We start from the raw sequence: 58,188 nt of genomic DNA on the forward strand, positions 1-58,188 counted from the left end.
CTTACTAAAGAACGCAACTGTACTTTAACTTGCATCTGGTGTTCATTTTCCTAACTACAGTTTAAAATCTTACTTAGAACCTTTTTCTTTTTTCTTACTGCCGTGTTTTTTTTTACAATTTCTCATCAATTTCGATGCGGGTTAAAGGGAAGTTAATCGTTTCCCCTGGGACCCACCGAGCTAAAGCGTTTCCGTGGTTATCGTTAGTTAATTTTGGATACTGACGAACAGAAGTTGATATGATGAGCATATGTGGCGAGCTAGTCCCAATAGTAATAAATTTTTTTTGGTACCTACAACCTTCTGCTTGATATATTACTTACCTAGGTATACATGCTCAATTATGGTTCTTGATGCTAAACCGCAGCTAGATTCACGAACGATAAAGCGATAGATTAAAAGGACCGGTTTTAGGGGCAAAGGTTCAGAGGCTCGACCTTTCGAATGAATATGCGGGATGCGTCGTAATGTAATACCTGTCTTTTGCAGATAAGGTGTTACAATGAGTGGAAAAAGACTATAATATTCGCCGACTGCTTTGTTGAAAAATAAAATGAAAAATTGTCTGCCTTGCAGGATTGTTCAAACAAATAAGTATGCTTTATTGAATCCTACATTTTCTTCTAACTAGTCAGCTTTTATTGTCTATTCCTTTAAAATAAGTCTAGTGAAGAACTATGGAAACCAAAATAGTGTTAGGTCAACGTAACAGAAGCCGTGACTTCACAATGGAAAATACCGGAAACTGGTTACTTTACTTGGTGGATGGCTGAAAATGCTCACGCTGCCACTGCAACACCTAATTCTCAGCGCAGGTCACAGTGAAAAAGTTACAAGATATACCTATCTAATAATGAAGACCACTTTTGTATAAACGAATATTTACATATCACCTCTTTTGTCATGAATACAAAGGTTGGCACGACTTCGCAATTCCACTTATTTGGACGGAAGGACAAGCGGATTTTTTTAAAGTAGGTAAGTTGTAATCACGAGTACTTTATAAGGTTTCAGATTTGCACGTGAGATTAGACGAGGCTTAACTTATTACTTTTTGTAGCTCTCAAAAAATGTTTTGTCTTGTTGATCTCTTGTTTTTGGTCCTTTGGGTTTTTTTGGAATACTTACTTCCCTTTTATAGTATATTATGATAAACATAATTATATTTGTTTTTCTGGGTTGTACTTATTATATACACAATTTACAAATCACCGTCCTAGTTTTTAATAAAAACTCTTTAAGTATCGGAAATCGAACTCAATATTTTACAATTACTCAAACTGATGTTTTTGGAACGAAAGGACCAAAATAGCAACTGCAAAAGTAAAATTAAAAATGTGCATATAATGCATTTCCTCAATGTGTTTCCAAAGTATTTATTTTATTATTAATTACTTATTTAACTCATCCTTGAATAAATACAATAATAATCAATTTCACCCTAAGAGTCGGAAGCGTCAGTCACGGACCGCGGGCATTCGGATCTAGCTCTTTAGACTCGGCAAGTATATAATATCTAGAAAGGTAAACTTGCAACACAGTGGTTGCAAAACCTGGCCAATTCCGATGCTGTACGTACTTTGCCTTGCCTATTCCTGACTTGTAGAATGTCACTGGCTGCTTACATTTTATGAGGAAAAAGGAATTTGCTTTTTTTAACGTGGTTTGCTGGTTGATTTTATTTAGAAGGCCAGTGCTTTTTCAGTATTAAATTGTTTTACACGTATTTTGTCAAAACTTTGTTGATAGAGATTTTTAGATGCTCATTTATGTTTACATTGACAGTACTTCTTTGACATTGTGAGGTATAGATGCTTAAAAAATAGTTCGTGATGTTTTTAATATTTGTGTTTATGATATAAGCGGTCTTGAAATTCCCATGACATATATTATATATTTAAAGTCAAGTAAAACTTAATAATTGAAAAAATAAACAAAATTATTATTCGGTTAATCCATGATAATTGCTTGAAATGGCAACTGGCAAATGGAGATTCCACATAAAAACCTATAATGCAACCTCGAATTGTGTCAATATTGATATGACTGCGTAGGACAAACAAACAAATCAGCAATAACAGATTATCTACCATCCAAAATTCATACAAGTGCTTAGACTCTACTAAAATTCTATTTGAAATTGAAAATCTCAATCATATATATAATCATATATTGAAGGGTCTTATGATGAAATTTGGTTAAAATAATTTAAATAGATCCATTGACACAAAAAAATCAATCAACTGGATCACACCCTTTCTATGCCTGTCAGTCACTTCAAGGTCACAGTTTAAAGTCGTATCACAAGTGCACGTCGATCACTTCACATGGATCTGTTGCAATCTCGTAAATCCGTGATACTCGTACGAGATTTGTTAACCTTGGGTCAAATTAAAACTTGTGAATTGTCACGTCCGATTATTTCGGATGGTTGTATGATGATACCTCATAAAAAAATGTTTTTACGTTTCTATATTTGCTAATTCTAGTTTTGCCGCAGGCTTAGTTTCAACACTACAGTTTTTTTTGGTTTAAAGTGGAGTCGTTATAGACACTGATCTCTTTGGGGGAATAAACGGGTGCAACAGTTAGTCGAGGCGCGGCGATGAAAAATATTTTGAACTAACGGCTTTCCAACATTGTTGAACTCAAAACCGACTAATTTAAAAAAACTCTCTGTCAAACTACATATTTATCAAGGAAGAGTGCAATGCTATTAAGGGAAGAGGTTTTTGTCTATCAGTCGAATATTTACCACTTGGTGTTAAATCAACAATTGATCATTATGAACAAATAACAACAGCATGAAAAAGTCATGGTACCGAGAATATCCGAAGGTTCCACACCATTCTACTCATTTCTAAGTTGCAGTTATCATATTAAGTGCATGTATAATGTACGTACATTTAAGTACTGGGTCAAGGTGAATCATACACGAGAACATAATTTTCGCGTTACGTCCGCCATTGCGTCACGGTGACACGAGTTCAGTGGGTACTTGGCTGGCTTGATTAGGGGTTCGTAAGTTCGTAACTGACTGTTAAATTAATTAATTGTAGTATAGTAGTTATTAAAATGGCAATGTCAAAAAAACCTAGAAGAGGTTTTTTTTGACATTGCCATAGCATAAATGTGGTTAGACTTCTGTGCAAAGGCTCTATTACTCCGATGTTCCCAATGTCTTTCTTTCTCTCACAAATCATTTTTTTAACAGTACTATGCTGTTAACCAGAACACAGACTTTGTCTGGTTTATTAAACTTGGCTCTATGTAGAACTGATTTAGGTAAGTAACTATTCAGGTTACCCCTAATTACCAGAGGAAATTGAAGTATGTATATAGGATCAATATTATCACTTTAACGTACCTTATTTATCGACTACGAGAGTTCTGAAAATCATACGCCATCTATAATTGCATCCGTGAGAACAAACGACACCTAAAGAAGTCTCTCATCCTAAAAGATATAATATATGTATTGTAAATTTTTTTACCGTCAAAGAGCAACCACGGTTAATTGTTCAATGGCGGTTTCACGCGTTCACGCTCAAACGTATTGTTACATCTCTCTTAAACGCTACTGACATTTAAACATACAATGTAATTATAGTACATGTGTTGCATACATTTGTCAACAGATGATTTGTCGTTGTGTTAGTTCAAAATGTTTAATTTTAAATGTTCCTTTGTTTTAACTTTTCGTGCCAATACGGTTTTACCATTTTGAGCAGGGACCGTCTAAGAGATTTTTTTTTATTGTAAATAAGTCTTTTATTTTCCAAATTTTAAGGCAGTAAGTAAAATGGGTTGATGAGTTCAGATAGGTACGTAAAATACAGTAATCTGTTGTGCCCAGGTAATACTACCCCCTCAATATTACTTGGGAGACTCTAGAAAAATCTGTAGTTCCACTTTCCAGCTTGGTATTAAATATGTAATAACTAGTAGTAATCCATAATCAATGTCAGTATTAATACAAAGGCCTTTAACCACGGGCTAAACCAAACCAAAGCTACATCTTCCTTTGTTTTAAAATATCTCGCAACTCCTCAATGGTCTTCACAATTCAAATAAACTTGACGCACAAACTACGAACCACTTCAAAGTAAATGTACTTCAATATTTGCTTTACGATACCGAAAACGACGCATGCGCAACTAACGACATTGGCCATGTGAATACACCAAGGTCTTGTTAACCAAACATTGCGTTTTGTTGATGGTAGGCGAAAAGTATTTTTTCTAAAGAAGATGTTTGTAGGCTGCGAAAATTATTTTTATATACGAAGATTTTTGTAAGAAAAACATAATAATAGAAACTCTTATTTTCAGACATAACATATATCAGATTGACTTTGAAAGTAGGTATCGGAATTTGACGTAATTTAATAGGAATTACCTTGAAAGGGTTTTGTTAGTAGGCAGTAAGCTTCCAAAAAATCTAGTAAGCTAACTTAGTATAGAAAAAGATGGAAGAAGAGTAGACAGGCCTTTGTCCTAAAATAAGACGATAAAAAAATAAAAAATACCAACAAAAGTTCCTTTCCTTATTTGAAGTCAGTTCTAAGTATTGTACAATCAAGCAAAACCTAGACAAAAAATCTGGTACGAAAAATCTAGCTTTACGAGAGAAAACCGCAGGGCTAAGCTACAAGCAAAAGAGATGTAGGATGTGTCAGTGCCATCTATGTACCAGATGTGTAATTAAAAACCTTTTTATCCCATGAATATTTGTTATATTAATACTCACCGTTCGTGTAACAACATCAATAAATGACTCATGACAATTTTATTGCAATGTACAATGTTTATGTTATTAATCAGCAAAATTTTATCGTTTTCTCAACATCATATCTTCATTTCTAATTATGATCATTTCTGAGAAATCGAATGTTGTAAATAAATTCAATTGTTTTGGCACGTGCTTATTAAAATCTTCCTGTAATATTTTGCTGTTAAAAAAAAATGTTTAATTAGTTCTACTGGGGTGTATTTGTATGTATTCTTCTATTATGGAACAAGGTGAGTTCGACAAATGATTGGGACTATTGAAATAGATTCAGCCATTTGTCATTTATGTATTGCTCTGTTTAAACTGATTTATTTTGATGAAGGACTGACGCTTTTTTTAATAAACATAAAATACGGTTTAAATATTTTGACTGTTACTCTCCATTACTATTCTGCATGAAAGTGGCTGAATTACGTTGATATATCCTTGAATATACTATTTCAACAATTTTAAACTTGCGGTAATTTTGGGATCCTATGAAATTTTCGGTCTTCTAACATAACTTGCCAGCCAACACTTAAAGAACTCAACTTGTTCAATAAGCAACCAAATTCCCAAATAAAATAACCTAAATAAAAAAAAACAAAATAGAAAAAAAATTAGGAAAAAATTAAATATTTCCATAACATTGCATCGTAGTTTAACAAGTCTAGCGCCGAATGCACTCACTGTGAACTGGTCTGCACGCACAGATATCCGGTCTAACGTCCGATAGCGTGTCGCAACGTGTGTTGCAAGCCTTACCGAGTTGCGCTCAGTTATGTTGAAGCCTTGAAGGCTAAGCATTGTATGAGTACTGAAATGAAAAATTATGTGAAAGTCTGATCATTGAATGACAGCGCATATTTTGTATTGTAAATTGTTGTTTTAGTTGATTTGAACCTTGGATATATCGAGTGTTGATTGTAGTTTTGTAATATTTGATTGGGATTTGTGTCTGGTAGCTCTAAAAGTACAAGGAATGCCGTTGTTGAAAAGAGACGGTGTTCTACATACGTACTGGTCTCTCGCTTTTACAACGAGCGACGGAGTTTAATACACACAGGGCCCCGATTCTGCTATTTACGGCCGATGAATGAATGGAAATTGGATTAAATTAGCACTATTTCTGTTCCCCTAAGCATTTATTCAACACATTAATAGGTTCTCAGTACGAGGCGAAATACTCACTGTTAATACAGTGAATTCTGTTTCCAAAATCGGGACCCAGGTTAATGCATTCCTAGAACGGTGAAGAAGGCTAGTATTTAATAGAAGTCTCTTTAACTTACTTTAAACTTTTTGTGTCAAAAACATAATTAAAATCGTAGCAAAAGGACAAAAAAAAATGTTTTTACTCGAATCGATAAATACCTATAAAATTATCATCCGTTTGAAAAATTTAAATAATGACCATAGGTTTGTATGAACACAAAATATCTATCATTGAATTCTAGCGATGCAGAAAATTGCCTTTAAGGGTCCCACGCTCATTACATTAGGTAGTTAGTTTGCATGTTTAGTAGATAACTGGGTTTGGCCCTAACTGATTGATGTTTTAATAGATAATAACTTATTATTGAGTGATAAAAGATTGCGTATTGTTTAAATAGTTTGTGAATGAGAGACTTTGTATGAAGAAGGCTGCTTGAAGTATAAATGTGTGTCAAATATTTGATAATCCAGAACTTTAATGAAATATCATATCATTAACATCGCCTGTAGCTCAGTTATTTACCATTGCATAGTTAACAATGTACATTTGTATGATTTTGTACTTTTTATGAGCTATAATTGATATTTTATCCCGACGCCAAAATTTAAAAACGAATTGCTTAAGTTTCCATTCGTCACCAAACAGTATCTCATACGTAGTTGAAATTTTCATTGATGATGTGTGACTGCTCCAGTAACAAATACAAAAACCAATATCGAGATTGTTTGAAGTAAAAAATTTAAAAGATTACCATTCTTTTTCGAAAACTTCTTTTTCTTCAGCCTTTTTGTACGGAACCCTTTCTGTGTGAGTCTCAGTTAACTTGACAAAATTTTGTAAACAACAATCGTAATTATTCCACATATTTTAATAGCCATTCACTTATCTGCGTCATAACTTAAAATATGCGGTAATTATAAATGTTCTTATAATAAAATTATCGAATGAATACCGGCTTAAATCAGTTATTTTTACTCCTAAATACAGCTTTATAATAAAGTCATGGCATTTATAGCTAGATCAACATGTTGAGTTCAGTGACTGACGCGTTGGTAGGTACATTGACAATCTCACTGCTTCCAGATAGTCCTTTCTAAAATATCACAGTTTATTTATACCGAACAAGGCTGGTAGTCTTGTCGTGAGGTATATTTCCACCAGACACGTGATGCTAAAGAGCTAGATATTAATTTTAGTGGAGTTGCTTTGTGAGAAATTGTATGTGTGGTATATACTTACGCACATCTAATTACACTTTTAATTTATTAAATGCTTATTATGTTAGTGATGAAGAAAGGAATTAAGATCAAGAAAGGATAAAGTAATATTATTGGGGCTTACGGAAGAGTAATGATATCCTATGCTATGTAATGCGCTGTCTCGCTTCCACTGTTAGGTTTTGTTTTCAAAGTTAACTTAGAGAAATTTGTCTCAAATTATTCCATAGTCGATTGGAGACATCCATTATGATCAGCCATGATTTAAGACTGACTGAGAATAATAAAAAAAAAAACATTTTCATTTGTTTTCACCACTGCTTGGTAAATAGAAATCATGTTCTATTGTGATCATTCAAGTTCAATAGCAAGGCAACATCTTTTTCTCAACATCGTACTTATAAATAACCAAAATGCCAATTAAAACATCGATTACAAAACAAAATACAATCTATCAAAAGGTTATCGACCTTTAAACCTTCCTCAACACTGTAAATAGAAAATATATGCAAGCATTAACCAAAAACTATAAGCACATACATTTATAATTACGTTCCACTACATAACGAGCAGTTAACTGTCCAGAACCCCGCCTAATATTTCTCAATAGGCCTAAAATACACACGAATTGTGAACAAAAATAGCCTATGTAAACTCCAAAAACATTCGCACTATAATCAAATTATTTTCAATGTCAATAGGCTTAGACATATTATTAAAAAATGCTGTCTGCTAGCTGTCTAGAAGAACCTATTTTAATTTATTCACAAAAATTGTTCATAATGTTCCGACATTGAATTTGTGTGTAGGCGTTGATTTATTAGCTTTATGTTCAATCTTGATCGCATTTTTTTGATAGCAAGTACATTAAGCCGCATAAGTTTCATCTGATATCGTGTTTAATAGCCTCTAAGTTGAGGCCGTAAGATTCACTTTTGAAATGAGTTGTTACAGCCTTTTGGCGTATTGTACATTGCTATTTGACCGACTGCGAGCTGTCATATGGTTTTAATATTGTCATTTGTTTATATTTTTCAAGTAGCGACAGGTCGTTAGATTAGCACATTGATGCTGAGTTACTCGTATGTCATGTAAAAAGCTTTTCAGACAAAACTTGAACACGAATTCATGTACGCTATTTATGAGTTTTCTTTCAAGATTTCCCTATCAAGAACTTTTTGGAGCCGTTGCTAAATTATGACTAATTCTAGTATAACTACAAAATCTTTTCTTGATCGAAACATAGTGCAGTGAGACTATGACATACCTACTATATTTTGTGCAGGTTGTGGTCATTAAGAATCGGAAAAACGTAGAACACAAAAACAAAAAACGTGACCGCTGCCGAAACCAGTACCAACATATTATACCTAGACTCAGCTAAACTCTAATGATGTCATCGTTTTTAACATTAAACCTACATTATATTATCTATAATATATAAATAATATTGAAAATGTTACGGGAATAGGGTAGTATATTTATTACGTTCCTTCTGTCCTGCACTATGTTAAACCCTGTTAAAAAGAAAAAAGAAAAATCATATTTGATATGAATAAAATGTACTTTACAAGTAACGACTCTTCTTCACTTCACCATTGTCACACCCCTACTTATCACTTTCAACCAGTAAGTCCGCGTTAGCACTAACTTAACGAAACGTTACTGAAACGCGACACGTTACGTAACGTTACAGCTGTTTGCGACACAATGACCGCGAAAAATTTACAATTTACGACACAGTAACTTAAATGATTTTTATCTTACAACTGAATGGAGTTAATTATGAAAGGATGACGTTTTTAGCTAATGTTTAAGGTTGAAACAAAGAAATAAACCGCCAAGTCATGGATTAGATTAAGTTCCTACGTACACGGATGTTAACGATTTTGAGTATTACGACGCTTCAGATAATGTTAGTAAAAAATGTGTGATGTCTTTAATACAAGTGGCAATTCAAGATGCAAATATACTTAGGACATAACATCGAACTTTTTATATCGTCCACATAGTATCAGCTGGTTTTGGATGATACTTAACCAACAAATATCAAGTCATTTAGAACTTTGAACAATGTGGTATACATACATACCATAGGAATGTGCAAATTCATGATTTTACATATTAAACACTATGTGTGCAGAACTCACAGTTCAGAACTCTTAAACCTTTTTTACCTGTAACTTATGTAGCAACTGCCATGGTCAAATTAGAACTGAATAATTCTGGTTACACAATCAATATTAAAAGATATCACAGCCTAAATGTATTTTGGAACACAATACCCGAAGTAATGAAATCGTTATCATGACAAAATCAATCCGTGGTACATTTTGTACAGTTACTGACATAACAATTTTCATAGAATAAAAAAGTATAAAAATTACGTAACTAAATCAATTCCTGTCACACTTCCTTTGACCAAAATGCTTTATCCTATTCTTTGTCTTTAAAAAAAATCTAAAGAGATTCACTTCAAAATTTTATTAAGAGATTTACTCTCAGACCATGTAAGTAAGTTTAAATTTGGTAAATAAATGCTATTTTGTGATATCTAAAAAAAAATCCTATCAATCTGAAAGTATTTATCAAATTCAGTAGGTAAAAGAAGAAGCGCACGTTTCCAAGTTGTATGGATGAATGTCTTGCACAGTCTTAAAAACTAATCTAACAATGTCATTTACCAACCAAAATATTACGCAAAGAAATCATCACAATAAATTAACAAACACCACTCAATTTTCGTCAAAAATTATAGAGAAACCAAATAGTAAAAAACTATCGTCTGGGTTTTATGCAAACCATTGCGAACCTATAACAAAAGCTTGTGTAATATTAAATGTTACTGAACATTTGTCTACTATTATATTGTACCTGAAATCTGTGAAATAAGAGCAACTTGTCTTATATTGTGTTGTAAGTAAATGTTGGTATTTATAATGTACTAGCTGTGCAGCGCGATTTCACCCGTAGGTCTCGTACCCGGTGCCTTTATATTTTTGGGGGCGGAGATGGATCAAACAAATTACTATCGTAACAAAAGTCAGGATTATTTAAAATGGTGGTGGAGTATTCTTAAAATTTCCACTTTTTCACAGATCATTCTTTCGACAGTTACAGATACAACAAAGAAAGAATTAGTTAGTTAGTAGCCGTTTACGCGTGATGCCTTGACCAAGGGAAATACGGATTCATTTTTATATATATAGATATGTATGTAAAAAGTGCTTTTATAGTCAAGTGAAGATTGCATACGACAGTAATTGTTCATGGTATTAAACGAAGCATGTAGTTCATATTTGTTTTTCATGAGTCGAGTTCTAGTTACGTTTGGCATTATGCAAAATTGTTGGAGTTTTCGTAACAATTAAGTCGTGAATTAAATTAAAAATAATTTGGTATTTCAAATACATAATTGCAGAATTTGATATAATTTGGGTTGAATTTATGTTTGACTTTGGTGATATATTTTTTTTTGTTTTAAAACGTCTCCTGCACTGAGGAATTTCGTCAATTTGATATTTACAAATTTAAGTCACTCTGAAACTTGGATCAAAAATTTGTGAATCTCTCAAATTCTTGTAGTTTGCGGGGATCGGATTCACGACACGACCTTAGTGGATCTGGCATTGTCACCTATGCCACTCGGATAAATGTAAGTCAAGTTTGGTCACAAGTCGACTGAAAAGATTCCAAATTTGGAATCAAAATGTAAAGTTTACCAGTTATATTATCACTATCCAACGAACGTGTGAAATTCTTGTACAAAACAGGCCTGTTACTCACAACTTTATTTCTCTTCGAGACTAAAAATCAAATTTCACATTTGAAAACAAATGATGATCATGCACAATTGCGATAACTCGCCATAAAGAAATAAGTGGCGCATGACTTCAAAGTAAACTCTATTCATTTTAGTATAGTAAAAACGACCTTGTCAGTTCTAATGGCGAACAAAACCATTGCTAAATCGAAGAAAACAAAATGTCAGTCATAGATATGACATAGGTACCTACGATTATCTTGCAACGGCAATAATTTGTTTCAGAAATTGAACGCGAAAAAATCATGGTATCTATACCAGCTGAATAAAAGGCAAATATAATTGACATCATTAAATTGTTTTGATATTTTCACGAAGAAGCATAAGAGAGTAGAGTATACTAGAGCTTGAGAAACAACTTTAATTTTATTGTCGTTATAAAATGTAAGACTATAAATAAAATGTAATCACTGTAAAGTTTAGGTGTCCATTATGAATCATGAAGAGTCTTGGCCTTTGACCAAACCTTTTGCAGTAACGTTGCCTAACTCCGAGTGCCTACAATTTAACAGTTTACAACCTGAAGGACCTCTTATAATTTTCAACATTGTCTAATTTCTATTCTATTGACATATTTCAAATTTGGTATCTGGAAAGATTTTTGGAAGGTAGATCACGATTTACTGTTATACTGTTTCTCAATCATTATTTACAGAACCTTCAGCGACAACAGGAAATCCGCAACATTAACCCGCAAATTATCAGCCTGGTCACAGAGGGACGAACTAGCCGACAGACGCACAAAGAGCTTTAGGTAGGTTTTAGTAGGCACCGTTTTTACCCTTTGGGTACGGAGCCAAATAAATGATTGAAATTAACTATATTTAACGTGATTATAGATAAAAAATAGAATATATGCTCCTCATCTAGCAGAAATCAATCACACATCCAAATTCCTGTCGCAATAAAAATATTTTAAACACGACAATAGAGTGTAGTCTAGGCAACAAGCCATAAAATACTCATTTACAAATAGATAAATGCATCGTTATATTAAATGCATTCGTATTTCCTTGGTCATTAAATCCAAGCTATTGTGTGTGGAGGTCACATTTAATAAGTATTGATTGCCAATAATTTAAATAGATAGTTCAAACTAAGCGATCGCAACAAGTAATCATGAAAGCCATTGTTGTATCAATACTGATTATTTAACTCATTTATAATTGCATTTTATGCGTATTAAGTAATAAGTAAAATAATATTAAGCTTTTCCTAAACCATATTGTAGAAGTGAGTTGAAGAATCGGTTTAAGAATTAATGAAATTCTGTATTAAGCCGTACTTAGAGAAGGCAAACGAGTTTGTTATAAACTCAAGCAAAAAGTGGATTTTAAGTAAGACATGAAAAGCAGCTTAATTTTTTTGAAAGAAAATTTTAACCGTGGTTCGGTAACCTCGTTAGCTCAGCTTACTTAAACGATTAAGCAGGCGCTCGATGACTATCGTCTCCAGGGCTCCGATTCCACTATTTACAATTGCCGATGAGTTGATAGAAATTAGATTAAAATTATTCTATTTTGCCAACACAATCATTGGAAATTCATTTTATTGACTGTGACTGTTCTGCCTCGTACTAAATAACGGAATCAGGTCCCAAGTCACACGGCGAAAGTCCAGCTACGAGCCTCAACCATGGGACCGCAACTCAGCCATGGGAAAAAAATGTCGATGCACCAGACATCATCGGCCTAGCCTTTTCCCAACTATGTTGGGGTCGGCTACCAGCCCAACAGGTTTCAGCTGAGTACCAGTGTTTTAGAAGGAGCGACTGCCTATCTGACCTCCTCAACCCAGTTACCTGGGCAATACGACACCCCTTGGTTAGCTTGGCTGTCAGACTTTTTCAAGCTTCCGACTACCTGTAACGACTGTCAAAGATGTAGAAATAACAGCCGGGACCCACAATTTAACGTGCCTTCCGAAACACGGAGGAACTCGCTACGACAAAGATGGTCACCCATCTACGGACCAACCGCGTCAAGCATAGCTTAACCTGTGATCGAATCACTTATGTGGTTATAGCACAGCCACGAGCTCCTCAACCGGTCGATGCATCGGACAAACAACACTAAAACAATTTGTGTATAAACTGTATAAAGTCATTATTCGCAGTTTTGAGCACTGAATGAAGATTTCCGTCTTACATTCTAATTATTGTAAAATACGAGAGTCACTGCCAAAACATCTCGATCGATATTCTTAAAAGTCTTTGAACATTGACATTAAAGAATTACACTAATCACCAAGTACTTAGATAGCTCTCATCTGAACATCAATGTATGACCATCGTTTGGCAGTATGGAGCAATATCTACCAGATATATTAAGGAGGTTTATTGCAATACAGCATTATGACAGGTCACAAACTATACCAGTGAAAGGTAAAATCAACAACTGCCTGAACTACTTTAAAATGTAGTTTCCCTTTTTTGATTATCTGGTCTTCGAGTTGAAGCAATTTTGTATGTAATATGGAGTTAAATACCTTTCTTATGTAAGGAGTTTACGATTTTAAATTTTATTTGTAATTATTTTTCGGTTGGAAACATTTTTCATGTTATGCTAAAGAATGAACCTAATCAAAGAGTAAGGTAGAGGTTAATTTTAGTTACTTTCATAAATAGTTAGGTCAAAATATTTGGGTCAAAAAAAAATATTGAACTACAAAATCATTTTCTTACAAAGCTTCTGTAGCTATCCGAGTATAATAGAAGTCCAGTATTCGAGTTCAAATCTATTAAACATTAATATAGTCTATGATCTCTATCCTTGTAAATGAAGTCACATTAATATTATTCATATGTCACTGAGACACGTCCCTTGCTCTTATTGTTTATGTTTGTGACGAGAACTCATTTAGATCGCCATAATTGTGTCTGCAGAACCATTACCGTATTGTGACCTGTACAGTGCCAAGTGCACAGTAATCAAAGTTGGTACAAAGTGCTAATTGATAAAGTTGGTTAATGATAAACAGATAAAAAAATTATTATTTTCCGATTAGTACCCAAAGGATTAAAATGGACTATTACTAAGGCACCGCTGCTTATTAGTCCATCTGTCTGTCACCAGGTTGCATCTCATGAATTTTAATTATATTAATTTTTTTAATTTTTTTATAGATGATATATTATATTTCAATGGCAATAAATAAAAGTTAAAAATGGAAATCGAAAAACGGAAAGCAACAGTTGGTTCCTTTTTATAGTTTTTATTCATTGACTACGGAATGATATAAATAACAAAAAACATGGATTTTTTTATCTGACGCGGTACTTAAAAATGGGTAATAATCCATCAAATGTTTCCTTCCATTAATTCGTTGTTGTACTGTAGGCCTAACTACTATGGTGTTACAAAGATATTCGGTACTTACGCTCGTATTCAACCTTGACCCTTCCGTCACACGTTATGGCATGGCTTTGCGTGCATAACAATAATTTTGAAAACATAATGTACATAATCTTAATAGCGCCATCTTGTGGTAGATAAAGGCATTAGATGTCGATCTTGGACAATTTATGTAACTTAAGTGTTACCCGTGTATTGTTGAGAAGATTCTTCTCTTAGTAGTTTTATTTCAACATAAATTTTAAAATAAAACGATCGGTAGGAAGACATTAAACTAAATTTAGATAATGTTCCTTATGAAAAGAGTTTCTAGTGTTTATATTTTCGATTAGGTAAAATTTATTTGATGAAATATTGAATTATGTTCCTAGTTTTGGAACCATATTTTATTATAGTTTTAGGAGTCATATATACGCCAATAATAAGATGTCGTTACTAAAACTTTTGGCCTTTTAGCATGCAATTTTCTTTATTATTGCGTGAGTGGAAAATACCGGTTATTGACACAAGTCTTCATTAAGTTTTTCCAATTGTTAGTCACGCCTTAAGCTGAGAAAAATTATTTAATGAGAATCACCTTTTGTTGATGAAGTCTTTTATTGAAAAGTTTATCGCTACGACCTTTTTTGTTTTTTTATGTTTTAATACCATTAAAACATATTTTTAAAAGTAACCAATAGTAATTATGTTGACATAAATATAGATATTTTTCATTATGTTTACTTTCAATGCTTTATATTATGACGTATTACTATAATGTTACTGAATCGAACCGGTTCTTTCATAATATCAAATATTTAGATCGTATTAAATTCGCTCTGCATATTTGGTAATAAACTATAAAAATATAAATAATACTAAAAGTTTTCAAATCGTTTTTTAAATCATTTCAATTTGAATAAATTCTATTTAATGCTGTTTTGAAAAATACAATACTTGATTCCCACTGTTGGAAAAAGGATAAAGAACTTTGTCCAGCAGTAATAATGTAGTCCTAGCTAATTATTATTTAGATTTAATTTCAGTTTACCTGCTCAGATTGCGTAAAGGAAATAGAAATAGAAATATCAACATATTTCATCTCAAGGTCAAATTATAAAACTTGTCCCAATTTATCATAATACACCCCCTAAAAATATAATCAAAATTGTTCCATAAAAGTTTAAACCAAAACCCATTAACTCAATAATAAAATAAAATAAAAAACCAAATACCCCAAGGTCAAGTTCAGTTGCGCCACTTACCCCAAGGCCGTTCCGAAGGTCGCGTGCGCAGGAGTTGCACAAATGTTACCGAGGCTCGTTCAATACTGAGAGCCGGAGCGCGGCGGCCGGCGTGTTTCACAACCCCGGCTATGTCTTAATTCTTGATTGTAAAGGGATTGTATTAGAACGGCGTTTGGTTCGACAATTTTTTTCTTTTTTTTCCTATTTTTCCCCTTTAGATGTCTTTTGTTTCTTTGGGTGGCGTTTTCAAGGTTTAAAGGGTAAGAAGCTTTTGTTTTTTTTTTCTCTCAAGGTCGTTTGTTGTGACATCGGATTTTTGTTTAATATCGTCACATAAAGGTTAAAGTCTATTGCTATGCGTAAACTAGTCTAGTTTACAAATAAAATTTCAATATCTAAACGGTTTAAAGTATAATATGAATTACATATATACAATATCACTTTGACTAATTTCTGCATGTTTGAACCATAATTATTGTAACGGAACTTCATCTCTTTGATTCCGGATAATAATTTACTTATTAAGAATAATAAAAAAAAAGTAATTTATTTATCTTTAAACTCCGTGTGCCTGCGATCCAACTGGATTGGAAAAACACTTGCTACGCCGTAGTAACAAAACCTTACATAACACAAAACTATGCAATAAATGTTTCGTACATCAAATAATTGTCTTTCAACCGATTAACATAGCATTAAAAATGATTTGTCACAATGAAACGGTGTCAACAAACTGTCGTCATCTCTTTTATGTCAGCAGTAACTTTACTATATTTTCATGGGGCTGGATAAACTGTTCACGAAAACCTTTTTCCTTTCAAAAAGTTGTATATGCTTGCTCACGCTACGTACTAATAAATATATCAGCTCATTTAAGAACAGAAACGTACGTTTACGTACATAAAAACTGCTTCGGCGGACTGATTGAAATTGTTATGGGACGAAATGACAGCTATTTCAGGTTACATGAAAAAGTATCAACAATATTGGTTCATACAGGCCGAAGTTCTGAGGTAACAAGGTTTTGAAGTCAGTTGAAAAGTGATGACAGATTTATGATCAAAGTTCAAGTACTGGAAAACGATATGTTATTTGTATTTGTTTTTGAGGAAGCTTATTCATAAATATATTTATAGTAATATAAATCCATTCTTGTTCTATGTAAAATAATATACTATACAAAGAAACGTTTTGCAAGTGTCAACGTTGCGGGCATCGCACCCATGATGAAACGTCCAATGCAATTTATTGTGTTATCACGACTCTTGCTAAATAGTATAGTTTGCAATTTGTCACACTTGCATCGCAGGCCCTTAATGCCTTTGTTCTTCGAATTTCGTATTGCATACATGTTTCCGCCTTTGACTAATTTGGGATTGATAAATGTCACGTGAACAAGTGTGGTAATCAATACTCTATCTTCCTCTATATGAAAGGTCTATGCAATGTAGTTTCGAAGTTACATGCTGCTGTTAATTATAAAATTGGCTTTTTACTTCAAAAATGTCAGATTTATCATGCAATCATATAAGGCAGTGTTAATAACTTAGTAATAAATCTAAAAATCTTTAGTGAAGAGATTTTGTCCTTAATTGTCATTTGTCTAAGTTTAGACAGCTATGTTCTCAGTGGTTCCCATTTTGCACAACAGCGCGGGAAAATGAAATCAAAATCTATTCAAGAAATGCACTCTAATACTTCCCTGGTACCGCTGTTGCTAACCCGAACTCTCAAAAGCAAAAACAAAAACATGACTGCTATACGCGACACCAGAGGAGCCGATCTGTAACCTAAAATGTTCTGAAGTCTTTCAGAGGTATCCATCTCCCTTTGTAAGTACATGTACCATGATAAGATGATATTCTCCCAAAATGTAAAGCAAATATTAACTTGTCATCTCAACTAATCACGCCTCCAAAGTTATAAGTGGGTCAGCAGAGATGAACCGTGTGCGGTAACTCGACCTTCACGCGTATGGCTCTCAGTCACCTTGGGGAGTACGACAAAAATCTATGCATTACAGAGGCTTACGCATGAGTAGTGTACTAATAGACCTTTTTTGTATTTGTCATGTGGGAGAATCTATCATGGGTACCCACTCTCTTGGGGAGGAAGTGAGTAGTGTCGGACTCTTACCAACTAAACATAAATCATCGTGCTTGGTTTGTATCAATGGTTAAAAATTTGTCTTATACTTAGAGCTGAAAACTCACGGTATTCCCTTCTGGAAAAATTAAAGTGCATATACCATACCGCACGGATAGCCGAGTGGTTGAGGTCATCACGCCAAAACCCACTGTGCGCGACGCGTCGCGGGTTCGATCCCCGCGTAGGACAAGCGTTTGTGTGATCCACGGATGCTTGTTCCCAGTCTGGGTGTCTTTATGCATGTGAATTGTATATTTGTAAAACCTCCCGCGTCACAAGGATTAAATTATTTAGTGCGGGAGAAGTTAGTTAAAAAAATACATAAAAAAAATATTGTCAAAATATATAGGTAAAAATGCGTTTCCATCAAGGATTGCGAAACATGTGTTGAATTCAATAGAATTACAACATCGATGTATATTTAAGACTAGGTAAATGGACCATTCATCGCATCCTGTCTGCACAGCTTTATACTAAATACTAACACTAAAATATTTCACCACCTTTCTCATGCATGACAGTAGTCTTCAAACCAGTTTAGTTGTATCCCCCCTACACGCATAGAATTGCGAAGGTCACTAATATCTAACCCAAGGTCAAGAAACCGCTGATTCGAGCATCTTAGTAATGACCTACAGCATATACTGACAAGACTGTTGGTTGAGAAATGTATATTTTTACATTTAAAGTTATTGCTTGGTTAAAGTCCATATCATAGGCATTTTGATTGTTTGTCTCTGATTTTTGGAGAAAGGAATCAGTGTTGTGAAGTTTAGAACAACAATTCTGAAAAGTTTGTATGTAGAAGAAAGGTGTGGTTTTTTCATTTTAAAGACCCAAATCCTAAAGATTTATTTGAAGTTACAAAAACACTAAAAATCTATATTTAATTTCACGGGAATACTACTAAATAATACTTCTTAAATAGCTTAATCTTAAAATGTCAGGTCAACCACGTCTTAAAATGTCACTTCATTCAAATTTATTAAATGCGTTTTTATATTTGTAAATTGCATTTTTATTAGCTTTGAAGCTTCTCTGAAAACTTATCGGGAAGTGATTCAAAATAGGGGTAAAAACCAACCAAAATATCTTAACGCCAAACTTACTGTAAGGTTCTAGCCCAATACTGAGGTAGTTAAAGCAAAAAATAAAAAAAGTCAAAGCATGTCTACATTAAAGCCAGACTGGACATTGACTGTAACTGTTCATTAAGTCGAACAACCTGAGGCTAATTACGATTACAAAGAGGTCAACTGAAAAATATGATCAATGATTAATGTTTGAAACATTCATCTTACTGCATTTCAAAATGCTGCAAGATGATGGTACGATCAGGTTAGGAAGTCGATGAACAAATTAAGATTTCCAAACTGGAAATATTTTTTGGTGACAGTTACAATATTAGTTTACAATAGGGATGAACACTGGATATAACAAGTAAAATTTGTTTACTCCAACTGTTAGACATTTAACAAGTATTTTTTGCCTTTTTATGAAAAGAAAAAATTAGAGGCTCGTGACCCGAAGACGGTACGATTTCGAAAATGTTATTCACAATCGTGACATCAACGTGTGTTCCATTATTATGCATTAAACAACAAGAACTACGCTTTAATAAAACCTCATTACATTCAGTAGACTTTCTGTTTTTTTATTTTATAGCAACAATACTAAATACATTTTGTTTAGTTTAGAAGACTTGTCAATTTGATAGTCATGCTCATGTAGGTATGTTTTTTTGTGCTGACCGTAACTAAAAATTTAGAAGGAAAATTATAATCTGTATGATGTACATACTTCTAACGACTTTATTACAAAATATTAAAGTCGAATTAACCGATTGTTGGTAACCCGCTAAGTGCAATATATTTTGCTTGATAAATTGTAATTTGAATCATAGAATTGAGTACTAAGTTTATTGTGCAATACAATTAATTAGGAGTTTTACACGTTCTTTAGATAGATCGTTAGTGTCAAGTGTGTGAATAAGTTTATTTGAGAATAAAAAATTAAGTGTATATTGACTGCTTTTATGACAATATAATGAAACAAACGTTAATCATACAATATAAGGTAAAAGTTTTTCGTTAGCCTAAAGCCTAAAAAATGCTTTTGAAGCTGTGGTACCGCCAAGGCAAGAATTCGAATGTTGTGTGCTTTAGAAATAAATATCACAGCTTCCGTATTTCGGAAGACAGTGGCAATCTCACTCCGGTTTTGTCGGATTGCTGACTGAGGGTACAGAGAGTCCACCTTTGTCGGCCCACACGCATGTGCATAATAAAATGTCCGGCCGGCTTGCTGATCTTGCAACATTAGTAGCGGCCGGGCCGTAGATCGGCCAGGACATTATTAAATGATGTACTGATTTGCACATACATTAATTACTGGAATGTTCTAGAAGTGCCTGGAAAACGGCCTAATTGAAAAAAAATCTTGTCTCAAGACTTATTCACAGTCCATATTATAAATTCTATTGCACAAATAAAATGTGCGTAAATTATGAAACTTATTAACACCTACAAAAACAATAAAATTGTCGTAATATTACCTTTGCCTGTGGTCAAGGTATGTTTAAGTAGAATTAGGTAACTTATTCCGGTCAAGTGTACTTGGTTATAAATCGCAATAACGTCTTCGTAGTCAAACAAAATTACCATTAATTGTATGGTTGACATTGAGGAGACAGTTATCCGAGAATGTAATAAATTATATTATAAAAATATATATGATTGTAAAAGACACCAATATTGTATCATTGGTCTGTTAATTGAGTTATAAAGTATTGGCTAAGTTACTCAAATAGTAAAACATTTCAACTAGTAAAGAAGGTTAGGAATAGAAATTAAAAAATCGAGAACACAATCGGTGATAAACGCACTTTGCTGTAATAAAGTATAAACTGAAATGTACTAATAAAATGTAATGAGAATTTCGTGAGCTTTGCCGGCCATTTTATTAGGATTACAAAAACGACGAGGGGAGAAATTAAAAACAAAACAGAATATACATCAATTTCGGCTTGATCAACAAGAACTTGTCACATTAATACCAAATCAAATTTCTATAGCTATAAAGACAAAATAGCGAAATATCTACGAACAGACACTGCCATTTACTTAGTTCCTTTTTGCTAGATCCATACACATATTGAGACACGGATGGGGAAACTAGAACGAGCGACGCAGTAGCCACTACTATCCAACGTCCAAATTATCTCAGGCATCTAAATCGGCGTGTCTCACGGAATACTAAGCGAACCAGTTGCAAAAGCAACCATATTGAGGATGGAATTTAAGTTTGTTCACGCTAAGTTCCCATCAGAGGATATGGAAACTTCATACATGTATACGCATGATGGCAAAGACTTCATCAAATGCCTTCAGTCAAACTTTAAAAAACGACTTTTCGCCGAGACCCACAGAGCGCGATGTGTCGCGGGATCAAACTCCGCGTAGGATAAGTGTTTGTGTGATCTCCAATCCAAAGCTTGTCGTGAATCTAGGTGTCTTTGCGCATGTTACATGCATAAATGATGATGAAATTGAATGTTTGTAAAACTCTTCGTGACAAAAGGACATGAAGGGTAGAAGGAGTTCCCTTGTTCCCCTTAAAAGTCTGAATAATGTTACTTTTCCGAATCACACTAGCTATATTTATTTAAGTGATTCGTCAATAAGTCTGTACACACAATCACAAGTATTCTCGTTCACATCGAAGATTGCGATACTAAAATGATCACCTTCAATTTCGCGTTTGTAACTGACATTTACACAATATCACGACTTTTGATGAGCAGTTGACTTAATTTTACTCTAATTATTGATAAGCCTGAGGGTTAATACATTTCAGCTTAGTGGTAATAGCTGAGTGAGAAAGTACTAAGTGAAGGACATTAGGCGGTAGCTTTAGTCTATATTCACAGTAAGTCGAACTAAGCTCATAAAAAGTTTAGATAGACAGTGGTTTCGCTTGTATTTATTGATTGCAACGCACTGCCGTACACCGATACAAAAACGTGGATGACGTAGCACGGCGGTTCAGGTTCTGTCAGTAAGAGTCTTTCCCAAGGCAGTGGGTGTCCATGAGGATTCCCCCATTACGTATTACCAAAAAAGGCAGTGTTTTCCGTAGCCTTCACTACTTGCTACTGAAAAAAAAACAATTCTCCATTAATTTCTTTTTGCCTATACAAATACTGTTATGATTCCGCAGCTTTTGTAGGAGTTGGGTTCATCATCATCTAAATTGCTTGTAACGGACAATGTGTTAGCTGTGTATCATACTTCTCCGAAATGGCTGGACCGAATTTAGTGAAATTACCTCTGTCTATTTAGTAGGTTTGAGAATGGCTACCTACTATTTATTTTTCATTTAGAACCCTTAGCTTCTTCTTTTCTAATACACCACAAGTTTCCTATAAATAATTTGTATGGCAAGACACAAACGTTGATCAGCCAGTATTGTTATGTTATAGTTATAGGCATGGCAAACTGTTCTAAAAGTATTTAAAGTGTTGAGACCACAAATGACCGAAGACTGGAAAATCACTACCTAACTTTACATTTGATTCATTCGGTTAGTACACGTATAGCACGAATGAATTAATAGATACGAGTTAAGAGTGTTGTGAAACTTCACATTTACTTGAAAACTAAATTATGAGGGTGTTGCAATGTTCCGCTACGTAGGAAAATATAGTATTAGTTAACTTATTTTTCTTTAAGGAAAATTTTACTAATTTAAGATCTTTGCAACTGTTTTCTTTAAACAGTATATAGTCTAGTCTTATCAAAAAATGGCAATTTCTTTTTCCAGAAACACATTTTAAGTGACGCCTTCCAGAAATAAATAGCAAACGCAAATATGCGACTAACTAAAATTAAAGCTGCAGGCGCTTGAGAAATGTCTCAATGAGTCAATTAATCTGTGAGTTTATTTATGTACATTTCTTATTCGTAGAAGTTATATTTGTTCCTGAGGCCAATACCACTGTCATATTATTATTATCAAAAGTCCTGAATAAATATTAATCTACTTACCTACCCATCACACAATCAAAAATGTGAAATTAAATTAGTTTAAGGAGTGAATCAACCGCAAGTTGTACCACAATAATGTGGGTACTACTACTGCCTTCAACAATGTTGAAATCGGCATGTTGGTTTCTCACACCACCATAGTCCATACATACCTACCTATCTTTAAACAATATGCAATCGCTATAAAGCAATCAAGCAAATTAAAACGTCACACGTATCGAAGGTCAAAATAAAGTGCTTAACACTAAACGACAATTATAATAATCATTACATGTAATTAACATTTTAATTGATTAACGTGTCATGTTGACATGTTATAGACAAAAGACTACTATCACCATACATAAATAATTGGGAGCAAAATAGGTACTTCAGGCATTTGTACAATTTTTTGTGATCTTGGAAAACATACATAAACTACTTCTGTTTTATCTGGTTGGACTCCAACCTCTGGAGTACCGATTTCATTGTGACCTATAGCTCCAGACCAGACCAGATTTAAGTATTTCTTGTTTTTGATTGTTACCCAGTGGAACAAGAATTTTCTTCGCCCAGAATAAGGCAAACGGATGTGTTGGCTTTTACCGCCTAAAACCACCACAATGCTCTCTTGTATGTTCCCTATAGAGAGGGCCAAACGAGAACGTTTTCGCAGACTACCACAGAGAGTTTTGACTATACCTGAATATTTTTGGCAATAGACTCTCATAAGTGAATTTAGCAAAATTCGATAATTAGGTACGGTCTTCAGCATCGATCAAAATGCGAGATTAAGAGTGGTTCGTTTGATCAAATATGGACTGGCGCGTACACTTAAGCTTGCATCGTCCAAACATCTGAGTGTTTAAGGCTTAGAAACAGCTCGCAACAACCGTCCAATATATTTTTTAATTGAAATTCCTCTTCAAAGCTATTGTTACTGAAAAGAAAGTCAAGTCATACATTATATCCGCTAAGGCCATGAGAATATTTTCTTGGTAACGTAAATCGAAATTTTTAATCATTTATTTGATGACGGAAGTGAATTCCGACTTATTTAATTAAATCACTGGATTCTCGCATGTTTAATCCATGTTTGTGTTTTATAAACTGTTGTGTCACTGCATTTAAATACGAACTCATTAATTGTACTCAATACATATGTACTTGTGTATACTTCATTTATCAGCGTTCACTACTATCTTTGTCATACGGAAGTTCTCCAGTCATTTCTTTTAAAGAAGAATTTATTTTCTATTTATACTTTACCAGCTCCTAGCTATGGTTTAAGTTTCATTGCATTGTTTCATCGATCGGTTTTCTTACTAGTTTGACTCGCGACCCCGGCGTGTCAGGTCATGATTAAGGACTCCGTTTGGGTCCGAAACTACTCGGTTAATCCCGATAAATACGCGTGAGTAAACCGTTGCATCATTTAATTATGAACCATTCTCACGATAGTTACTATAAAAACCCCTAAAATTATTGAACCCACGACTTGACCCACACAACGGCAATTAACGTTATGCTGGTGTTGAAAGACATTATTGTTGATAGAAAATATTGTATTTTTTATGTCTCTAAATTTTTCCATATCAGCTACCTAAGTAACCAAGTAGTATTGGGAAACACTTGATCTTCATTGGATTTGAAGTTGCGTAGGTAGTGGCATGCGAGTCCTTACCTTTACGGTTTGATAGTTCAAACAGTTTTCTTGAGACTGCTGTGGTATTTGTTGAATTACCCAATTTTAACTTAATTTTGGAAGCGTGTACTTGTATTGTCAGACGTCGTAATTCATGATAAACCAACATACACACAAAAGTACCAATATACAAAACTTAAGTAAAAAGAAGTGGGAATAATGTTCCGGCAATGCATTTTTGTTGAATAGTGCCATTATAGTATAATATATGGAAACATGACTTTCATGTTTGTGAACCTTGACAAAATCTGCTACAGGAAGAACTTGATAAAAAGACAGCCAAGCATACCGTATCTCATCAATACTTACCGAGAAATAGAGCGCACCGTATTAGAATACAATGGGACTCATTCGCTGCACTCGTTGACTGAAATACATCTAATTGTCATAAATTTCCTTATTTCCAAACCCTCAAGAATCATTAGTTGCAGTGCACAATCTGATAGGGTAGAACGTTATGGAGTAAGTTTTACAAGTGTCAAAAGTAGATAAATCAAAATGGATGCAGGATTACAGCCTATTATTGAAGATATTGATGTAGAGCAATCCTTTGGTGAGTATAGTGAACTCGTATTTCTGACTGTAAAATTAAATATATTTTTTAATTTGCGGGTTAACTTCAAGTGAAGAGAATATAGGTTCAACCTACAGAGGCATTGTTGAGAAATTAAATGTGATAGAGCATCTAGGGACACAAGACTCTGACTGCACGGATAGCCGAGCGGTTGAGGGAACCCAGCGCCAGATCCACTTAAAGTAACTTGGCGGTTCGATTTCCGCGTAAGACAAACGTTTCTGTGATCTGCGACTGTTTGGCTTGAGTATGAGTGTCTTTGTACATGTAATTAGAAACCCAGATACTCGTACAAGGATTTTCTTAATTTAATGTTTTTATTAATATGGGAGTCGTTGTTTTAAAGAAAGAACATTGACACAATAATGAGTATTGTTAATTGTGGAGACAAAATTAATTATAATAGGTCTATCGGCTATTATTATTTTAAATGGAATAATTTTCTTTATAAAATATGGAATACTATGGCACCTGAAAAAAAATGAAGTTAGCAGGTGGTGGCTCACCGGCTTAAATAAAATCATTGATATAAAGTGTAAAAGAATATCATAAAAACAAGTAATTTGAATATAATATTATCTACCGAAACCAAACAAATCAAATTATAGCACCAACGAATTGGCTTTTGGCAATACCTACGTTTTGTATGTATGTACGAGAATTTGTATGTAATTTGTATGTACGAGATGCAAGTTCGATCCCAGCACAGGCAAATTACCATATGACTTTTATAAAGTGAAATGTTCTCTTTAAATTATTTTAAGATACCACTTTAAAAAAATAAATTTTAAATTCTAAATATTGCAATTTGAAATTGAAAGCTCCAGTGAGGTAGCTAGCTTGATAGGTCAAACGTTCCGTGTATGGGACAGGCCCTATAGTGAAAATTCAAAAAGGCTGGTTATGGCTGTGAATCTAGTCGTATACGACTGCCAAACTTAAGTGAACCTTAGACATCGACAAAAAATATTATTTCAGTTAAAACAACACAAATGTCATTACCAAATTAATTTATTCTTAAAAACAAAGAACTAAGCACCATTGTATTTCGAATTTCAGGAGGAATAAAAACATGGACACTGCAGGAAACATGCACTGGTCTTGCTATAATCCTAGCTACCTACCTGATATTAGTAGTGAAGGTCTTACCAGCTTACATGAAAAACCGGGAGCCGTTGAAGCTAAAAAACATTTTGCTAGCATACAACGCCTTCCAAGTCGCCTTCTCAGTGTATTTAGTTTTCATCGTAAGTAAGACTTGTTGCTATGACATTTTTATGAGACAAAAATACTTTGATTCTGGTACTTTCAGTTTCAATCGAATACTTTTATGATTTCTTCATTACCTGTTACACAAATAATTATAAATCTTCTTTAGTAAATGCATTCTACTTTGTTGTGGTTTATATTAATTGCCCAGTTTTAGCGAATTTCTGTATAAAACAGAATTTACCCTACAACTTTTTAATAGCTATTACGAAGTTTGTGAGCTACATGAATTGTTATTTTCGGTACCTATAGTTCCTTGCTATTATTAAATAGGTCCATAGAATTATTTAAAAAAGCCTGATAGCCGTTACAGGTTGTTAGAAGATAAAAATACTGACAACCAGTCTAACTAAGGGGTATCGTGTTGCCCAGGTAACAGGATTTAGGAGGTCAGATAGGCAGTCGTTCCTTGTAAAATACCGGTCATTTGCTGCATCGGGATAGACTGGAAGACGACTCCACAATATCTGGGAACAGGCATGAGTCCATATATCAAAGGTCAAGTAACAAAGCATAACTTTTCTGTTTCAGTACCTAAGATACATTTACCGGTTTAATATCATAACGACGAGATGTCCAAAAGGAGAAGATCTTCAAGGGGTATTTACATTTTTACCTTAGCTTTTAAGATCCTTAATATCAAACATATTAATGTTATCCTTAAAAAACAATAATTTCTGAATGCAAGTTCTATGACATTCTTGGTTCAAATTCATTCTCTGTTCAAAGGTCTTGCTTTGTTTTATTTGTGGCTAGGACAAGATTTATTACTTTATTTGTTATTTCTTCTAAAGCTTCTTATGCAAACCTAATTACTTTTACCTTATTACCTTAAAACTTCTAAATACATCATATTACAAAACCAACTAAAAACTACCAATCTACTAAATACACATATCTATTCACCCCTTTTCAGGTAATCAACGAGATCTACCCATACTTCATAGCGAAACACTTAGACTTACTTGACACGGTCTTCTTCGTCCTCCGAAAGAAAGATAACCAAGTAACCTTCCTCCACCTGTACCACCACACAGCCATGGTGACCTGGACCTGGCTGCACTTGATGTACCATCCGACAGACAATTTTGTGGTCGTCGGTATGCTCAACAGCTTCGTCCATGTCCTCATGTATGCGTATTATGGAATATCCTCTTTAGGACCTGATTACGCTAAGTATATTTGGTGGAAGAAGCATCTGACGAAGGTCCAGTTGGTAAGTTGGTCTATAATAATTTTGTTTTGTTACTTGAAGTAGCGAATATGACAAAACCAGCTCTTTGTGATATGCGGTATTTTCCCGGATAAAGATAGACAAAAGATAGGCAAAATGGACCCGAGCTTGGGATAATCAAAACATAAGCTTAAAAACAGTATTGTTATATGTGTAATTAATTACCTTAACTAATTTGACGTTACAAATCTGGTACAGCTTTAATTAAGTTTTACGAAAACATTAAATTGTTTATGCATGCTAATTTTATGGACTTGAAACTTAATTTTTCGTTGTGTTCAAATGATTGTGGATCGCCGCGTTTTTTTGAATAATTTCGCACATACATATGACTATGTAAATCTACTTGACGACTTATTTCCTGAAGGGCAGAAGAAATGACGCTGAGAAGGCCGCGATTAGCTTCCGCGCTTTGCCATGCAACGTTTGGTCACACATTTAATTATTATTTTAAAATATTGTACCGGATCTTAATATCATGCATTTACACAACAATTTCGGTTGTTCATAACCGTGGGAAATGCCAAAATGTTATGATGGATTTTACGAAATCTAAATAAAATAGCAACAATAAGAAACAACCTTGAATTTATGATAAGGTTGCATCTAATTAATGTTCTTGTTCCGCCTTACAACTTTGCTAGATTTTTATCGGATCTCACTCATATTCCCTTATCGGATCTCACTCATATTCCCATCAGAGGGTTGAAGACCTAGGTATTACTTAAAGACTTTTCAGCCTGCCTTTTCACGATTTTCAGTTAGGCCATAGTTTTCTGCCTTAAAAGTAAAAACAAATTCAATAAGAATGAGTGCATTTTCGGAGTTAGAAAACATCAGCAAAAAACTACAAACACGTTAGGCCACAAAATCTCGTAATTTTTCATGTCTCCCAAGATCTTTCTATAACTTTTTCTTCTTTCAGGTCCAGTTCATCCTGGTGGTCTCTCACCTCCACTACCAACAGAAGCTGACCTCTTGCCCCCTCCCCAATTTCTTCCACAACTACTCCATGTTCGTAATCTGCTCTTTCTTCGCTTTATTCATGAAGTTCTACGTCGACAGCTACAGAAGCAAATCCAGAAAGCTGAAAGAGACGGAGAGGAATAAGAACTCGGAATATGTTGATGAGAGATTAATTAAAGCCAGATAGTGTTAATAGGTTTAAGATTAAAGTAATTTTATTTGGCTTGATGGTTTTTCATACATCCATAGATACATATACAAGATAGAAAAAAATTATGAGCGAAATACATATTGCGTTGTAAGAAGTAGTAACACTAGTTGTTTTTTTTTTGTAAATTGAATTGGCAATGCCACACAAGAGTATAAACAAGCTTATACTTGATAACCTCCCTTTTTTAATGAAACATGGTTAAAAAAAATCATTATAACTATTTGAAATATACCTGACAAAATAATTTACAACTTAAAAAAAAATTGATATAAGACTTATATAAAATTTGCACTCGGTTTTGTTGCAATAATAGCTCTATATTACTTCTAACGAAACATTTGGTTTGTAACTCTTCGACATCACGAAACTGCAATATACCTATATGAAACACATCGGATGGCCTAATTTCTATTGCATTGCCTTATTCACGACGCATCATGTGAAGTGTCAAGTCACACAAAAGGGGCTAAAGTGTGAAAGGCGCTTCTCCCTTTAGCTGAGCCTCCATCGTTGCTATAAAGGTTAAACGTGTGGCAATTACTGACTATACAGTATATTTATGTATTATTTTGTATTCTTAGACTTTAGAACTAACCTCATTTCGTCCGAATCTGTTGATGTCAGCTTATAAATGTATGCGAATAAAGAGTAGAACAGTCGCAATCTTTATTGACGGATGCCCATTGTGGCATGCTGTCCCAGACTTTTGCACCAAGTAAGCTTGAAGCAAGTAGGTTGATAATCATCATAAATCTTGATTTCTAATTCAATCTCACTCTTTGATATTTATATTTATAATCCATCTGTTATGTAAGTTCCTTATTTCTTGTTGATCTGCACTTTATTATTTTTATTGGTAACGTGGACATAACTATCAATTTTATTCAGGCCATAATATTGGCATCATAGCGTAATCTTCGTTCTAACCTTTCACTCAAATCTCTAGGATATAAAAAAATGAGACAAATACGTCCCTCTATTAAGTACTCACTAAATTAACTGTGGTATTTACTACATAATTTAAATATAAAATATATTCGCATATTGAAAAAGAAAATATAAATGTATATTGTTTACAAAAGTAGGTATAGGTAAATTCCATTCAAAACCGAATGATTAACGAATTAAATATTTATGTGTCGCCTTACGACATCAGGTTAGCGTTCGTCTTAAAATAGAAAACTTATAAGACGTAAACAGATTTATTTACGTTCGTTGCGTTACTGTTTTTTTTAACTGTACCAGTGGCTCACTTTGAGCTTTTAAGGCTGCTCTTCCGCCAGAGATGTGCGGTTGCGCAGCAATAGATAACCAGGTCTTAATCAGTACAGCTCTGATGGAAGTCACTCAGCGAAGTTCGATTCTTGCTCATTTGAAACAAGTAAGGTTTATATGAGAAGGATGTGTGTTGAAGAGAGTAAAGTGCAAGGTTTTTGGCATACTCTACCAGTCAGTCCATTGTCGCACTTCCAAATGCAAGATTTCTGTTAGGTACATGCTGCTATACGATACCAAGCAAGTTGTTCGCTTCCACCTGCCAGCGCATGTGTAGAGAGGCATTTCCCTTTCACAACCTTCAGTGGAGGTTTGATTGTTTGTTGTTGTGATGCACATAAGTACATACCGAATTTCACCAGTAAAATTCTTACGTAGGAACCGTTAAATATCTATCGATTCAAATCATAACACAGCGTTCGAGTCTTGTTTTAAAATGAATGGATGGAAAACGTAATTAGATATAATTATGCAATCTTATATAAGACATTAAAAGGACATTAACCTTTTGTTAATTTACGTACCTACCTATGTATATATAATTTAGATGTCTGCCGGATGACTGAACATCGTAGAGTCATGTTATTGCCAGTGTGAAAGACAGATGTAGCTCTACGCACTTTCACGCTTTGATAATCATATTACCTACTTTAAAACATGATGATAGAAACCTGCCTAGCGCTGCTTGCGTGAAAAAGGGGAAACTAAGATCCGGGGTAGCGGGAAGGTCTGAAAGGGGTTAGGTACTGTGGCCCCGGTACACTAAGGACAAAGGAAGAAACACGGGTGGGTTTTAGTCAATAGGAGTCTGACACTCTAATCCTGCTATATACAAAGTGGAAGGAATCATTTGATGATTTTCCATCCTTAAAGAACAAAACAAAGTGGTGCCGTAACGCGGTACTTTACGAAGCCGTCTACTCTACCATAAGAAGTTATCACTTAAAGAAATTCGCTTGAAATGACTTTCTGCCGTCACTTTTATACGTAGGGGTTTATTGGCATTGTACCATTTATTTTTAGCACATATTCACGTAGTAATCAAGAACTGAATATTGATTGACGGTTAGTAAATAACCAATTTTGTTTCACCTTTGTTTTGCGCATAAAATTAGCATTTTACGAAATTTTAATTAAGTGTCTCGGTTCCTGGTCTCTTTACACGTAGTCACACCTAACAAGGATAGCCAATTAAGGAACTATTGGGTATAATTTAAAACAAGTTTTTGTATGTTTCAGAGTTTTTCGACTTTTTTTACGTTGTCCTATCGAAAATAATTTTAAATTGTTTTGAAAATTTCGAGAATTTTTTATCATCAGAATGATTAGCAAAACCTTTTGTATTAATAATTAATATGCTTAAAGTTCACGTATTTACTGAATTGAATACATATTTATAATTAGGTTCGGTGACGTTTAGGGACCTATTTAATTAAAACGCTGTTTTTCGACATTGAATACTGAGCTTGTACTATGAGATCAGGAAGCAGAACTGACGGCATTGTGGAAAAGAGACAATGCGCTACATCGCACGTCACAGCGTCTTGCTTTCACAACGGCAACTGGTGAATGTCTCAAAGCAAGTTGGCTGTTGTGGTCACCACGCCAAAACCACTGAGCACAACGTGTCGTGGGTTCGATCCCCGCGTAGAAGCATTAGTGTCATCCACAAATGCTTGTTCTGAGTCTGGATGTCATTGTGCATGTAATTTGTATGTTTGTGAAAACCCCCGTGACGCGGACCAAAGGATTTTTTTAATGAAAATGTGTGACAGAGCACAACTCGAAGTAGATCACCATCTTTCTTCTACAACTGCAAGATGCAACAAATACGATTCTCTTCTTCGATAACTCGTAGCAAGCGTTTGAAATAATTAGCACAAACAAATATTTACATCAACATTCTGAAATACAACACAACTATGTACTGGCGTACATACGTACTCGTATTTACCGCAACGATTACAAACTAAAACCGTGAGGAAATTATATGAACTAACAAGGCGATTGGAAATTAAGGCCGGTACAGATGCGAGTAATACTATGTAGTATATTATAAAGTACCAGAAACATGCAATAACAGTACGTACTTCGAATCAGAAGTAACAGTTGGCACAATAATGATAGGGTAAGGTTAGGAAGTTCCAAAATTAAAGCGATTTAAATTATTTTGGAATTAATTTATTTAGTTCGATTTTGACATAATAAACAGTAAAATCTTAATTATTTATTCGAAATTTCCAAACCGGTGTTTTTAGAAATGTTAATTTTTGAAAATTCTAATTTTTAAATTTCGCTTAAGACTTACGAAATTTTAGTAGTTTCTTAATAGTTTTGCTAATTTTATTAGGCTGATTAAAATTTTTTGATAAGAAATACGTTTCTAGAATGTTCTTCACTAAGAATAAGAATAACGCAAAAAATATAATATAATAGCCATTAGAATTAGATTTCACGAATTTTTAGAATCAGATTCACCATCTTTGCATTTTAATGTGAAAAATTCTGTTACACAATAATGTGTATAAGTTTAATTAAAACAATAGCTTTACATACCGAAATACTCCTTCTCTTTGTGTGGTTGTTGTACAACCTGGTACAACCTGGTACAACCTGGTGTCAGAGTTTAAAACGCCCTATTCAAACGCCTCTGACGTGTTTGGGCCCTTGACAAATTCTCAGGTAGTCTGATGTCCTTACGATGTACAGAGCGTATTGCTATGCATTTTGTAAAGGTAAACAAATAAAATTCTAAGAGATAGATAAGTATTTGAGAATATCTGAAAGTTAAGCTGCATTGTTAATTTGGAGTTAAATCAATCACAGGAAAAAGAATGGAAAACAAAAATGAAAATTAAAAACGACATAATAAACAACATGTTACATCGCAATTCTACGGAGAGGTAGTTGACCCCTGGAATAAACCTAGCATAAAAAATGTAGCCTTTATTTTTTAAGGCAGGAGATTCAAAACAAAAAAATACTACACGGTACATAAATTTTAATCTAGTATTGTCCTTTTTTTGAAGATATGTTATATAACATGTAGAAAAACTTCAAATATTTTTAACTAGTGAGTTCTTCACCTACTTTAGTATTGTAAACTAGGCTTCATTCATCCGGAGGTTTTAACTGCGCTGCGCTTGCGCCTGTTCGCGCAAACCACTTCAGTTGCCCTCCGATCACCACGCAAGTCGCTCGTACGCTCAGAGCGACTCGTAATTCGCGTGTGTAATTACTAATTACATTAAAAAAATACGTTTGAATTCTTTTTTTGTCGATTATTTTTGTTCGACAAGCTTCGGAAAAAAGGTTAGTTTATTTGTTGTTTTTTTTTCTAGGATTAAGTTTGGTCGTTTGATTTAAAGTTTTGATAAACAATATTTGATATAGAATATATGCAATTTTATATGTCGTTCTTGAAACATTATATTACTTAAGGTTTTATTTGGTACGTAAAAGAAGAAAATACGACATTATTAAAGCCCATGAATGGTTTTTTATTACCAGCCTTGAAAGCTAGATAAGACGAATAAGTTTCAAACGATTCAATGTGTAATAAGCCAGTTAAAGTTTATTTCTGACTAGCTTTTTCCCGCGGATTACGCTGTTTCTGCATAAGTCACTGTGGCGTTAAGTAATCTATGTTTAAGCTATCGTCACAATATTTTTTTTTGGAAATTGGTTCAGTGTCTTAGACCAACAAACAAACTTAATCGCATTTTCGACATAATCAACGATTAGCAAATAAAACATTCTTATATTTGCGTACTATTGTTGAATATACATATATGTAATTAACACTTACTTAATGTCTAATTATACTGCCTCAATACATTTAATATCAATTGATTGATATCATTCATACATTTATTTTGATCGCAAAATCTTGTTTACGTTCTAGTTTTTACAATTGCAATTTTATGACCACAATATTATGCAATACATAAAACTAGATCGATTCGTAATATTTTGGTTTGAAACGGTTTAAAAACCGTGAAGTTTTACTTCTCGAACGATTTTCGTCATGATTAATTAATTAATATTACATGGAAATAGAAATATTATATCCAACATTATTATTTCCAAGGATTGTTAAAATGTTCTGTAGAAAAATAATAATATAATATAAAATAATATAAAGAAAAAATAGCTAAAAACGTTATTCCGGTCTCAAATTCAAACCTTGCCTGCAGAACCACAAAAACTCCTTTCAGAATTTCAAAATGTTTTCATCGATATAGAAGAAAAAACTTTACAATGTTTCACTTGAAATGGCATTGCATTCTGCGATCGGACTTTGCTATTACCTACACGAGTCTGTAATTAAATGATATAATGTCTTCAGTTTAACCTTTCAATGTTATTTGTATTGAGAACAGTTTTTCAACGACGGTTGGAAAACACTGGTCATTAAGAAAAGGTTACAGGAAAATGTATAAACAAAAACATTGGGAAAAATATTTATTTTTCACATTTAGGAACAATTATTGTTCTGATCACGATTCCAAATTATTTACGTGTGAGATTATACTTATATTCATATACTTATACTCATACTTAGATTCTTATTAAGACTCAAACATCCTGAATCACAACACAACCTGAAAAAGTTCTAAAAAAATTCGCTGCTTTTCCCCTTAAAGTGACTGAGATAGCATGAGGCATAAAACTGATTGACATTATAGTTTCAGCAATGAGGTATTATTATGTTATTTAAATAGACAAAATACACATTCAAATATTATATAAAAAAAGGAAAAATGGAACTGCTATCATTATTTATCACTTTTTGAAGTCCATTTTTGAATTTTCAGCCAGCCTGCCCGTTTTTTTGCAAACATTTTAATTGCACCATGTTATTAGTTACAACAATAACACAAGTTATCGTAAATCCCACACTTTGCTTTAAGTATTAATGTAATCATTATTGCATGTAATTTATTTCATAGCTTCATTTCCTTGTACAGCTTCTTTTTTGTCGAATAGATTTTAGTATTTGTGTTGTATTTGTTTTCGAAAAACTCGCTAATTAGATAATACTATTCAAAGTTGCATCATCTCAAAATATAGTGTCTAAAGTTGAAATTTACAATTTTTTTAAATTGTAATCATTATAATTAATTAGATCTAACTAAGGGTCTATTATGCCGCCTTCTCTATTTATAATGTTGTGGTTCAGGAACTGCAATTTAGTATTCCTACATAGAGTAGTCTTTGATAACCAAACTGAACATGAGGTCATCTAAACTTTTCGGCCAAATTGAAACTCTGATAGATCTGGACGAAAATGCTATCCATGTTATCAAATGCACTTGTTTATACATGATAAAAGAAATAACAACACTAGGAAGTAGTACTATTTATAGCTTATTTTCTCACATAGAAATAAATTTTAATAGCAATAAAATTGTGGAGATTATATTCTTTGCACTGATATGTTACACACTTTTCACATCGAATGTATTGTATAACATTTGAAATTGAATTGCGGATTTGAAGACTTGTGAAATAGATTAATACAGTAGACTCGCGGTATCCGAGAAATGTTCTGAGGCGAGACAATGTTGGACTATCGGATTTGTTAGATTATAGAGAACTGCTTCAAAAGCCCTTTTTCCGATTGGGAAATAAAACTCACCCATATTCCTTCCTTTGCCCTCTGTATACCAGGGCTGAATACAGATCCTAGGTGTCCGGAGCTCCTTCTTATCCAACAAACTACAGTGTATTGAAGTAGCGCATAAAAGTTGCAGCCTGATTATCAGTATTTACCGACATCAATATTATTGTCAAATATTAAACAGTGTTGGTGTCGGGTTGGAGGCACGGGATTATTCAAGGCCTAAATAACCGCGGATCTGTATAACTGTTTGTCTAATTTTAATCAGTAATCACGAGAATTAACATATTAGAAAAAGTTCATCTACAAAAGTCTAATTATATTTCATCCTTCTTAGTTGAATTCGCACGAAATTAAATTCGTTTATTAAAGAATAAACATTTAAAATGTTGTCGGTAAGTTTAAAATACAATTGACGAACTTGATTTTTATTGTTATGCGAATTTTAACAACTATTACGTGTTAATTATTTAATTATGTTAAATTATTCGACGGCCTATTCAAATTCGACTTTTAACATTCACGTTATTATTTACGATGGCACTCTTGTTGCGCCCAAAAAATGTACTTTAAACTTACGTCCCAAAAATGCAATATTTCCAAATGTCCGTCAGATAAATCTCCAAATAAGTCTAAAACATATTTATTCTATCGTTTTAACAAAAAATAACATGATACAGTTAGTTGAAATCTCCTGTGACGTCACTTCTCAATGATGTTTTACCTACATGTGACGGTAACACAGGAATTATGATAACCAAACCCGGGACGTATTCTATTACATTATTCATCATAAAAGAATATTGTATAATCATTGATCGACAAATAACTCGACGCTACTTTTAAGAAAGGAGGTTCTATTCATCTTTAACCCGGCGAAAATGACTACAAGTGGCCTTAAGTTCTGTCTATTAATATTACTGTTGCCTCGACATTAACTTTCACGGCAGCATGATTGAATTGGATGGCGTGTAGTGCTCCACAACTTTCTCTTCTATATAATGCACAGCTTATATCTCTGGGTCTCTAGGGCGGCATGTAAGCTTGTGATCAGTTGCATAAGGTCTAATGGTGCCATAGATTTGTGCCAGTTGAATGTTTTTGATATCTTATGTTTGTGACCTCTATTTTATATAGTTTCCGGTTTTTTGGGCTTTGCTCAATGTGTTTTTTATGTTGCATCTGTGGTTAAGATGGTTTTCGAGGTGTACGTTTTGACTTATAAAGTTTTTGTTGGTAGAAGTATTCTGTTTAAAAGTCAGAACATTTTCTATTTCGATTAACTATAAGTTCACGTTCTTGTCTCATACATGAGATAAGATACACAGTATTTAAAATAGAACGTAATTTTAAACACAATTCGCGTAATAAGTCCCAATCCAATGAAACAAAACAAATCAATTTGACATCGCATTCTGAGGTGGGTTCGCACAAGCGAAAAATTTGCAAATACCCATCACTAAACGGCGCGAGCTAACGACTTTTGTTACGTCTCGTTGTGATTAGCTTTATTTCTTCTATGACGTCATTTGTCTCTGAAACTGTGTGTAAATATAGTAGTGGATATTTACGTTTTTCTCACGCCCTGGTTGTGTCGAATTGTTTGCAGCTTTCACATGGACGCACTGTTTTTTCACAAACATATGATTGTGTTATGTTAGGACATAATGTTACTCTTTTTTGTTTGTTTTTACTATAATTATGTGTGAAATTATAATAAATTTATAAAATATTTGTAAAGAAGAATTTCTGAGGAAATTTAGTTTTTTTTTTTAAATAACGTCAATAGAATCAACTTTGAGAGCAATCAAAAACGAAAAATGCGCAGCAAAATCTTTTTTGGATTCATTAAAATAAAAATGCAATAAATTTGCTTTGTTTATAAATATGTATGATAGTGCACCGTTAAGAGTACAGTTACCTACTTTAAGTTGCTAGACCAACAAAAACTTAACAGTTTTTTTAGTGAGTCCAAATTAATAAATTAACACTGCACTAGATAAGTTACACGAGTAGGTCGATGACCGGGATTGTACGCAAGTTTGCAGGTCCGAATGAAATTCAAAATGCTGTTCTTAATAGCACTGCTTAATTATTCGAAGAGGACCTGAATTTCGTGTCAAAACTGTCATGCTAATAGCTGACGATAAATTTTCTGATAGTCTGCTGCATGGTTTCGAAGACAATTTATTTTCTCACTATGATCGATTAATATCGTGACTCTTAAACTAACTCTTCTTAATTTAAATATCCCGTTTGACCGTCCAATATTGACTTGAATAATAACAAAAGAGGTTGCGAGTTATTTATCACCGATGAGGTTTTAACTCAGGTTGGCAACTAATTCCTATGATCAACTCTGACAAAAACTTAATCCACAGTTTGGCCTTCTTGTGCTTGAACTATTTACTATTATTATTACTTTGATGTCTGAAAATTATGCTTGCGTTTTCTTTTCTCACTTGATGTAGGTCATCACACAAACTTACCGATTTGCATAAAATGATCAACTATATATGTATATACATTCTTCTCAAATATTCGTCGTAAAGAGTTTTCTATTTTGCATAATATGCAGTGCATTCGAACTGGAAATATTCTATAAATAAGTGACTATTGCGTACATAAATTTATCTATCTATTTATAGAGTAATATTATTGCAGTTATGGAAAAGAGATGCTGCTTTAGGTCATGTATAGCGCTGTCCCAGATCAACATTATTCTTACTCGTAGTCATAATAAGGAGGAGGTAACGGCACTTCTCTAGCGTACATATTCAAGAAGTAAATCAAGATATAAAGATTATCTCAACACAGAGAAATAGCACTCACTTGCTAAGTCTAAAAACATGTCGCTTTTGGCTGCACACAGTAAGCACTTAGCACTCCATTCAGGTTCTTTTAAAAAAAGATTTCGTATTGATTAGACCTTGACAACATTATCTTTATTAGCAGATATTTAGCTAAACGTTCATAATTTTTAATATTATGGAATTTGATTAATATATTTATATTGATAATTTAGTAAACACAATGTGGTATGTTAGGAATTTATTTAAAATATCTAACTACCAAGTTAGGAGAGACAAAATAAAAACAAGATTTTTATTTGTTTTTTTTTTAATGCCGTGTCTAATTTTGGACTTCAATATCATGATGATTAGGTACGTCTAAATAAGACTAGTATAAAATAATATTTGGGATTTTCATAATAATAACCCAACGAAGGGAGTATTCTCTATGATAGAGCATTTTATTGCAACTGCAAGTAATTAGACATCATTAGCACGGAGGTCACAGCTTTACGACTCATGTGTTAATTATTTTAGTTAATTAAGTTAGGATTTTCCAAAAATTAAACTGCATCATTCCAAAAGGAAAAACAAAATACTAAAAATCTATTTGTTTTAGGAGAGCGCTTAGCCCAGTAGCGGGATACATTAGGATGATAACAAAATTTTTATTTACTATTGGCCATTGGCCTCTTATTTAACTAAGTAAACAAACTATTTCAAGGACAACTCAAATGCACCAGGAATAAATAAAATAAAATGTAATCAAACTTTTAATTTATGGTAGGAATGTGTCATTTAACTCAGGTTAAATGTTAATGAGTGTAATTTACAAGTAATACTTACTAATCATTGCAATGGTATTTAGTACTTTCATTTAAATTGAAACTTTACGTAACGCAAACTACACCATGCTTGGTGAGTAGAGAAAACGGATTTCCACTAGGAAATGGTAAGATAAATATAATTCTGAATATTTATCTTTCTAGTCCTTTATGCTTCAACCATCACCACCTCAAATAAGACTGTTGGGTTTAGAAGTGAGATGGAACACTGTAACCTCGTAGCAAGGCGTCCTTTTTCTAGATCCATCGCAATAATAACGTGTCAGCTAAATATTAATCTTCTGCTTATCAGTAAACTCTTAACGTGTTGTAAACGAAACACACGTCATTGCGTAAAGAACTTAAAAATGACCGATAATGGGTTGTAAACGCAACATATATGTGGTAATCGTAAAAATATATGTGGTTTTATTTGCCTAAGTTGAAGGCCCAGACACTGAACAGTCTATCTATCTCGCTTTCCAGAAGCATGGGGATTTGCCTCAAACTGTACCATCTAAAATAGACATGTCATTTGATTAGGGGGAGATACTCCGAGAGGCGGTATACAAAATACAGAAAGCGTAAGTTTCACATGCGATGCAAAAATTACTCCATTTATGTTTAGGGTGTATATTTGTAATCTATCGAGTACACAATATAGGTGATTAGTGAAAACAAACCCAGTAACCCTTTCGCAACGGACCTTAAGGTTTCCTAACATCCTCCACATACGTCCGGCTGTTAGAAACTCTTTCGATTCGATTATTCACTTGTGTGTGACGATTGTTTTGCAATGGCTCAATAAACATGCAATGGTTCACGTTACTGTTTACTGCATTTGTATATATATGACGACTTTTTTTTGGATGAGGAATTAGTCTAACACTACGTTCCGCTTTGGGTTGAGCGGAAGGGAGCTTCAGAATTTTACTGCTCAAAACCAACCGATGTTCCGTTTTTTGCCTTTTGTTTTCTGGTGCCGCGGTAACCATTTAGGACAATAATGTGATTTGGTATTACGAGGCTATAGATGACTCACTCCTGGGTTCAGGTCTTCTTATGCCAAGAAGAAGTAAGCAAAGATCACCACACTTTCTCTCTGCGGGTTGGCGTTGCCAAATTCTATAGGTATCTGAGTTCCGGGGTAGCTGTCAATATTTTGCCATACTGTTTTTCCGTGGGAAATAATCATAATCGAAATGTCAAGTCCTTGAAATCTTTGGAGTTAAGTTTGTAAAGTTTTCTATTTGTTAAATTAATTTTAGAGTACAATTATTTCAGTGTGATTCAAAATATAATATATATATTTTAAAATATTTTTATGCAAACTGTAATTATCTTGTCTCCTTACAATTCTCAATTGCAAGCATTCTTTACTTTCCATCTTTAAACATTTAAGATCACATACGATTACTTTTCATTTTGAAAGCCGGTGAGTTTTTAATTTTCTAATTACATTGTGACATGAGATAGACATGATTGATGATTATAACATATTACGTATGCCGTATGTAGTATTCGGTTCTGTCTTAAGCGATTGAGATAAAAAACTGGGTGTGATTACTGTCGTTATATTTTTAGCAGACCTATGAGTTAAAACTTGTTTTTTTAATGTTAACGGATACTTCGGAAACTTACTATGAAATTTTAAGACATTTAGCTGTTGTAGCTGTTGGGGGGGTGAGCTGACGATACGATGTCTATCCATAACTATCACAATATTAGTACTGTTGAAAGAGGTGGATTTTCGTATGTGATATTTATTGTATTCATTTCTGGCAGTTAGGAACCAGCAAGTCTGACAAACACTCATATTAAGTGATATCATTTTGCCCTGGTAAGATTGAAGAAGGCAGTTGCTCATTTTAAAACATTGATGCTTAGCTGCATCCGGTTAGACTAGAAGCCGAATTCAATATAGTTGGGAAAAGGCTAGTAATGATGACGTTGCATTAATTTCTTGAACACATGTTTTCTTTTCCTTGATACATTTAAAATTGTAGACAAAATATTGCATGTCATTGTTTTACAATTGCTATGAGATTTTAGAAGAATAGTGATAATGTAATTATGTAGGACACATTATTTTGGCCTCGTTGTTTTTGCAAAGCAAAGCAAATTACTACGTATAAACCTTAGTGGACAAAAATCTTGAATGTAAACATTAAATGACCCACTTTTTGTGTGTCTTCTACTATACGTTCAAAGTCCATTCAATCTGGAATTCTAACGTTTTTATAGTGCTTATGCTAATTTCTAGGATTTTAGTCAACATTAGACCGGTATTATCAATGCCGTTTTTTTTGGTGTTTACACCAATTCAAATTTGTATATTTAAATTATTTAGTTAAATTACTACTCTGCTGCCTAACCTTGTAACAAGCTAAGCTTAGACTGGTTCCTATTACTACCGGATTCAACGGTTTTAAACCTCTATAACTTTATAACTTCTCCAGATTTTAAGCTGTTAGTCCTCTATATTGCAGTAAATAAATAAAAAACCGATTATTGGACACCACGAAATTTGCAGCTTCTTGGTTTTGGTAAATAATTTTAGTCTTTAGATCAAGGTACTAAGATACATTTTCGTTTCTCGTCTTTACGTCTGCCGTTACCACACAGTTAAGCTTTAACTTAAGGTAAAAGCTGCACTGACAAGCGATAACTTATTAATGTCAGTTATGCAGGATGTGACCATATATTAATAACACGTTGTCATGGCAACGGTTATTAATCATTGTCATTTCGAATATTTGAGTGTTGAGGATATACAAGACAAATTAAGATTACCTAGAACAGTTATGATTTTGTATAACATAATGTATACAGACAGGTTGCAAACTATACTTATTTGTGGTATAAACGTCTAATAAAAACCGGTCGGACTCGCGAAACGACGGAAAAATAGTTATTAAACTTTTTAATGTCCCAACCTTTGCTTTGCCTCGATTTTGTTCTTTTTTGATCTAATAGCAACAAAGATACATTACCTACGCGTGTAAAACTAAACTTCCGAACTATCACAGTTCATAAGATACAGCCTCGTGTTTTAAAGACTAAATAATTTTAGTCTTTAGAAGACGAGAAACGAAAATGTATCTTAGTACCTTGTACTAAGATACATTTTCGTTTCTCGTCTTTAAGACTGCCGTTACCACACACTTAAGCTTTTACTTGAGGTAAATGCTGCACTGACAAGCGATAACTTATTAATGTCAGTTATGCAGGATGTGACCATATATTAATAACACGTTGTCATGGCAACGGCTATTAATCATTGTCATTTCGAATATTTGAGTGTTGAGGATATACAAGACAAATTAAGATTACTTAGAACAGTTATGATTTTGTATAACATAATGTATACAGACAGGTTGCAAACTATACTTATTTGTGGTATAAACGTCTAATAAAAACCGGTCGGACTCGCGAAACGACGGAAAAATAGTTATTAAACTTTTTAATGTCCCAACCTTTGCTTTGCCTCGATTTTGTTCTTTTTTGATCTAATAGCAACAAAGATACATTACCTACGCGTGTAAAACTAAACTTCCGAACTATCACAGTTCATAAGATACAGCCTCGTGAGAGACAGGCGAACATACAGGCAAACAGCTGTGGCTTAGTAATAAGATTCAATTTTTACTCTTTGGTTACGGAAGCCTAAAAATAACACCTATATTTTTAAATGCCGTGACTTTGATTTGCCATTTTAATACATCTGAATGATTTGTTAGCATTAACAACTAGAGAAATGAAACTTGTGTACGAGCCCAGCTGAATAGATTTCAGCGAATCTCTCAGAGAAAATGTTACTTACCTACTCGCCTATTCGATATTAAAATAATAAAATCTCTTATCTGACGCTTAGTTGACGTAACACTTTCTTTTGTTCTGCATATTACTACATCTTACATTGTTTTATTCAATCGTCTGCCGTTATTCACATAATACAAATACGTCAAGAATGCATGCTTAAGAATTTATTCTTCAAAATATAGCCAGAATATTACTGGTCTGTCTTTACGGTGACATATGTAAAGTACTTAGATTTACTGAGTTGTTTTTCAAAATTTATTTAAAATTTCAAGCGGTATGGGCTGTGAAAATGTAATAAAACAAAAGATAACACGTTCACATTAACAATAATCTGCCTATAGCTAAGCGGATCAATCATGTTTTTCAGTAACTGTCACTTAATACTCGCTCCTTGCCAGAATTTAGTCGAAGTTACACTAGGATAATAGTCGAGAACTGTTATTTTTGTTTTGTGGAAAACGAGATGGAAAGCTTTTATGAATTATTATTTTGAGCTTGAATAACTCGTATTTATGGATTAGATTTTCCTTGTTGTAGTTACTTATGCTTTAGAAACACTAAACATGATGACATTGACTTAGCTAAAGATTTGCATAAACGCGGTAGATTGCATCAAGTCCCAAGGAAAAGGCGAAGCACTCCAGTGGTTTCAGATGTTCCCTGATGCCTGGATCGGAAAAGTTCATAATGAATTAAAGGAAAAAACTACAAATTTATGTAGTACCTCTGCTTAGTCAAAATTTTCTCGTGTTTCGTGCCCATATTTATGTCTTCCATTCACGTAATTTTTTGCAACGTCCGACAATTTTCGAGATAAATAGTAATGATAGCTACATGTTAAAAGTTTTTTATGGAAGTGAAAATAATACTTCGTGTGCGATGGTTTTATGTAATAAATTCTACGAGGCTTGTGTGAACATGAATTTTAAGTAATTTGTAGGCAGAAAGGCTGTTTTTCTATTGCGTTTCCAAAAATAGGATGTTTTGTTCTTTCTTAAACTCATCATTATTGTTGATCACAGAGCAATGTGATTTTCGAGGTCAATACGATATTTTCCTTAATAATTGTGAAGTATTCAATATTGATATCATATTATTAAGATACCCCCAATAATAGAAAGACACCGGGAACGGTACCTACGTATTCATGCGGAAGAAACCGCGGTTCATTGCTAGTGTGAAATAAGAATAAAGATATTATTATAGTGTCACAGTTTGCCCAGGTCTTTATAATTTGTCTGCCATCATAATTTGTTTGACTTTCACTATTGCGTGCTACCATAAGTGATCACACGCAAAAAAATAAAGTTTGAATTACCTAATGATAATATTTTAAACATATGTTATTTGGTGATTGCAGACATGTTGCTTTTCAAAAGATTTTTGAACAAGTTTTATATGTTTTTCTGATTGTTCTGATATTGATGTTTTATGAACTAAAGGATTTAAAACTTCGAAAATTCTAGAGAATCCTGCCCTAAGGAATTTAATCCTTGTAACCGTTTAATCGTTGAAAGGACCAAGCGAATGCTTGCCCTAGGGTGGGATCGTCTCAACCGGGACCATCTGGGACCTCTCAACTTTATGTGCAGTTGTTTGTATTTACGGAAACTTTTCAATATTACTTGCACGAAATAGTCAAATTGTTACGGACTAAAAACTTTAATTATGTATAAAAGAAGATTACGTATAATGATAATATACTACATCAGTCTTGAACATTTAAATAAAACAGCGAATGTTCTTTGTTGCGTCACTAATTACGATATAATTGACCGAAAGCTAAGTTTCATGTATTTGCATTATTTTGTATGTAGATGTGAGAAATGTTTGTTTTGTCTCACCCGTTGTGCTTGTTTTTCTCACATATATGTGTGTATAGAGTTTGGTATAGATAATTTGTTTTTATATACCATAAACACATTCCGACCAGTTTTTAGTTTAAACTTCATTATGTAATAAGCTTGAAACAGACATACATACATAAAGCCGGTCAAGTACGAGTCGGTTAGGCTACAAATAGGAATCCGTACAAATAAGATAAAGAAAAATATAATTGCAAGAATTGGGCGCCTATGAAATGTATCATCATTGTTTATAGTTATAGTGCTAGTAGAAATACAACATCTAAAAATTTAAAGCATGGTTCATGAGATACAGTCGGACGAATAAATAAACAGAGCGGAGCCTTAGTGATGAAACCTGAAGGGTAGAAATGGAACAAAACTTTTAAAACCTACGTGATTTTAGACCATAAACATAAAATCAATTAATGATTAGTTTCAATGTCAATTCAATTTCTATGTATTTTTTTGTGATGTGTGCACAAAAAAGAGCATCTACGGGTTTATTTTAATATACGATTAAATTTAATTCATTATAGACTCGATATTAAACCGACTTATAAACGATGCACTCACCGTCAACCGACATCAAATAATTACCACTTCAGCTATTTTATAACCAGTTAAAGACACAATTCAATGACGCTGTTGCACGCAATTTTTTTGCCAGCATATCTTCAATTGTCTGCAAACAAATTTCACCCTTATTGCTTTACAGTTATGGTTGGGTATAATTGCATTACTTTGTTGGTATTATGGAAGTAAATTGCACAGCAGTGATTAAGATGTAAATAATATTGGTAATGATCTACTTCGCTCTTCTTTGTGGGTCATTGTCACGTTTCAGGTTGTGAAGGCTTCTTCATTTGTGTCAACTTATGTATTTATGAACTACCATAAATTCTCTTCTTTGGGAAATGTCACGAAAGAAGCTAAATTGTATGATTCAGAGTAAAATACCGTTTAATGTAATGACTTAATAATCTCCTTATGAATTCATTAAACTTCTTTTGTATGGACCTTTTTCAAGTCACGTTGGAGTCTTCTTTTATTTTCAACAGATTCGATTTCAAACTGTTTTTGAGTTCTTGGCGGCTAATTTTACTCTGTATCACAGGATACCATGGTAAGAATGCAGGTCAAAGTTTAACTTTAAAAAATATTTCAGAAAAAAAAAATCAAAGGTTATCATAAGGATAAAATTTCATAATCAAACAAATCTTTAATACATAAATACTCTTCACTGGGCCGGTTAGATAAACGCTTTAGATGACATTTGAAAGATACCATATCCTCAATTAAGAAAAGTTTAAAGTATGTTTATGTAGCTCTACACGATGCGAATAAATTATATTGAAATTGGATAAGCTTATGTAATCATTTATACAACAATTTACAACATCCCATGTCCATAAAGTTCATTTTTCATTGACACAATCTGTCATGCAAACTATTGCATTTGTGAGTGAGAACGCGCTCTATGCGATATAGAGCCATGTCTCTCTTGCACAATTATGAATTAGGCAGGTAAAAGTAGTTATAGGTGCTATAAAGCTTATATACTTCATTTATTAAGGTACTCAAAAATGGTAAACTATGATAGTGTGACTCTTTGTCTAAAAAACTAATTTTAAAAACAAAACGCGACTGAAAACATTTTTTGTAAAACAACAATTATTACCATTTAAAGAATACTATTGAAAGAATTCAGTCGTTAATTTAACGTCCTCGTGTTTGTATTTACAGACTCAATAAGATTTAGATTATTTTTTATTTTATTCTTTACTTTTTATAACTTGTTCTATACTCCAATTTATGTGGGTTTCAAGAATCGCTTAAAATATTATGAACTTCAAAAGTATGAGTCAGATACTTAACCGTTTCGAGACTTAATCATCATTCAAATCTATGCCAGACCAAAGCTTTAATAATTCCATCAAAATTTGACGTCGTACCTTTTATATTCAGAAGCCAAACACACCCATTGTTACACAATTAAAAACACACATAAATCATCACGCTTAAACACAGAGGAACTGGGCTGTGAAAGTTTCTTTACATAACACAACATAGAAAAATATTTAACCTGAATGCATTCGTAAAATACCGAATGATATAGCCCTGACGGTATTGATTTTAGATATAATTCGTGTTACGAATTGATGGGATTTTAAAGAAATCTCTTGAATATTAGCATAAAATGTATGGTGTTTTTGAAGCTGTATGATAATTTTGACAGTTTATTAAGGTAAACTGGTTTTCGATTCATAATTGATGAGAGATTCATTCATAAGTTATGAGGTTGAAAGGGTCAATCGTGGTTATGGTTGTAAATAGGAAATAATAAGTACAGGTGTACCTAAAACAAAAGATATGTGGATTAAAGAAAATATGCTCTACTTTCGAGGTATTGCTCTACATAATAATGCTACGTCGTCAAATCGATCTGTGTTTGACATAGCATATTTACCACGCTTATATTCGTTTTACATACAAATCTAAATAAACAGGTGTGATGCAGTGTTATACAAGTGATTTAACAAACTGAATATGTAGAGTTTTACAAGACGATTTTTTCAAACATTGGAGGAATGGTGGTGAAGGCCTGTGTTGGAACTTGACAACGAAGTGAGACAAAGTACTGCATAGAGTATAAGGGTGTCCTTTTCCCACAACTGTTATCAATCAATCGATTCAGCCTATCGAGCCTCTCTCAAGTAGCACTATAGCTCCCGGTCCTACGCCTTCCGCATCCAGGCCTAGCCATTAATGTTATATTTTTACATCAATAAGGGGTGGCAGGCCAGATGAAAATAGGCTTAAATAATCTTATTCTGCAGTATGAAATGAAAAATTTAATAGTTCAAAGATTCCCTTGATAACCCTAAAATAAGTACAAATATTCACCTACATTTCGTTATTCAAGAATTTAACCTTCCAAAACTTGTATAAAAACTATAATAAAATATAACATTTATAAGTGACTCTAACCATTGTCTAACTGTTTATAAAGATACAGTGAAAGTCATCAGATGCCAAAAAGAACGGGTTTAGTTAATAGTAAAAATACACGCTGAAATGAACATTATTTTTAAGGTAGTAAAGTTTACAATTGATTTTTTGTATTTCTAATATTTTGAAGACTGTTTTTTTTTGTAGAATAATGTCTTGGCTTGGATTAGCGTAACGTTAACGTAGCACAGATTTTGATTTTGACTCTTTGAATTAGACATCGGATATTTAATTCACTGTTTTGAATACTTTTTTGGTTTGATATTGGGGCTAAGTAGCTGTGAATTAGAATACAAAATCGATTTCCATAAAATAAATAATACTTTAAAAATCGATTTTTTGAAAAAAAGCTGTGTTTTACTTAAAAAAATAACTGTATGTTAATTTGTGACATACTAAAATAATATCATAATAAATTATTTAAACAATGTGAGACAATTATATAACATACTACAATAACAGAACGTAATCTACATTTAAAAGAACAGTAATTAACAAAACATAATTAGTTAATTAAACTACTTCTAAGATGTATATTAAAATGAAAATATGAAACTTACACTAAAATTACAAGTAACTGAGGTAATTGGTGAAAGGAAAATAATAAAGTAATTTTCAGACCAAATTGTTTTGCCTGATGCATAGACCGTGAAACATTATTGTGTGTAACTATACGAAAATGTTGTTATAATTGTTAATTCTATAGTAAAACTAGGCCGAATTAACCACACCTTAACACAGTTAAAAAGTCGTAACAGATAATTTGGTAGCTCATAACTACGGTCTGTGATCATGATTTCAGAAAGGAAATCACTTATGCAAATGAAATTAATCTGAAAGGAACTGCACAAAAAGCCGGTTAAAATATATTTATATTTAATTTTTGATCAGAATAACGTAAATAAATTATCATTCCGATGTTATCTAAAGATGTTGATCAAAAACATTAATTAATATTTATGATTTGAATAATGTATTAATTAATTTTTATAACATGCACTGTTAATTAATTTTCGATACTTCATTCATAACCGCAAAAACGTCTGTTTTAGCTATATCTTACAAAAATTCTATAAAGTTTCAATGCTTAGATTTTCAAAGGCCTCATTAATTCAGCTTTCAGGGTGTATTTAACAATTAATTCCTTTCTACGAGAATACTTCTTTTTTCTTCTCACCGGTCTCGATCTCGCCGGTTCTTTTCCATAGGAATGACACTTTTGCAAACTAGGCACTTGAACTCAATAGATTTGTAACATAATCTTTCTATAACTAGGACTACTGGAAATAAAAAATATTGTTTTTTTTTCATAGTCTCTTTTTGATAAAAGTAATAAAACTGCAGTTGCCAGGGAGGCATCAAACATTAAGTACGGAAAAGAGTTGTGAAAGAGGGAGCGTCTATCTTCCACACATTCTTATTTTACTAGGTGATTGTAAGCCCCCAGCGTCTAATTTATATTTTTAAATCCGTAATAGACCTCACGTAACCTAACGGTAGCTAACAACCTGTAAATAAATGATCGCCAATAAACCATTATGTCATCAATTGGGCGTCAAAAAACAAAAACACTTAGCCTCAATAATACGCTTGAAATAAAATCGTATGTCTCTATATAAATACCATAAAAATCTTGTATTTCTTACCATACCAGTCTTAATTGCATACTGCTAAGAATAATATGAGAAAATCAATATATTATTTAATCCATATAAATTTAGGAAATTAAAACGCATCAAATATGGTGAAAGGTATGAAATAGAAGCTACTCGTAATTAAGTCACTAATCAGTGATAAGTGACTGAAAAGTGACGTATCATTTTCATTTGATAAACAAAAAAATACGTGTCTGATATTAGTTGGAAATATATCTAACAAGCAAATTAAATTTCTCTTGTCAAATACCCAATTATTAAGCATGAAAACACAACAAAAAGAGTTAAAGAATCTCTATTTTGAAACCTACACTTAAATATCCGGAAGTATCACTATCATAATAAAACATCAAAACTAAAACAACGAATGCAACACATATGTTACAAACATCGTTATATAACAAGCTCACTTAATTTAAAGGTATGTGGAGGTTTGCCTCTAACATTCGTATTACCGAATCCGCCTAATAGACATGCTTTTTAACTTTCGACTCTACATTTGAGTTACAAAGGAAAAACAACCTAATTTTAATGATGACTTGGAACAATTTCCTTAGTTTAGTTATGTAATAGGTTATATTTAGACACGGTACGGTATATAGCTTTTGTTATGCAGTAGAGGTATAGTTTAGCTTTAATTTGAGTGTTTGATACATTTTCTACTCGTGTTTTTTTTGTATTTACCATTATACTAAGGATGTGTGGATTATTTCTTCTTTAATTAGAAGTATCTACTAGAATCTAGATAATGTCAAAGTAACCAAGTAAAAGAGCGGTAAATAGAAATAAAGAACAGTATTTTTGATGGATTTCATGAGCTAAGTTTCACCTATGACAGTACATCACTCATCATAGCTATATAATTGAACGAACGCCGTTATTTTTTCCTAAAAGTTTTGAGGCTTTTGTGATAAAGAACAAGTAGAATAACAAACCACAGAATTCGTTGCGTTAAAATCTGATCGCATTAACCTCAAAAATTCAAACTTTATGTTATACTCCTACATAACTTGTGTATGACTTTTATTCTGTTTTAAAATATTTGTGCTGCATCCTGAACGTAGAATAATATCATCATACGTAAACGACAGATCACGTAAAGTGATTGCCATGACCAATATCCATAACCTTATTTAAATGTAAAACAAACGTCATTAGAATTTCATAACATTTTGTGTATTGTAAACAAGTACTCGTTGCAATATATGTAGGGCATTAGGTTGTCTAGAAATGCCTGCGTCTGCGATTACTGCCACCAAAAGGTATTTGCTTACTTCGAAACCGTGGTCACAAATAGGCACTCATATTGCAGAAAATGTAAATGCTAATTTAACTCTTAAGGTCTAAGCTAAAAGGTACATATTAGCTTAGACTTAAAGGACACAGTGCATGGAATACAGTAGGTCAATGGTGTGAAACTGATATGGACATTGTGAATTGTAAAGAAAATGAAAGTTATTGTTTTCAATACTGTTGTGCCTTCAGTGTTTTTGGCGATCATTGAACTGTTTGCTTTGATACTAAAAATACTGTTATTTTAATACTCCAAGGAGGCAAAATACGTAATCGCTTATGATATCGTATCGGTACGCGAATGGTTTCCGAACCTGTTAGAAAATCATTAAATTTAATGACAGTTGTAAGAACAGTTGAACGAATTGAAAGGAATTTTTGTTTGCGCAATTGATTGATTCACAAGATAATTTATAATTTATAGTAGTATAGTCTATTTCAACCAAAGATTTTTGTTAATAAGTAACTTTCGTGTGGATGTTTCATGCCTACCTAGCCTACCTAGCTTCATGACTATGATAAAAAGGCACGATTAAAACCGTTGCAGCGTTTTGGTCTGAACAATGGATGTTTCCATTGTTAGCAGTGTCTTGTATGATATAAAAATATTGACTATCATTGTTGTTTACAATACCAGTAGGTATTAAATTTATAAATGTGTCATAACTTGTTCCTCAGTTTTATAATATCAAATGCAATTTTATGTGTGAAGTCCAAGTATAGGTATGATGATATTGTGAAAATATATAAAATTATTAATACTTTGGCTTGCCTTCTTTTAACTGAACGTATCCTCCTAGTCCCAGTAAGCAGAGCTTCAGGTCAAAGGATTTATCTCCAACGTAATTTCAGCTGTAGAAGCGTGATGCACAATACTTATTGTAGAGCGCCGTGTCTTTCACAACTGACGTTACACTCAAGCAAATTGATACATAGGTAGTAGTAGCGAACGCAAAACTTATAAAAAGAATTCGGGGTCATCGCCCACTTGACCTACTGATTCCAACTACACTGTGTCTCCCATCAAGATTTATTGGACATTAGAGCTTTGCGGAAACCTGTTCAGTCAGGTGTTGGCGTTTGGTAAACGCGTGACCTAAAATATTGATACAACTATTACTGAAGCTTGTTATACTGTCGGCTTTTATTATAAGTCATTGAGTTATAGGTACATAAGAATCATGGCATGTTGCAACTGATAGGACAGACTCAACAAGTTTTTTTTTATTTCAAATTATTGGAAGGGATTTCGAGGGTGTCACAATGGCTCTAAGGTGTTATAAAGTCTAGTCCTATATTGTCAAAACCTTTAAAATCTTTTATTTTTGAACTTTGGTGCATACTAATAATTCTTTAATCAGTCAAGGGGATCGTGATCTACAAGTCTTCAACCTAAGCAAAAAACGACACTTAATCTCTGATCTAACTGTAGTCAATCGATTAGATCTTAAAATTATAATCATACCACAGATTGAACTTAATAAATCAACATTGATTTATTACTATTTGAAATGTGATATGTATTTTAATTTTTGCAAGTTATTGCTTGCACGTACGGAGACCGAAAATGTACAATTCATTTAAATATTTCAAATATTTAAATGAATTTCAAAAAATTAAAATATTTAAAAATTTTTCAAATTTTTAAAAGAATTGTACATTTTGCATCTTCATGATGAACTTGTTAAAAGTGTCTTGACATAATTAATCAATAACGAAAATTAGAAGCCCTAAGAGTTGCTGACTTTGATATTGTCGATGCATGTTAATACGATCACGTAATTGATTCATCAGCTGTCAGAAACTATGATAGAATATCATAGTTTCTGTAAACCACGCGCGATCAACATGAACCAACTTTCATAAAGCGTTGTTACTAACCTAGTTTTAAACCTGCAACACGTGGATACAAATCTCGTCATTGCATTGCATCTATTAACATAATTCTTGTCCTAAATACACGTAATAAAAATAAAATTCTTTTCTACTAAATTATAGCCATTATATAACACGCTATAACTATATATAAAGAATATGCCATGAACCAGTTGCATTCTTCACGGATGTGACGTAACGTGTAAGGGTCGGTCGAATTTCGGCACAGTTTTAGTGAAAACATAGAATAATTGTGGGAAAGTTTGTTGCGCAGTCGACTTGAGACGAATTCGTGTGACTAGGTAATTCGATAAGATAATGGGTTAATAAATATTAGACGTAGGTATAGATGGCTACAGATTGCAGGCAGCTCCAACGAGCAGTGCCAAAATGAAGAGTTTGGGGAAAACTTTAAAGAGACACAAATGACGTTAGCGTGTTGTTACTTTTTAGGTTATTTTGTCTATTGACCTTTGTGAGAAGAAATCTTTCTATAAATAGATTTAGAATATAAAAAACTATGTAGATTTACAAAAGTGTACTTATTATCAGCAGTTTAGATTTTAATACATTAGAATGTGAGATCTATATCTAAAAAAAATGTTTGTTGTTTAAGATAAACAAAATATTTAGAAGTCATCTCTAAAAACGTGCCACATCGACAGCATACATTCTAAATTTCTTACAAACACCTGTAACTCCACATTAAGATAATAACTGATACCCAAACCAATCCCGTGTACACCGCCAAAGAACATCTCAATTCCAAAAATGTTCAGCAAAAAGTTCCCAGTTTCAAATTACACATTTAAAAAGGTATTCGTGTCAGCATATAACTAGCTCAGTAACACTCGTAGTGCATACATTTCAAATTATTTCAACCACTAGGAATTTGAGACTATGTCCTAAACGACCGCAGATGCGCTTAAAGACAACCGCAGTTGGAGGCAACCAACGAAACCACGTAATTCGTAGACAAAAACAATATTTGTGTTGAGTTTGTGTGATATTTCGAAATAGATGTGTGCTTATTTGAGAAGATATTTTGCAGGCAGAGTGATCTTAGATTTTGACGATTTTCTTGAACCCCCGTATACCAAAAGCCTTTATCAGCTGGGAATTTGGTCGGATTGTGGTTTGAGTCTGAAAATTGTTTAAGAACAGTTCATCTGTATCCCTGATGAATTCATTCACAACCAAGCGATAGGCAGCGTGCGCGCTTGAAACTTAAACATATCCAAATATTAACGTCTATAAATTTTATAGTCTCCGGTAGAGTCTGAAATATACTAAACCGGCAATTCTAATTCCTTTAAATTAATCATTAATTCTAATCTACGGTTTTGTATACCCAATGCTATAATAAATAAGAATACTCTTGAACTGAAAATACAAAATATGTGTTCATATCCGATAGACAGAAATTACAAATTTTCAACCAAATAGGTAGGTATTTTTTGTTATTGGCAAAAATTATTTCACACATACATAAATACAGTTAGTGGATGCAATTTATTTAGAAGGTAGGTAATTAACATTAAATTATTCTAATTACACAAAGGTTTTACTTGCTTTTAAGTTAATCATTCCGACGATTCCGTAAAACTATCACTTATATATGACTTATTAAATCGTATTATGTTTAAACATTCAGTTTATAACTCCAAAGAAGAATATTAAAAAATGCATTTCGGACATATCTTGACAAGTCTATTATTTAGTGATAATTTATTTGATTTTAATATTCATGGCCATAAAACCTCATAACGACATCATAAAATAAATATGTAAGTCAACATACATCACACTTTCACTATAAACAAACTTCCTACTTTTTATTATAATATTCATTTATAAATATTATACACGAGGTTACAATGGCGACCAAGAACTCAGATATATCTAAACTATTAAAGTATACGCATAGGATTGAACATTGTATTGAATTTCTAGATTTAACAATAAGACCGTTTGTCCACCGCGGTCGACATGCAAATAATATAAAAATGATAAAAATGAAATGTACTGCGTATTTATGACACCTGTACCTGGTTTCTGCAGTTCTGAGCAATTTTCGCTGTTACATGAGTACCTTAAAATAACCCTGATTAGTATCTTGATAACTATACTTCAGTTCATCACATTAAACACGTGTTCCAGATGCCAGTTTTAAGTGACACATTTACGATGGTTGCGTGTCGATATTATTGCAGTGGACACACACAACAAAATCCAAATCAACGCATTATTATGTCATAACCGTTCAGTAGGCAGTTTTTATAAGTGTCGTTAGCCGTTAGTCGTTCAAACGTCACGATCGTAAAATGAAACAATAAGCGATAAATCCGGAAAAAATGTTTTTTTTTTCAATGTTTTGTGTTCTAGTAAACCTTAGAACCAATTTCATGTGTTATTCGATTCTATTTTCGAACGTAGTTGTCAATTCTCGAAACAAATCAATCGATTTATAAAATTATTTTACCAATGATATGTCGGTTACATTGATTAATGTTTGAGACTGGGTTTATTTAAATAAGTACATGATACAACAAAAAAACACCCCGGTTCATTATTCCATACAACCGATTGCCTTATTAAGTGAAGAAGATTCATTTTGTTAATTATAGTGTTCGATTCAAAATTGAAACCTTGATTTATGATAACCTACTTTTTTTATAAATGTCACTGCGCAGATGGGGCTATTGTAAAAGGGTTTGGCCCTACGGCCACGAGTTTAAGTAATAATATTGAGGGTCAAAGAGAGATGCCTATGTTGTTTATTACGCTATCACGCTTCCATTATTATTATATACTAGCTGTAGTTGCCCGCGATTGATTTATACCTGCACTGTTTTTTTCACATTTTCCATTGTATCTTCGCTCCTATTAGTCGCAGCGTGATGGTTTATAGCCTAAAGCTTTCCTCGATGAATGGTCTATTCAACACAAAAATATTTTTTCGATTTGGACTAGTAGTTTCTGAGATTAGCGCGTTCAAACAAACAATCAAACAAACTCATCAGCTTTATAGGTATATATTAGTATAGAAGTATAAATTAGGTACTTAAGACGTGATGGTTTGACAGGTCAATGGAAATTGTGTGTTATTCTAAACTAAAAAGTATTTAATACATTATTATGCACTTTAGGGTTTAGTAACGAAATGGCATGTATTACTTTAGATACACTATTTCTTTCCGTTTCGTGAATAATTTTATTATATAAATGCATATTACAATAAAAATACTGATGACTTAATTTTCAAATGTTCCTAACACTCAAATTATTGTCGTAATAAAGGGTAACTAATTAAGCGTCAATAGATTAAACAAATCAATTATTAAATATCCGTACAATGGAATTAAAATGATCCTTACTTGTTAATAAATTAAGCATTAAAATTTGTCAAGCTTAATTGTTATTTTATATTTTTGAATGATTTATACTGATAATTATAATGTTTGTAAGAAAAAACTGGCTTTTTATGAATGAGTATTATTGTTATTATATTTAATCCTTATTATGAAGATCAAATTATGATGCTAATGTGTTAGTAAATAAGTTGGTAAAGCTAGCGGGTAAATTTTTCTTTTCTTTGCGTCATTAATATTTTAGAATAAGTACGTACCTACGTTAGTTAGAGATCATTTGATACTTATTTAATTTAAAGTGTTTGTTTGGAATTGGGTTTATTTTTCATTTTTAATACTGCTTCATATTATATATTGAATGATTAATTAGTTATTCTAAAATAAAAAACGAATTGAATGTCAAGGATATGTTTTGGATTATAATTACAAATTCAAATTTTGATAATTTATTAGTATGATGTTTCGTAACCCTGTTTTAAAATTAACCAGTTAATAGTGCTAACAAAAACTTTATAGCAAAAATTTTCGCAGGTAACTTACCTAGTTATTTGTGATACTTAACTTTCTCAAAAATTACTTTTGACTAGATATTTTTTAGCGCAGCTACACGAAAGAACGTCAGCAGAAAATGAAAGTAAATAAATGATGACCACTGTTTCTTTAGCATTTGTTTTATAGCTTCTAACTTTGTAAGAGTTTAAAATAAATTGTCTAGACTTTGGTATTTATCGAATGGAACTTTCAGCCCCTCTAGCCAAGCAACATTTTTACAATTGTTAACGTCAGAAGAAAACCCTCTAATGTATGGAGATGACAGGACAAATTGACGTGACTAACGAAATCAGATTTCCATACAATTATTTTCCATACATCTGAAATTGTTTTCAGACGTTGATGATTGTAGATATACGGCTGTATGGTAACGATCTCAACTCAAACTCAAAATCACGTTTCTGTGTAATAAAAATTGGTGCACGTATGCCTACGATCAACGAGCTGTTAAACAAACTTTAAAAGTTGGTCTCAAAACTGGTAAACGATACTGAAAAAAGACGTTTGTGTCTCAAGACGCTCGACAGAGGAGATAACTCAAACTAATGTGTATGTGTGTAACGCGCTATAAGCGCTCCCAAAAGGAATTATCACTTCAGTAATATTTGAAGTCATCTATTTAAACAGCTAACGTTATTTAAAGAATTTTTTGTTCAATATTTATAATATGTTCAAGTTTTTATAAAAAGAACTATTTATTCAAATTCAGAATTTTATTGGCCTAAACTGATTAATGGCTGACTTAATGAATACCTCCTTGCTTAATCATCATGTTTAAGGTATTTACGTAACATGGTAGGTATAATCGTGGAATGCAGTACGACATTCAATAGATAAGATGTAACTTACTGTTAATTTGAACATAGTAAAGTTTGAAGGGAAAAAACCAAGAAAACTTCGAGAAAAGAAAAATTCGTATCCCAAAAACAGTATGATTTATTTTTAGTTTAACACTATATAGTTACAACATAGTTATCTTAAGACAAGTTACGGTTCGGTAACTCAATATACAAATGACCACTTTCATTCAAATAACTGGAACTCAACTTAACAGTTTGCTCGCTTGCTGTTAAGTTAATTAATTACACAATTTTCGGCTGGCTTGTTTATAAACGTAGCGAGACAGGTCTATGTTATCGGAGCAACAAGTAAGGTGACCTCATTAAATTAGGAAATTATGTGAATGGAGTATTTGTATATGATTCCGGTGTTATATAATACTGGCTTAACTAGTTTACATTTTTATGATGCTTTGCGTTACATGATGATTTTGTTTGGGAGTTCCTCAATTAAACAAGCTGAATCCTATACGGCTTAAGATGAGAGTACCATTAGAGTACCACTATAGGACACAGGACTTTTAGCGTATAGGGAAGGTTTACTCTGGGTTGGCAATTTCAAATTCCAATATTTGGAATCCAGGTCTCTCACTATAATACCTGTCCTTCCAAATTCCTAAAAAATGAGATAAAAAATAACGTAAATATTCAATCCCATATAGTTTTTAATTATTT

At 33.0% G+C, this 58,188-nt stretch overlaps 1 protein-coding gene across 1 annotated transcript; it reads left to right on the plus strand.

The window, feature by feature from the left end:
- Positions 1-24,906: 24,906 nt before the first annotated feature.
- LOC113495025 (elongation of very long chain fatty acids protein 7-like) lies at positions 24,907-28,748 on the plus strand. The gene is made up of 5 exons (XM_026873589.1): positions 24,907-25,035; positions 26,116-26,303; positions 26,857-26,925; positions 27,242-27,541; positions 28,485-28,748. The coding sequence occupies exons 1-5, from the start codon at positions 24,981-24,983 to the stop codon at positions 28,710-28,712; spliced, it is 840 nt and encodes a 279-aa protein (XP_026729390.1). The 5' UTR covers positions 24,907-24,980; the 3' UTR covers positions 28,713-28,748.
- Positions 28,749-58,188: the final 29,440 nt, after the last annotated feature.

Source organism: Trichoplusia ni, chromosome 6, assembly GCF_003590095.1.
Source record: "Trichoplusia ni isolate ovarian cell line Hi5 chromosome 6, tn1, whole genome shotgun sequence".
Classification (NCBI taxonomy): Eukaryota; Metazoa; Arthropoda; class Insecta; order Lepidoptera; family Noctuidae; genus Trichoplusia; species Trichoplusia ni.

Bases quoted from the DNA above. Each gene is read 5' to 3' on its own strand.
- LOC113495025 (XM_026873589.1), top strand. From the start codon at position 24,981: ATGGATGCAGGATTACAGCCTATTATTGAAGATATTGATGTAGAGCAA. The intron at 26,304-26,856 runs GTAAGTAAGACT...TTTCTGTTTCAG, and splicing joins CAGTGTATTTAGTTTTCATC to TACCTAAGATACATTTACCG. The intron at 27,542-28,484 runs GTAAGTTGGTCT...TTCTTCTTTCAG, and splicing joins ATCTGACGAAGGTCCAGTTG to GTCCAGTTCATCCTGGTGGT.